This window comes from Miscanthus floridulus, chromosome 13 (assembly GCF_019320115.1).
Source record: "Miscanthus floridulus cultivar M001 chromosome 13, ASM1932011v1, whole genome shotgun sequence".
Classification (NCBI taxonomy): domain Eukaryota; kingdom Viridiplantae; phylum Streptophyta; class Magnoliopsida; order Poales; family Poaceae; genus Miscanthus; species Miscanthus floridulus.
In genome coordinates, this window is record NC_089592.1 from 30,053,517 (window position 1) to 30,125,605 (window position 72,089).

At 46.7% G+C, this 72,089-nt stretch overlaps 3 protein-coding genes and 1 long non-coding RNA gene across 6 annotated transcripts in view; 1 reads left to right on the forward strand and 3 right to left on the reverse strand.

The window, feature by feature from the left end:
* LOC136498945 (BTB/POZ and MATH domain-containing protein 3-like) overlaps positions 1-696 on the reverse strand; it is a 1,015-nt gene extending 319 nt beyond the window's left edge. Inside the window, exons 1-2 of the mRNA XM_066494643.1 lie at positions 280-696; positions 1-219 (exon numbers count right to left, since the gene is read on the reverse strand). The exon at positions 1-219 is cut by the window's left edge and continues 319 nt beyond it. Coding sequence (XP_066350740.1) covers positions 129-219; positions 280-686 — 498 coding nt within the window. The 5' untranslated portion in view covers positions 687-696 and the 3' untranslated portion in view covers positions 1-128. The remainder of the gene's footprint in view (positions 220-279) is intronic.
* A 35,791-nt stretch (positions 697-36,487) lies between these two features.
* LOC136501437 (protein NRT1/ PTR FAMILY 4.3-like) lies at positions 36,488-41,435 on the reverse strand. Its single transcript, XM_066496972.1, has 5 exons — positions 41,237-41,435; positions 40,925-41,142; positions 37,836-38,282; positions 37,601-37,728; positions 36,488-37,512 (listed from the first exon to the last, which is right to left on the reverse strand). The coding sequence occupies exons 1-5, from the start codon at positions 41,343-41,345 to the stop codon at positions 36,615-36,617; spliced, it is 1,800 nt and encodes a 599-aa protein (XP_066353069.1). The 5' UTR covers positions 41,346-41,435; the 3' UTR covers positions 36,488-36,614.
* Positions 41,436-42,668: 1,233 nt separating this feature from the next.
* On the reverse strand, positions 42,669-44,962 carry LOC136501191 (uncharacterized). Of its 3 annotated transcripts, XR_010770197.1 has the most exons (4): positions 44,406-44,962; positions 43,868-44,300; positions 43,578-43,776; positions 42,669-43,323 (listed from the first exon to the last, which is right to left on the reverse strand). It is a non-coding gene; the product is annotated as an uncharacterized lncRNA (long non-coding RNA). The 3 variants fall into 3 exon arrangements; XR_010770198.1 differs by having other exon boundaries at positions 42,669-43,220; positions 43,578-44,300; XR_010770196.1 differs by having other exon boundaries at positions 43,578-44,300.
* A 6,593-nt stretch (positions 44,963-51,555) lies between these two features.
* On the forward strand, positions 51,556-53,194 carry LOC136502199 (BTB/POZ and MATH domain-containing protein 1-like). The gene has a single exon (XM_066497666.1). It carries the CDS (start codon positions 51,556-51,558, stop codon positions 52,732-52,734), a length of 1,179 nt encoding a protein of 392 aa, XP_066353763.1. The 3' UTR covers positions 52,735-53,194.
* Positions 53,195-72,089: the final 18,895 nt, after the last annotated feature.

Below are 72,089 nucleotides of genomic sequence, written 5' to 3' on the forward strand. Positions count from 1 at the left end.
GAGAAGGCAATAAACTCAATGCAAGCATCTTTTAGGATGCATAAGTTGTGCTGCTCAGCAAATGCCAAGGTAGTGGCAACAGAATCCACGCTAAGGCTGTTGCAGAGGCTGTCTTCACACATCAACTTCTATAAGATGGTGAGGCCATCATCTTTGACGACAGTGACCGCGCACTCGATGGTGAGGCCATCATCTTGGGCATACATTAACAGATTCCACCTGAAAGTGCTGACTTTCGCGCGCTTAGTCACAGATCCAGCTTTGTAATTCATAGAGCACACCTGCCACTTGGGGGACGCCTTCCCGGTGGCCTGGTTGAGGAACCTGAAGTGGCACGACGCCTTCGCCACGACGTCCTTGGTCAGCAGCTCAAGGAGCAGCACCAGCGCGCCGCCCTCGCCCCCGTCGGGGAAGAAGCGGACGGCCCAGTCGTAGCCGCCGACGGAGAAGGGCGCGGAGCGGACGGAGCTCCCGGGGCCCAGGCGCTCGTGGAGGCTGTAGCCCGCGATGTGGAACAGGTGCGTGCCTGCGACGCCTCCACGGTGCAGATCGACGTGGTCATTGGCGGCTGCGGCGTTGACGGCGGCCCCATCTTGTCCCTGAAGAAGGGAATCGAGATGTCGGCGAGGCGGCGGCAGCAGCAGCAATATCGGTGAGCCCAGGGAATCAGTGGAGAAAAACTCCATATTACCTCAACTTTCGTAAAAGTACGTTTTTTCTCACAAACTTCGAAACCGAGCAAAACACATCCTCAACTTTTATAACAGTTCATCTTACCTCTCTAGCCATATTATAAATGGTTTTAAAGGTGATTTTATCTATATTTTTTTTATTTATTTTGACTAAATTTTTAAAAAATTATAAAACAAAAATTCAATTTTATTGGACTTCACATTAGCAGATCTCCGTAGTAAACATATAATATGGTACGTTTTAGTACAATGTTTTTGTTATGACTTTAGATCTATATTTTTCTGTAATTAAATGAAATAATTCATAGCTGCAGTTTCTATGGTCTATTTATGGTGAAATTTTTATAGTGGGCTAATTTATTGTATGCCTAAACCATAGTAAAAATTTCATAGTCATTGGATTATATATAACTTAGTTATAGATTTTATTTAGGTTTATGCTTGTTAAATATAAATAAATCTATAACTAAGCTATACATGATCGAATGAGTATGAAATTTTTACTACAGTTCAATCATACAATAATTAGCCCATCATAAAATTTTTATCACAATTAGACCATAGAAACTGCAGCTATGAATTATTCCAATTAATTACATAAAAGTATAGATCTAAAGCCACAACAAAAACTTTATACTAAAATATATCATATTATATGTTCACTGTGTAGATCTACTCATATGAAGTCCAATAAAATTGAGTTTTCTAGTTTATGATTTATTATGATTTTTCAAAGATTCAACCGAAATAAATAAAAAAGAAAGAGACAAAACCGCCTTCAAACCTACTTATAACAGGGTCAGGGAGGTAAGATAAATGGTTTTAAAAGTTGAGGAAGGTGTTTTGCCCAGTTTTGGAGTTTAGAAAGGAAAAACGGACTTTCGTAAAAGTTGAGGAGGTAACGTGGATTTTTCTGATTAGCGGGGCTTATTTAACGAAGATGGGCTTGTATGGGCCGTGACTGGCTCTGCGGTGGGCCCGTGGCCTTCTTCCATTTCGGGCCATGGAAGTGTGCTTCTTCTTTGGCTAAGTCACCCTACTTCCTAATTATTTTGTGATTTAAGGTCCTCTGCTCCCATTGATCCAGCCTCGTGTCATGTGGTTGCAACAGCAGTTAATTGGAATATAAGGATCCTAACGGATGGAGTTTTTATTATGGGATTCAAACAACACCTTTTTTTAAGGGAAACCGGAGCTTCATATATTAAGCATAAGCAGGGTTACAATCATTGTCTATGTTATCCAGTAATCCATGTGGGGTTATAAACCACTCCTCGAGCACACTCATAAGCTACCTTATTACAAATTCTATTTTAACGAAAAGAAATTTAAAACCCTCGAGGCTTCAGCTAAGATCATCCATCAGCTGCAGAAAGAGGTCAATCTCTGATTTTTGACAGGATCGCTTCTCCCACAGGTTAACAAGGACTTGGCAATCTGTCTCAAGCTGCGGTCGCCGCACACCACGTTCCCGCACGAGCTGCGGAGCCCGGATTCAAACAACACCTTTGACTAAATTAGTTTCTAGTCATTTTTACTGAAGAGGCAAGGACCGGGCTGCATGTGTACCGGTTGCTGCCACAAACCAAAGGAAAGATAGTGTTAGGTGATCTTTGTTTATTTGATCTGCTCCATAATTTTTTCCTCCCAGTTCAAGGATTGGTTCTTGTGTTTCGAATGGTTTGGACTATGAGCCATTTCTAATGCGTATTTGTGTTGAATTCTAACTTATTTTATTCTCAAGCTTTCCTATCTCATACGATTGTACATATCTATACAGATTCACTGAATAGTACTATGCAGAATCAGGATCTCATTGTGTTTACCCTGTCTATGAGTGAAGGTGAATTAGATAACATAAAAAACAATAGTCCATAAAACTTGCTCAAAATTTATGCAAGATATCTATCTAGATATGTACTACAGTTTTGCTAAGTATTGCTATCTTTAACGTAAAAGAGTTATGCAACATAGATCCTAGTCCTGTCAACTAACGTAGCAAATTAGACTAGGAAGATAAGCACACAACCTAGAGAAATAAGTAAATGCGGAATGCGGAATTTTAAATGAGTTAGAGAAGCAAACTTTCAATGATGATATTTTTTCCGAGGTACAGAGAAGCTCACGCTTCCCTCCAAATCCTCATTAGAGCTCATTGCAAACATGTCCTCTCAAGGACCAAGATCCAAGTAAAAATAATAATCCTACATATCTCTTCCCTTGTTTCTTTTCTTCGTCAGTCCACATACATTTGTCTATTTCTATGACTTTTTCTTTCGACCGCGTCTCACTTTCATGTAGGAGTTACTAGGTTGACAACTCTATAGTGTTGTGCGAAGTGTTACATCGATACCATCTCCAATGCCTATGCAACGGTTCCATCTTCGAGGTCAGTGGTAGATCTTCTCTCCCTCTTCATACGTCATATATGGGTGGGTCACGACGATATAGCTCCATCTATATATGCATGGAAAGAGATGACTACTGACACCTCCCACAACATCATAGTGCCATCGCCACGAAGACGCCTTGGCAGCCTAGTAGATCAATGCCTCTATGAACCTTTATTTTCTTTTACTTTTGATCAACAAAGATACAAAAGCCTAGTGAGAGCATCTCTAGCAATTCCTCTTTTTCTACCCCCAATATAAAAAACTGCCCATATTAGGGATAGAGGGATTATTTAGCTGCTTCATTAATACCCTAATACCAACCCTTTTATTGGTAGCCACCAAAAATCGACTCATCTCCTCTCAAATAAGAGGGAAGATACAACTCCCCAGTATACTGATGTGCAGCCGAAGTACCACGGACATGATTTTTCCACCCTCTACTCCTGCTTCGCAACTCTCTACACACTGTCGAAGCCGCCGGTGCGCCACTGCGCACATTTCGGCTCCAACCTCGTGCAACCCACGCGAGCGTGATGAAGGATGCTGATGTCAAGCTCAAAGAAGAGCTAGATTCGTAGTCAGAAGAGAGAAGAGGAGATAGGAGTAGGAGAGGGAGTCACCGGGTAGAATCGGCCCTCTGCTCTGGGAAGAAAGCGACGACCACAGAGAGATGGGGGCGTGGGGAGATTATGGGAAGAGAAGAGATCTGAGCTGAGCACCAGCATCAATGGAGTTGGGGCTCTGACATAACGAGGGCCAGGCTTGGCACAGGGAAGTAGGTCACGAGGGAGAGAGAAGGACAAGAAAGGCGTACAACCAAACTAGTACAGAGAGATGGGAGATGGACCCCATAGGTATATGTATATTGGGGTTGATGTATCGTTGATCAGCTTTAATAATTCTTCTAAGAATCTGAAAAAAATAGTATTAGTGGTAACCAATCCTGCCGTATTAGCGATGGATTATTTGTGAGGTTCTTAAGATGAGATGCTATGATGGCGAGCGAGTTGCATGACAACATGAGAGGACCGTTGTGGCCTAGGGGCGTGCGTGATCTGGCTAAGTACTAGTGTGAGGGTCCACTTGTCAGCACCGATTGACAAGGCTGGGAGCAGACAGCAGAGCACACACGACGAGGGACAGAGTATGCATTTTTCAATATATAGGAGGTATAAGTCATCAAACTCTAGCTTTTTTTTGGGTGAACAATCAAACTCTAGCTTTTGATCCAAACAAGCCACTTTTTGTTTAGCTTTTACAATTCCACAAGCTACAAACCCTTTTACCGAGTTTCCACAATCTCGTGTGGATCAAACAGACTCTGAAACGCATAGCCAAAAAAAAAAGAACTCTGCCCAAGTAGTCTTTTGTGTGAATAGTTCAACGATGAGATGTAATCCACAACGATGCGGCATGATTCACACCTTAGGCCTTGTTTGGATGTGCATATATTCATTTCAATCCACATGCGTTGAAGTAAATTAGAGTGTAATTGAACTAAATTTCATTCCATTCCACTCCAACACATGTGAATTGAGATGGATACACATGCATCCAAACAAGGCCTTAAGCCTATCATCGTGGAAACCTTATGTGCATGTGCATGTTATCTACTCTTTTATATACTATAACATCAGGCGCCTACCATGATTTGAAGAACAAAAGCAAGTCTATGTTCGATAGACATGGCTCCATAATTCGGTACGGTAAAGCTAAGATGTCAGTACCTAAGATCAAGCATATATCATATCATACCATTAGAAACATGACAAATTATGAAACAATGATATGGTTTGTATGTCCACTGTAGTTCTCATGGTTCTATTCACACCCTTCATTACATTAATGGTGTTGTTGAACCATACATTACACAACTATTAGGTACAATTTACGATCAAGAATTCACAACAATCGAACACTTAAGCTGGTGTAGCACCTGGTTTTAAGAACAAAACCAGATACACACCATATGTGAGCCCAGGAAGTCAAATCTCACATATAGCTACAAATAAGGGTAATATCAAAAGACAATGCTTAATATAACATATTATTAGAAGAGATATAACCTTAAACAGCAAACAGCGGAAAGACAACTCCGATCTTCAGGTGAGGACTCCAATTCCACAGGGACAACTAACTGGTTGATCACAAGCCTAATTCCTCCAAACTCTACCAATCTGGTACCCATCCGAGATTTTTATCCAAATAATTGAAAAAAATAAAGCAAGCGCAAGTATATGTCGTACTCAACAAATATAACATGGGGTTCATGAGGCTCAACTGGCTAACACTGGTTTAACTGCGATTAGCTTTTAATGAGTCATCTTTTAGCATTTGGGTGCCTATAAGTTTATCACAAGCCCATATAAACACATGATCAGGTAAACATGAATAATGAATAGCATAAACAATAATCATTAGTGAGCATCTTTATCATCAGTATCATCAGTGTTCATCATCTATTTCGTAAGGGTCTAAGGCCGCTCGTGACCATGAGCACGGCTGATATACTAGTTTTACACTGTGTAGGGGTTATACACTTTCACTGTGAGTCGTGATTTACCCTTTCACTCGAGGCGGCCAACCTCTTGACCCACTACCAAGGAAGGTCGGCAGGGTTCACTATGAAGCCTTTCAAAGGTTCATCTAATAAGTTAGGGCCATTAGATTCACTCGGCAAATAGATATAGGGACCCACATGTTGAATGGCACAATGACACGCAGCCTATACACATAAGAGTAAATGTTGTCCTATACCCAATTCGTCAAGTCATTCTTACGCCACAAAGATAACCTCTAACAAGCTAGAAAAGGGCCTCATACTGAGCTAAAGCCAGAGCCATGAGCCATCATAGTTGTACTGTAAGTCCTAGATGTTTGCTTACAGATAAGTTCTTAGGGAGAGGAATCTAGAGCACCATAAAAACAGCCCAATGCTCTAGCTCCCTTATTCCATGTTGCTAAAAAGCATCTTTTAGTGTTTATTGCATATACCATTAGTCCAGTTACAAGATCATGGCTTTAGTTTGAGCACTAGCATCATACTACCCAATGCATAAACCCATAGAAATCAAGGTACAAGGTACAAAGTACTAGGAAATCCCTAGTGGTAATCAAGGTAAACACATGCAGCATGAGTTAAATGATTAAAGGTGTATAGGACAACAAGGAAGATCCCATGCTATACTTGCCTTAAACTCATATCCTTCTTCTATTGAATTGTAATCTTCAAAGGACTTCTTTTGGATCACCAACTTCTTTTATATCACCAACGCAAAGCTCACCGACTGAACATGATCATAAAGCACCACACAAGCATCCATGCAATCATACACGAAGCAAACAATAGATCTAAATTAGAACAGTACACCAAACATAAAATCAAGATGAAAAGTTTGTAAAACAAATCTATATCTCGCTACGAACACACAGACGCGAAAAGCACTCTAATCGGAGCTGTAACGAAAAAGTTATGAATTAAATAAGATTTCCTTTAATAAAATAATAGATTAAATCTAACCTCGAATTTTAGAAGTTGAAAATATGTTTAACATTAGCTTGAACATGTAGATTACTTAATTACGAATCTAACGCAACTTGAACGGATCAAAACAGAGTTAAAACAGAGATATTAAGGCCTAAATAAAACTAATGGCAAAACTACAAATAAATGGATCTTCTATTTTGAATTAAAATAAATAAAAATTGGAATTTTGAATCTGAAGTGGACTGCGGGTTCGAATATGGAAAAGTGTAGGGGCTCTTTTGCAAATAAACCCGACGAAGGGGTACGGGTTAATCTCAACCGTTGGATCGAGATTGGATGGCTGAGATTAGAAGACGTGGAGGGAGAGAGAAGGCGCGGCCAGCCAGAATAGGGAGCCGGCGTGGCGGGACGCCATTGTCGGCGGTGAACACTTCGCCGGAGATTGCGAAAATGGCCCTAGAGGCCATGGGAGAGCAAACCGGAAGCACGGGGAGAAAGAGCAGAAGATGTCGAACTTGACTAGGCAGCTTACCGAAGCGCAGAGCGGACGGAGGCGACGCGGTGCTCGGTGGGGCGACGGCGGACAACGGCGCTAGGGTTTGCGGTGGCTGCGAGCTCGATTGGAGGTAGCGGCTGACGCTATGGCGGGATAGGGATGCGGCACGGTGCGGGGCACCCGGTATTTATGGCTGGGAGCATCTTGGGAAGCATGGCAAAGGGAGGAATCATGGCGGCGGCGGACACCGATGCGGTGGCGGAGAGTCCGGCTCGCTCTGGAGGTAGAAGACGGCGGCGTAGCAGACATGTGGGCCTGGGATGGCGGTGAGGGAGAGAGCGGGGACGGTTCGTCGGCGGAAGAGAGGGGAGAGGAGGCGGGGATGTGCGGGCACGTGTCTTTGCTGTTGGGCTGCTTGCTGAGGGCGGAGTTGGGCCAATGAGAGGGAGCGGGGTGGAGCTGGGCTTGCTGGCTTGCTGGGCCAAGAACATAGAGGGAGGAGGAAAATAATTTCTTTTTTTTATTTTCTTAAACACATTTTCAAATCCAAATTTAATTCAAATTCAAATCCTTTTGAAATTTTGATCAAACCCAATCATCACAAATAAATATGCAGCAGTATGTATGCACAAAAATATTGATAAGCCTTATGATAAATTTTAATTTAATGAAAAAATTTATTTTCCTATGTTTTAATGAGAACAAAAATTCAAAATTAACTCAATTTACATCTATTTAAAAATGAAGCAAATTTTAGGGTGTTACAGCTGGTAGCTTGTAACGACAAGCTACACAGTTCATAGCCATGAGGTTTGCAAAAGACAGATTCGATCATCATAGTGGCAAGTTCCCTTGATGCTGAACATCACACATCGATCAGCAGCTGAGCAAATACACATAGAAAATCTAGGTGCAACCAATAGAGGCAAAAGAGATATGGCCTTCCTATTTAGGTGATTAGGTATAGGTCCTGTTCGTTTCTCTTATAATCCGTCTTTTTCAGCTTATTTTTTCAGCCAGAACAGTGTTTTCCTCTCACATCAAATCAGCCGAAACAGTATTTCGGCTTGTTTTTTCAACGAAGTGAACGGGGCCATCCTGGACAGGTTTGTAAATGAAAAAATATGGCATAAGTGCATAGATTATGATAGGGCAATAAAGTTACGGGCTATTAGAACATCTGGATCATAACTCTAAGCAATAAATCTGTCATGTGATTGCTCTCCCCTCTTTTGGAGTTTTGGTGATTAAGTATCTTCTCAAAATCATTACTTACCAAGTAAATAAATATTCATGATCCTACACCTACATGATCTGCTTACATGTCTCGGTAGCAAATGAAAATAAGTAAATAGTGAACAGTACAACTAAAGAAGAAAAAATATAAAATCAGAAAATGATTAATATACTAAGCTTTGCCTTGCAGATTTGAATTACATCTTAGCATTAGCACACTGGTAAATAGTCATATTGCAATCTGCAGGTATAGTGTTATAGGTGCCATAGAAACACAAACTACATTTGACTACTTATTAGGGGATCAGAACTACATATTAAATTGTTCTTTTTTCAACATAATCTGAACAAAAGAACATATGTTGTCGTGTTATTTTAACTTACTGTTGAAGTAAACATGCCTATGAGAAGTATCTGTGTAGTTATGAAATCTATGCATATGAGAAGTAGTTGTGTAGTTATGAAATCTTGACAACTTTTGCACCAGCATTGCTAGCAGATAAAACCTATGAATGCTAGAAAGCAAATATGCCAAAGAACAAAAATATGGTCGCATAACTCCAAAGTGTTTTACTTGAATTTGATGGAAGTTCACACATCGAGTGATACATACTTAAACTAGTGTTGGCACTCCTGGAATATACAGAACAATTACTTTCTTTAAGAAATGAAGTATATCAAGAAAGAAACATCCCTTCCTGGTGTGCTGCAGAAGCACAATGCACAACAATACAAAACCAACTATTTCACAAGTTACATGACATGGGCGGAACCAGCAAAGGACTTGATAAATTTTTAAACAAAAATCCAAGTTGGTTGCATACACTTGTTTGCAAGTAAATCAGATCTAAATATAAAACGGGTATAATATACATGATAAGTGATTGCAGAATTGCATAGCTGAATTACTGTCATAACTAACATGGGCAAAGTTGTTAATACAACAAACAAGAGAGCAATGACTATATGGCATTATTGTGGATTCCACTCTCAACGAGTAACATTTCAACAGTGTAGCACTCTCATCTACTAAATTTAATTTTAATTTAGGAGTTATCATGAAATCTTCCCACTTCTCTAAACCCACTCTCTCCACTACATTTGCTTGCTCCCACTACTACCTGAATCAACTAAGAAACTGCATTCGCTTGCTCCCACTGCTACCTGAATCAACTAAGAAACGGATAACAAATCAGGGAGTCTATGAATTGATGAATCCCCAAACCAAACCAATTCACAGTACCTGATGAGTGGGATGAACCCGTTGTAGCTCACTATTGCCTACAGAGTCCACCACTCCAGCGTGTGTTAGAGTGCTCAAGGCAGCTGCTAGATGGCTGAGATCTACGAGCCACCCTAGATGGACGCCGCCTCCTCTCCGATCTCTGCTCCCACATGATGAGGAACTCATAGATCCGGTGGAAGCAGGAATGCTCGAACATGATGGCCAGGGAGCTAGCAGATCCGGTGGGAGCGATGAAGTTGTTGGTCTTCATGTGCTTGGACTATCCTAGCCCTTGGGGTGAGATGGCGCCATCGAGGGATCGGGTTCCATGGCACTACACTCCTCCCTTCATAGATCGGGGGCATGAATCAATGCCACTACACCAGATCGTGAGGTGGAGGAGCTCACCTCGTCTTGGTAAAGCGACATTCTGCTCATGCCAGCATGGAGGCGACACGAGGAGGAGAGGGTGAGGTAGGGAGAGGCATGGAGGTGGCATGCCGAGTGTGGTAGAACCGCCTAATATAATGCCTTCTAGGAGTACTTGTCTTCCATTAGACACTGAGTACTCAAGGGAGGAGACTAAATTACGTAGTTCCGTCGAGCACACCCCATGGGAGAACCCAAAAATACACATTTTTCAATAGGATCATAAATAGGAGAATAAAGCTTATAATATTTTAACCATTTCTTACATCACTTTCCATGCAACATCAGAGTATAATATTTATTGTTTATAACAGTGGAATATAACCATGTTATCATAGTTTTAGCGGAAATAAAATCATTTAATGACAAGTTAAATATTAACATAATGATCTATTATATACATCATAACATGTTATTAGTTTTTCCATTGTAAAACATTTTGGGTGGAAGTTTCAAATAAACTTTATGCCCACAATGTTAAGGAAATCCTCACTGAACCCACCGGGAGATTTCCACACAACAAGTGTCAGCTCCATAAGTTCTTGGCACCTACAACAGGGTAGAACAAACCCTGAGTACTCAATTGTACTCCGCAAGACTTACCCATCAGGAGAAAAGAAAAGACTCCAAGGATATATAAGGCTATCTGGCTTGTGGTTATTGCATCTACAGGAAGCATTACTAAATGTGCGTCCTTATATTCAATTTCATTAGCAGCCATCATTAGTTCATTAACTAACCATTCTATGTAAGCACCTATGCTACTTTCAAGCAGGCGGTAAGCAATCAGAATCATTTTTCTATCTTTTATATTCCAGTTCGTACTATGGTGCTAGATCATAGACAAGTCGTACCATATTACACGATGATTCATGAATTAATATAGCCTAGCTAGGTACCCTAAAACACACACCCCACTTGTACCCTAGGCACAAGCAGGACCAACCCACCACTCTCCTGTCAAGGGGTCTAGGTCTCCATCCAAACTTGGACTCTAAGCCCCCACACCTGAGTCCCGGACTCCGTGTAGTGCTTAGACCTCCACCATCCCCGCCTTCAATCAGTCGGTCTGAAAAGAGCCAGAACCCATGACAAGAGAGCAACAAGCCTTCCGTGCTCCCATAAATAAGTATGCTCAGGATAATAAGTCTGTGACCTGACTAAAATCCAATGCAATGGTCGGTCCTTAACCGACATAGGCGGAACAAGTGCAATTCGAGCCTCGCTCGAATGCCAAACCAAGTCTAGATCCAAAGTACCATTACACCCGGTCTCCAATTATTATTCATATATATTCCATATGATAGTAATATAATAACAACAATAATATCTTTCTTATCTCTTGCGAGTGACAGGCAATCACTCGACTTTTACCAGAGTCCTGTAGCATAGCAATCTACACGATCATGTCATACTAGTGTGACTCGTAGGATAAGGATATATATATGCAAGTGGTTTTCATTCAACTCCTTAAAACTTAATGCACAAGCATAAGATAAAGTGTAGAATAATAGGAGTTATGCATCGGGGCTTGCCTGGGTAAGATATAACCAAGTTAGCTTTCATCTTGGTGGCATGATCATCAAGTCACCATCTGCTTCTGCTACTCCGAATGACTCCGCGATCCAACATCGCTCCTATCATGAAATACGTGGATGCAACGCAGGGACGTAAATAATCACGGCATCCGCAACTCTAAAATATGATTACGTCTCACAAGCTAACGAGTTAGCTCTAATGACTAACATACTAAGCCATGTATCCACGTGGTCAAGTGAGGCTCATTTCCGGAAAATGTTTTTGTTCTATAATCCCCCAACTAATTTTTGATATTTGATTGATTAAATATATATATATTTGTACTAGGGATCATTTAGTTAGCTTAACAAACTAATTCCCATGGAGCTACAAAAATTACAGTGAGCACCTAATAATGTTAGGAATCTACTATAAAAATTTTAGGGCCAGTACTACTACCAATTCATCACAATAATTCGTACAAGTTCATGTTTTGACCATACGAAGTATCTCAAATTAATTATACAGCTCCTAAGAATATTATAAAACTATATGAACAAAATATACTAGCAGATAGATCATGATTTTATGAGTCTAACAAAATAAGTTTCATAATTTTTGGATTCCTACAAAATTTTATATTAATTTCGCAAGTTTGCCTTAGAAACTAATTTAGAAAGTGTTTTAGAATTCGAAACGGGCCGGCGGCAACCACTTTGTCCCAGAAACCCTTCGTGGCCAGTGCGAAACGGGGCAGCACGCCAGTAGGCCAGCCCAACTGGCCCACAATTCAAGCGCCCATGCAACTTTCACAAAATAACCCCCAACCTATCGGATTATTACACGGCACCGCTACGTACTATTGTAGTAGAGGCGTGTCTTGCACCGAGCACCCCCGAGAACTCCACCTTCACACTAAGCCGGTCCCCGATGACCCTACACATGCTAGCATGGCATCTGCGAGCACACGACGGTCACGCCGGGCATCGAGAGTCCTTGCTGACTCCACCGAGGAGCCAACCGTCCTCCTAAGTCCATACGACGATGCTGGGGGTGGTTGGGGACTCGAAGAGGTATCTAAACCAAGCCAACCACGTCAGCGGCTGGAGCATGCATTCCACGATGACGGTGAGGCCATACCGGTGACCTAGAGCTCTAATAGCGGTATCACAGGGGCGCACAAGCAGCCAAGGCTCACCGAGATGCACTTGACGATGACGGTTGAAGCCGGGGAGGGCTGAGGCGGTCTGGCCATGTGCGCTCAGGCATGGCAGCAACATCTTGAGGCAGACGCTAGTGTGTCATGGCATCTCCGATGGAGACCCTAGCCAAAAGACATGAGCACCAGATGGAGGAGGTCGAGGCGAGCTCAGGGGTACGAGGAATTGAACTTCTACCAACTCTACGGCCTTACATCCCTGATTTAACGGCGCGGTGGCGCACCTAGCCGGTGGCAACAAAAACGCCAAATTGGCGGCCGGCAGACCACAGCTGAACTCGATGTGAGAGAGACATCTAGCTAACTACCTAAAACACTCGTGAGTGCAAGGAATTGCTGCTAAGCTGAGCGGTTGAAGAGAGGGGGATGAAAAGCGATGGCTCTACTCATGGAGCGACCGATGAATGAGCAGGCGAGCGGATACGATCGAATTAAGACAAGTGGGTTCGATTGGCAACGGTAGTGCAAGCATGTGCACACGAGTGATGAAGCAGTGGGAGGGCTTGGCGCGACGCACTTGAGTTGGAGTAGCCAAGGTCGAGCGGTCTCGTCGGTATCGGCTACCGGGGACAAGCGAGGTAGAGGGGCATCACCCTCGCCATAGCGACTGGGGTCATCGACTCAGATGCGACAAATAGAGTGTGGCAGAACTACCTAATCTAATGCCTTTCAGCAGTACTTGTCTTCCATTAGACACTAAGTACTCAAGGGAGGACACCAAATTACGTAGTCCCGTCGGGCACACCCCAGGGGAGAACCCAAAAATCCACATTTTTCCATTAGGATCACAAATGAGAGAATAAAGCTTACATTATTATTAACCATTTCTTACATCACTTTACATGTAATATCAGAGTATAACATTTATTATTTATAATAGCAAAATATAAACATGTTATCAGATAGGCATTCAGTCTCCCATTCACGACACATCAGTCACCTACGGTCGGACTATCTCAACAACTATGGACGAACAACAACGGCAAGAGTACAATATCAAAGGACAGTAATGAAAAGCACTACTACTATGGGTACAGCATCCCAAGGCAACTAATCTACTCTGGACCACGCATCTTCATTCTCAGGCTCGGTGGATTCTTCTATCGCCCTGGCTATGGATCTGCCTCCTCTCTTGGTAATGGCTGAGTGAGAGGAACCAAGGGTTCTACTTCTAACACTTCTAAGGGTGGGGGTGTTGGCGGCACTGCAACACCGGTTCTCCTTTTTTCTAGCGGGTGGACAGGGATCCCCTCCAAGATCGAGGAATCCTGCCTTTCAGCAGCTAGCGTCCTTTGCTTGACCCTGGTGACAAGGAAGGCCTCTCCCAACTGATGGACATGCCAATCTTCAGCCTCCTTTAAGGCTTCCGATATGGCATGCGCTTCGGCGAGCTGCACCTGGAGCATCCTAGAGAAGATCTCGGCTTCCTTAGCTCACCAGAGGCACGTCCTCAGCTCCAAGGCTTGCCGATCATACTGCTCATCTAGAGCAAGCAGGTACATTGTCAAGGGCACCACAGTAGGACTGTCTTATGCATCCCCCCTTGCAAAGCCTCCATTCAAGCCCTCCATGCCCGTCGATTCTTTTCCAAAGGTGGAAAGAACCTCATGGGGGTACGAGCAATGGGCTCTTCATAGATCTGGCATAGGTACCGCAAGGCTTTGCGAGCCACAACCTGATAGGTTTCGATGAAGTGAAACCTAGTTGCAGTCACATTCGAGGCTTTAGTGAGGTCGGTGAACTCTTCACTCTTCCCAATGTAGACGGTAACCTCACACTGCTCGGTGCCATGCTTCTTATACTCACGGCCCTCATACTCGGGACAATCTTTGACTCTGAGCTTTTGCAGGGTGGCATGTAGGATTCTAGGAAAACCCTCAACATTTAGGCAGTAACTACTAACCCAGGCTCCTGCCATTTCTAGCAATGATTGTGAGGAAGGACTGAGCGAAAAGCTTGCTCAAAGGAAAAGCTAGACAAGCTTAAGTGTGTTGAGTGGTGGTACCAATGGCTAAGCCAAGCTCTACTTATAAAAGGCGAAGTGTTTAGTGGTCCTGGCATGGTCCACCAGGGTTCCAGCACAGGATCACTACGAATGAATTGACCCAAAATTCCGCGCGTTTGAGGCGAGTGATGTCCAAGGCCATTATTGACTAGTACAATTGCAGGGCAAGGGTCCAACCAGGGCATAGAAAAGAGTATGGGGAGACATGGGTCATGACCGGCATGAACCACGGGTGAAGTGGAACATGAAGCCACAGTGCAGAAATAACTCTAGAACAAGGATGGGTCAATCGTGCACAATACAACGCGCGTGACACTTATGGATAGTGTATCTACCAGCAATACGACGCTACAATGCACAAACAGGATATGCATGAATGCACGTCCTATACATCCTTCCACTGTTGCCAACATATAGGGCAACCGTTCTCAGATTTTTGGCACATCGTTCTCTCCCTGTAGCTAGTCGATACTATCGGACTATGCTCGGGGTTAGTGTACCTATAGAAAAATTAATTAAGCCTACCTAAGTCAGCAGAGTACCATCTATCCTGGGTACATAATCATAGTAATAGGGCTACTTATATAACTTCGCATACAAATGTCCTATTCTTTGAAAAGAATTTGTTGTAAAATTTTATTTTAGAAAAGGTTTTCGAAGCTTTATTTCCTCATTTGCGCTCTAATACCACCTGTGGTAGAAACGCCTAATCTAATGCCTTTCAGGAGTACTTGTCTTCCATTAGACACTAAGCACTCAAGAGAAGACACCAAATTACGCAGTCCCATCGGGCACACCCCAAGGGAGAACCCGAAAATTCACATTTTTCCATCAGGATCACAAATGAGAGAATAAAGCTTACAACATTCTTAAACCATTTCTTACATCACTTTACATGTAATATCAGAGTATAACATTTATTATTTATAATAGCAGAATATGAACATGTTATCAGAGTTATGAACAATTTAATTTAACAGCGAAATATAAGCATATGATCTTACAGTGGAAATAAATATCTATTCATGACATGATGAAGCATCGATATATAAACTATGACAATAGATTATAAACTTTTATTTATAAAAATATTTAGTAAGAGTTATAAATAGAGACTATGACCGCAGCGTAAAGGAAATCCTCTCTAAACCCACTAGGAGGAATCCACACACAAAAGTCAGCTCTAGCATCCACCTATCACCTGCAACAAGGGGAAATAAAACCCTGAGTACTCAATTGTACTCATCAAGACTTACCCAACAGGAGAAAAGAAAAGACTCTAAGGATATGCAAGGATGTCTGGCTTGTGGGTTTATTACATCTACAGGAAGCATTACTAAGCGTGCGTCCTTATATTTGATTTTTATTAGCAGTCGCATTAGTTCATTAACTAACCATTCTATGTAAGCACCTGTGCTACTTTCAAGTAGGTGGTAGGCAATTAGATTTTCTTTTACCATCTTTCATCTTCTAGTTCTTACTACGGTGCTAGAGTTTAGACAAGTCGTACCAGAACGCCGGCGATTCATGAATCAATGCCCCTAGCTGGGTACCATGAAAACACATGCCCCGCTTGTACCCTAGGCACAAGTAGGACCAACCCACTACCCTCCAGTCATGGGATCTAGGTCCCCGTCTAAACTGGGACTCCAAACCCCCGCCCCTGAGTCTCGGACTCAGTGCGGTGCAAGGACCTCCAATACCCAAAAACCACCCTGACAGTCGGTCTAGAAAGAGCCAGAACCCATGACAAGAGAGTAACAAGTCTTCCCTACGCCCATACCCAAGTATGTGCTTGGGATAATAAGTCTGTGACTTGCCTATCGTCTAATGCAATGGCCGGTCCTTAACCGACATAGACAAGGAAAACAGTGTTACCAAGCTATACCTCGTTGGCCGTAGGAAACAACCTTTTACACCCACCAATACCCAAACCATATCCCTACCAGGTCACCATTTATCATTTCCACCATTTTATATTTTCCAAGTGATAATAATGCAGTAATAAATTTCGTATCTCTCGTGAGTGACAGGCAATCACTCGACTTCTATCGGAGTCCTATACATAGCACTCTACACGATCCTATCATACTAGTAAGACTCATAGGATAAAGATTTATATATGCAAGTGGGTTTCATTTAACTCCTTAAAACTTAATGCACAAATATAATTTAAAGTGTAGAAAAGTAGGGGTTATGCATTGGGGCTTGCCAGGGTAAGATTTAATCAGAAATTAGCTTTCCATCATGGCGACATGATCTCTAAAAGTACCATTTCTCTAGCAACTCCTGATGACTCTGTGATCCATCGATGTCCCTATTATGATATGCAATGCGATGCAATGCAAAGACGTAATTAATCGAATATAATCGTGACTCGTAAAATATGATTTATGTCACTCAAGCTAACGAGCTAGTTCTAACGACGACCGTACTTAGGCTACATATCCATATTATTGAATAAGGCGTTATTTCTGAACAAATATTTTAGTTCTACAAACCCAGGGTGTTTCTTTATTCTATCCTATCGATTTAATCTTTATTCGAAATAGGGTATCATTACCTATCTAGCAAACTAATTATTTTGGAGCTACAAAATTACAGTGTGCTACTATTAATAGTACGAATTTATTGTAAAATTTTTAGAGTTAATACTATCACCGATTTATCACAGAAATCCCTACAAGTTCACCTTTTAACAATATTAGACATGTTAAAATAATTAGAGCAAACCGTAAAAGCATACCGAACATATGCGAACAAAATACGCTATTAGATAGATCATAATTTTAGAAACTTAACAAACCTGGTTTCACTATTTTTGGACACCTACACAAGTTTATTTCCAAAACTAAATTAACAATCACTTTAGAAAACTAAAAGTCCAGCGGCCACCAAAACGGCCCAGCGGCCCGCGGTAACGGCGTGGCAGCCCGGAGCACAGCGCGCACATGCGGCCCAGCACAGGCGGCACCCATTTGGCCCAGCGCACGGCACGAGCAGCCTAGCCACGGCGGCCATAAGCCGGCGAAGCGCGCGGGCGCGAGCGGCCCGGACACGGCGGCAACAAACCGGCCCAGTGCGCGGCGCGAGCGGCCCAACCAGCTGGCCCACGCGCGGCCTGCCCAAACTAGCCTGGCGATTTTACAAAAACGACCCTACGTTTTTCTCTATTCAACCCTAGATCCATAGCACTATTTAAATGAGTCACATATTTTACACCTGGCCCCTCGGACAATCTTGTATTTACATTTCTACGTCCTCACCTTCTCCTCCAGAGCTGAGTACGCAGTGGGGAAGCCATCCACCAGCCAAGGGGTGACTCGCCGGTGGTGGTGCAGTCATGGGGTGGCACGGGGATGTGCGTGGACACGACAGGAACCGGGCCTGACCACGGCAAGACCTGAGTTGGCCCCCGGCAACATGCCTGCATGAGCCGCGGTGGCGGGCACGCCGACAACGGCAACGCCGGCCAGGCGGGGACGGTAGGAGAAGCGACGGGCGGCCACGGCGCACCCGTGGGTGGCTACGGCACGGCGGCTGGCATGGCAGGCTCTGTAGCACCAGGTGGACCTGGCGCAGGGGCACCCGGCGGCGAAGGTGGAGCGACGAAGGAGCAACCGGTTCGGCGCGGCCACAGTGACACAGTGCGGGACCACACGGGAGGGGCAGCGGTCCAGAGCAGACTGAGGCTCACGCGTGGGGAAGGAAGAGGAGGGGCAGCGCTGTGGAAGCAACCAGTCTAGCATGGGGTGGTGCGCGGCCACGACCGGGCACGAGCGCGCTGTGAGGTTGTGGTCCAGAGTGTGACCGAGGACGAGCGCTCGTGCGGTTGCCGAGTGATGATGGCGCAGTCAGGGTAGGTGCTCGCGTGAGGCATCAGGGAGCGGGGAGCACCGGTGGCGTGCGACAGCAGCGCGGGACCAAGGAAGCTTCGCGAGCGCTCACGAGGGGAAAAGGGGGAGAGACGATGGACGGGCGGTGGTGCTTCGGAGCTAAAGGAGAGCTCGACTAGAAGAGGGAAAAAGGAAGCAAACACACGCAAAGGCAGACAGAGGTAGCAGAGGCATTCATGGAGCCATAGAGATGATGTGACGAAACTGGCAGTGACCACGAGCATGTGGCCCAGTTGGCGAACAGAAAAAGACTTGGCTCGATGCATTGACTCGTAGCAGCATGACCGAGCGGGGTCGCTGGCGTTGGCTAGCGGCAAAGCAGGGCAGGGAGATGTTCCGTCCTCGCTGTGGATCAGTCCGCTCGCTAGTCAATAATTAAACCACGATAGACAGCTGAACACATGGGCGTCGGGTGGCTCTACTGGCTGCGGCAGGATAGGTAAAACGAGCAGCTATGAACGCGCAACAGCATTTATTTTTCCAAAACCCAAGTTACGCTTTCATCTACTCGACTTGTACCTCAATTTTAATTAAAACCCCAAACTCACATTCTATATTACTGTTGCTTTATATAAATCACTTTTCAAATTGTCTATTATTTGTTGACACAAACTATGAACCGGTTTTCCATTTTTGTTCCTTTACAAACTAGTTTTGAAACTAAGAAACATCACAGCAATACTCGAAACAAACATACTAACACACTCACGACATTTTTACCTTGCTGATGGCATAATTTTTCTACCCACATTATATATCATTTTAGCTCTCAAATATTCATTTTCCAAGCCAACTATATATATATTTTCAAACACGGCTAAAGCACTAAAATTTGTTACTAGATATTTTAAATACAACAAAAATCATGCTCCGAATTTTACTTAAGTATTATATACCAACTGTATCGTATTTTTGTTAATAAAATTTGTTTTTTATGCTTAATCAAATAAACAAGCCATTCGCCCTTTTATTTGCTATCAGACATTTTTAAGCACTAGTCCATACGTCATACTAACTCATAGAAATAAAACATCTAGAAAGTAATTAACCCGTTGTTCAATATAATTCACCAAAATTGACACTTTTAAATATAAGTTAAATTTTAAAACCCGAGAAAACTGTTTTGGTAAATCCTCTTAGGTCTAAATCTCGGTGCTAAACAAGCTTGTAACACCAAAGGTGTTACACAGAGGGGCCATGCCGGGTTGCGACGTGGTAGTTGGATCAAGCGGTGAGACGGGCACCACGTCGACCACACGGCGGTCACCGCGACATCGCCCTGGCTTGCCCACGCCATGGCCGGTAGCGCGCCCACGATGGCCACGCGATAGCAGCTCTGTGGCTAGCCCGGCCTCACGAAACGTGACTAAGGCCAGCCCAGCCCAGCGCGCGATAGGCAGCCTTCGAGACCGGCCCATGGTGAAACGACTCCAATTTCCATAAAGGGAAATCCACAGTGTCGAAGTGTAATACGATCGTTGGAGATCATATTACCCAAATTCCAGTCGAATATCACATCCATACAACGATAATATCAGAGTACAAATAGTGCAGAATTACTTAATTTATTGCATCGCCGCATTAGCGGAATCAAAGTAGCATTCATTCAGAACAGCTTGAAGATAAGATCGCCAAACTCGAGCGTAGGCACGAACCCCTCAACCGTCAAACTCCTCGGAGCTATACTCCTCAGCAGAACCTGTATGCCAAAATTTATCAGTACGATTTGTACTGGCCACTCCCGACCCTATGAGCATTGCTTTGTGGAAATTGAATGCAAGTTGGATATAGTCAAGAGGAACCTATAAGGCTGGGGTTTCCTATGCATTTATCATATCAAGTATATAATAGTATAGTCAAGTTTTAACACCATTCCTACTCTAGAGCCAGGTTTCGATCCTGGGATCGATATACCACCATCTCCATACCATCACCATACCATCGCTCAGTCAACAGGCCAACTCCCTCTTGGTACTGTCTCAAGGCCCGTAGCCCCTGGCTACGACCGAACACTCACTTCCAGGGGGAAGAAAAGAAGGACTCATCTCACTATCTAGTTTAAGCAAAACCCAGGAAAGGTCCATAGCCGACAAGTCAGCATATGTATCGATCGATCAACCATACACTCTATAGAGGTTTTACATAACCACAAGATCTGCCTTTCTCACTGACCGTCGTCAACTAGGCTGATTCCGACTGCTTGCTAGCCTAGGATAATGCCACTCTACCATTCAGCCCTGGTTCACCCCAAGTCAAGTCTGGGGTGGCTAAAACTGTGAGTCATGAGCCGGGTCCACAAGGTCTCCATGAAGTCTCGGAAGGGTGTGGGGGAAATCCTCTGTGCCCCGTACCTCCTTACACCGTCCGCTATCAACCTAGCAGTAGTGGCAATATCATACCAAGTAGTCTAGCCGTCCCACACCATATAGGGCGAGTGATACGTAAGGCTTCCTGGTGAATCTGAGTACTAGTAAGTCCTTAGGGATGACCAAGCCAGAATGTCTCTATTAGGGTTTCCATTTACCATACCACCACAGCACCTCCATCCCAGGCTCCACCTGTTACAGGTTCACACCCAGGTCCACCTCATATACCATTTTACCCACCACAAGTATCCATTCCAGGGGTGCCCAGGTAGCACCCCATGGCAAGACTTGCCCTAGGCTCGTCGTATACTCCAACTTGGTCGACACAACCCTCACCCTCCACACACCCAAGTCACACACGCAGCACTTTCCCCATGGCCCAATAACACCAGTATCCACCACGCACGTAGTATAAGCATAGTAGAAGTATAAGTAATGTATAGTAGTAAGCATGTGTCTAGCCTAATAGCAGGGTATGCAGGGGTAAGGTTGCGCCAAGGTAAAGGCTTTCAAGCAAGCATACTACCATGCAAGTCCTAGTTGTAGCAGTAAAGTAAAGCGATAGTAGTTCTATATTAGCCATGCGTAATAGGTGCTACAAGATTGGGTGGGATGTGGCACCTTCAGTGTAGTCGTCTCCATTCTCCTCACGGTACTCACGGTCCTCATCCGTTAGGTTCTCCTCCGAGTCTGCATCGTTCGCATTATAGTCGCGTTAGCGACGTCTATAGAAATAGCACAAAGAAGCAAGGGAAATTCAAAAGAGCCAAATGCACTCAAATATGGGTTCATTGCATAGAGCTTGATTTTAGATGAATTTTGGTCCTAGTTTTGTATTTTTTCGAGGTCGTATGAATTAGTTATGAATTTTCGAAGTTTAAATTATTTCTGAAATTGGATAAAGGCTGAATTAGTCCTGTGCTGACACGTGTCATGCTGTGGTTGGTCCACGTGGCTTGCTGACGTTAGCATGACATCAGCATCACGGTTCTGAGCTGACGGGTGGGTCCCAGCTGATGTCAGCATGACATCATCAACGTCGTCCACACCGACAGGTGGGGCCAAAAGCTTTTGGGTCACTAATAGATGGGTCCGATCAAGGTCAACGTCAGTCAACGACGAGTCAACGGTCAGCGGTCAACTGTCATGGTCACTGACATGTGGGCCTAGTCTGCTGACGTCAGTAACTGATGTCAGCGTGACGTCAATAGCTGATGTCAGCGTGACGTCAGCATGATGTCACCTCGGCTGTGCTGGCTTCTGACAGGTGGGTCCCACGTGACGTCATCATGACGTCAGCATCTGACGTGTGGGTCTAGGGTGTCTGTGTCACTGACAGGTGGGGCCAGGTCAACGGTCAGCGTTGATCAGTCAACGGTCAATACGGGTCGGGTCCGAACTGGGCTGGTTGGGCTTCGGGTTGGGCCGGTCTGGGCCAGGCCGAGCCGAACACGTGGCACGCTATGACGTGGCCACGTCACGGCCGTGGGCCTTTATTGGGCTTTGTCCACAGCGCGGCTCACACCGTGTGGCTCACGGTGGACCAGCGCTCATGGTCCATAGACCTACGGCGGGGCGCATGGTGGACCAAGTCCACTGTCTCTTTTCCTTGCCTCGGCTCACGTGCACCAAGTTCACGCACAGGTGGCTGGTGAGGGAGGAAGCCCTCTGTTTCTCCCACGGTGGGGCCCCCGCCGGTGGTGAGCTCGCTGTGAGCCCTTGTGGTGGCGTTGGTGTCCGTTTGGAGAGGGGAAAAGGTTCCCCGGGCCACGGCGACTACGTTGGTGGGGTCAAAGTGGTGGCTAGAGCTTCCCATGGTGCTGGCCACAGCGAGCGGTGGCTCGAGCTCTACCGGCATGTGGGAATGGCGTGGGGCTGCGGCATAGGCCGGTTCTGTGGTGCACATGGGTGACACAACACACCAGCAGGCATGTTGGGTAGGTCGAGGCGTCCTCTAGGGCCTCCGGTGGCTTTGGCCACGGCGGCGCCCTTCTAAGCATGACAACGGCGTCGGTGAGGTGGCTACGGTCATGGTGAAATGTCTCGGCGGGGCATGTATGCTTCTACAGATGTGAGGGGACACAGCGGGGATGTCTAGGCTCAAGGCGAAGCTATAGGTTCTCCTATGGCCGGTAGGACTTCCCGGCGGCCACGACGAACGGTGACGACGGCGAGGCGCATGGGTCACTACGGGCTCCAGCGAGGTGGTCACGGCGAGGTCACAGACGTGTGCGTGGGTGCGGGTGTTCCCAGCGGTCGGAGACGGCCTTGGCCTACACGCTCCTAGTGTGGAGCGCCATGGCCGAATAGCAGGGTCCAGCGGCGAGCAGAGAGACCGGAAAGCTCACCTTAGGTGGCGTGGAAGAATGGATGGTGATGCCATGTCGATTCGAGGCCGTGTAGCTCCGGTAGCCATGCAGTGCCATGCCGAACCGCATCGGTGATGTAGACGATGGCGTCGCTCTCGGCTCCGGCGGTCTCAGCAAGCGTTTCCCCTTCGCAGCGGCGTCAGCGTTTCCCCCCTTCTTCCCCCACTCTTCTCTCTTGGCTCAGGTGTGCTGTGGTCAGCCACCACGGTGGCGGCAGGGCATTGGGAGAACCCTAGGGCTCTAGGCGTGGCTTTATAGCCAGAGCTCTGAGCTCCATCTTCGGCGGACGGGCAGACGGTCGGTGATGCACCGTGGGCATCGAACGGCATTGCGGCGTCGGGTGGTTGGCGCGGTGGTCGCGTGGGCAATGCACTAAGGGGGGGATAGGACCATGCCCTGGGCATGACCCCTGGCCCGCCCCTGCCACCGCTGTTGGCTCTTGGTCGTGCGGCGGTTGAGCATGGCGTGGAGAAGAACAGGAGGGCTGACGGGTGGGGTCCGTTGGCTACGACTGTGGCGGGGCGGATGGGCGCGCGGGCGTGGGTGGCCTACTGGGCTGGCTTGCTGGGCCGCGTGTGCACGCGCTGAGGCTGGCTGGCCGGGGCGGGCCGAGCAGGCCGAGCCTACGAGGCCTTCTTCTCCCCTTTTTCTTTTCTTTTTTTGTTTTTCATTTCCTTTCCATTGTTTAAATTCAAATTTGGTTTAGATTTTGAATTTAAAACTGAGGTAACTTGTTCATTGGAGTTTAGGGAATTTTGTTTAGTAATAAACTTTATAGAAATGTTAGTCATAACATAAAGCAATGAGAATCTAAATCACAATTTAAGTTAATCATGTATGCAACATCTATTTAATAGAAATTAACAATCATAATCAACATATGACATGCTATGCTTATGTATTGACTTAGGTTGGGTTACTTTACATGACACTCATCATCACATGGAGGTTTTGAGAAAAATTTGTAGTTGGTATTTTTGGTGTGTGGATTTTTGGGTTGTTACAGTCCTACCCCCTTGACAGAATCTCGTCCCCGAGATTAAAGCGTAACGTACTATTCGAAGAGGTAGGGATATCGTAGCCAGAGGTCAGACTCTTTTTCTCATGTTGCTTCTCTCTCAGTATGATTACTCCATTGAACCTTGCACATAGGAATAGTCTTGCTACGGGTCTCTTTGTTATCTCTGCCCAGAATTCTGATAGGATGTTCTTTATACTCAAGTGTATCTGATGAATGTCAAGTGTACCCATTGGGACTGCTTCCTCGGGTACTCTCAAACATTTGCGTAGCTGGGATACATGAAATACGGGATGTACACCCGTCAATTCCTCAGGTAACTCAAGTTTGTAGGCGAGCTTTCCAATTCTCTTGCAAATCTTATATGGGCCAACAAATCTAGGGGCAAGCTTGCCTTTCACATGGAATCTGACCGTTCCACATAGCGGGGATACCTTGAGATAGACAAAGTCCCCCACATTGAACTCCAGTTCTCTTCTTCTTTTGTCAGCATAGCTCTTGTATCGACTTCAAGCAATTCTCAAATTCTCTCTTACCTGAGCAACTCCTTCTTCTGCATCTTGAATCTTAGCGAAATCAAAGAATGATCTTTCTCCCGGTTGGGACCACATCAAGGGTGTCTTACAAGGTCTGCCATACAGAGCTTCAAATGGTGACATCTTGATACTAGCTTGGTGGCTGTTGTTGTAAGAGAACTCTGCATAGGGTAGGCATTTCTCCCAATCAGAGCCGTAATTCAGTGCACTAGCGTGAAGCATGTCTTCTAAGATCTGATTTACTCGTTCTATCTGTCCATCTGTCTGTGGGTGGTAAGCGGTACTGAAATCAAGTTTGGTTCTAATAGACTTGTGCAGAGCTTCCCAGAATCAGGACACAAATTGAGGACCACGATCAGATACAATACTAGAGGGAGCTCCATGCAGTCTAAGAATATGCTCAACATATAGATCCGCTAATTTCTCGACGTTGGTCTTGGTCTTTACTGGTACAAAGTGAGCAATCTTGGTCAAGCGATCAACAATCACCTAGATGGAATCATTGCCTTTCTATGAACGGGGCAATCCAACTATGAAATCCATAGATATGTTCTCCCATTTCCACTCGGGAACGTCAAGAGGCTTTAGCAATCCTACAGGCCTTTGATGTTCAGCCTTGACTCTGTTGCAGGTGTCACAACGTGCCACATGTCCTGCAATGTCTGTCTTCATGCCTTTCCACCAGAAGTGTTTCTTTAGGTCTTGGTACATCTTTGACCCTCCAGGGTGAATACAGTATTTGGAATTGTGAGCTTCCGACAGAATTTCCCCTCGTAGTACTAGGTCAGATGGAACGCAGATTCTGTTCTTGAACTAGATGGTTCCTTGTTCATCTTCTTGGTGGTTGGTCTTGTAGCCTAGTTTCATCAGACCACGGAGATACTCAATCTCTTCACAACTTTTCTAAGCTTGACGGATGTGATCTATGAGATCATACTGTATGCGGAGCTCATTCAGCAAGCCATGCGGTAGTATCTCTAGTTGGAAATCATCAATCTCTCCCTTGAGCTCAGGTGGTACTGATTCAGTGATCAAGGTGTGATAGTAACTCTTGTGACTAAGAGCATCTGCAACTACATTAGCTTTTCCTGGATGATAGTGAATTTCCAGGTCATAGTCCTTGATCAACTCAAGCCATCGGCGTTGCCTCATATTCAAATCTTCTTGAGTGAAAAAGTACTTCAAGCTCTTGTGATCGGTGTAGATGTCACACTTGTTGCCTATCAAGTAGTGTCTCCAGATCTTCAAGGCATGCACAACTACTGCTAACTCCAGATCATGGGTTGGATAACGGTTCTCGTGCTCTTTCAACTATCGAGAAGCATAAGCTATCACTCTTCCATCTTGCATCAGCACACAACCAAGTCCTTGACAGGATGCATCACAATAGACCACAAAATCTTTGCTGATATCAGGCAATGATAGCACAGGAGTTGTGGCAAGCTTTTATTTCAATTCCTAGAAGCTTTGTTTGCACTCAGGCATCCATTCAAACTCCTTAGTCTTCTTCAGTAGATTGGTCATCGGACGGGCTATCTTGGAGAAGTTTTCGATGAATCGGCGATAATATCTAGCCAATCCCAAGAAACTTCGGATTTCTGTCACATTACGGGGTTGATCCCATTCTTTCATGGCTTCAATCTTGGTTGGGTCAACTATGACACCTTCAGCTGATAGTACATGGCCTAAGAAGGCAACTTCCTATAGCCAAAACTCACATTTGCTGAACTTTGTGTATAGCTGATGTTGGGCTAGTTTCTCAAGCACCGTTCTCAGATGATGTTCGTGTTCTTTAGCGGTGGATGAATAGACAAGGATGTCATCAATGAATACCACCACAAATTTATCCAGTTCATCCATGAAAACCTTATTCATCATGTTCATGAAGTATGTGGGAGCATTCATGAGTCCAAAGGACACCACGGTGAACTCAAACTGACCATACCTAGTCACAAACGCTGTCTTCGGGATGTCACTTTCTCGAATCTTCATCTGATGATAGCCTGATCTGAGATCAATCTTGGAGAAATACTTTGCACCTCGAAGCTAATCAAGCAGATCATCAATTCTTGGCAGGGGGTACTTGTTCTTGATGGTGACTGCGTTCAAGTTCTGGTAATCAATGCACATTCTCATCGAGCCATCCTTCTTCTTAACAAATAGAACGGGGGATCCCCAGGGTGAAGCACTGGGCCTGATATATCCCTTCAAGATGAGCTCATCAAGCTGTTTCTTGAGCTCAGTCAGTTCATCAACTGACATGCGATAGGGTCTCTGGGCAATGGGTCCCGTTCTCGATAACAGATCAATGATGAACTCGACATCACGGTCTGGTGGCATTCCTAGTAATTCTTCAGGGAATACATCAGGATAGTCTCTGACTACTGGCACATCATGAACTGTCTTCTCCTCTTTTCATGATTCTGAACTTGCTTTAAGGGCACATAGGATAGAGGTGGACTTTCCAGACTGAGGTTCACATCTAACGACTTGGCCTGATGGGTGGGTCGCTTGGACATATCTAGGTGAACATGATATGATACCCCGGTGAATGGTTAACCAATCCATACCTAAGATGACATCTAGGTTAGTGGAAGGTAGCAGGGTTAGGTTGGCTCTAAAGATAAGACCCTCAATGGTAAGACTCACTCCCTTACAGATGTGGGTGCATTTTAGGTCTCCTAAAGGTGAGCTGGTGATGATAGGATCTTCACGTGGGGTTATAGATAGGTCATGATCTCATGCAAACTTGGATGATATGTTAGAACAAGTTGCTCCAGAGTTAAATAGAACTGATGCAGTATTGCCATTAACTAAAAACATACCATACACAATGTCAGGGGCAGCTTGTGCTTCCTCGGCGTCCAGATGGTTGAGACGTCCATGAGTACCTAATCCCTTGAACTGAGACTTCTATGCAGCTGAGTTCTGAGGGCACTCAGCGGCTTTGTGACCTGGTTGGCCACAAGCAAAGCAGGTGAAAGGCGTACCACCTGTAGGGGTTGACGCGGGTGCCTTCTAGTTTCCAGTGCTTGGTGCGGAGCGATTCTATGCTGGGCGTTCATTCACTGTGCAAGGATGGTTGAAATGGTCCTGACTATTGCGGTCCTGAGCATAACGGTCCTGGGTGTAATGATCCTGAGTAGGGCGGGAGTATTTGGTGGTGTAGCCTCCACTTCCCCTACTCGATCCTGGGTTGTCATCCCTGTTATGGCGAGAGCGTTTCCTGGATGGTGCATCTCTGTGGAACCTCTTGCGATCACGACCACGGAGAGACTCCTTAGGCTTACGTTTCCTATCCCTATACTCTTCTCCAGCTTCAGCATGGTCCTTCTCAATCTGGATGCAGCGATCCACCAGAGCACGCAATGTGTTGCTCTCAATACCACCAAACTTTAGCTTGATGTGCGGGTTAAGTCCCTTGCGGTAATAGTACAACTTCTCCTTCTCAGAGTTCACAACATAAGAAGGTGCATAACGCAGAAGGTTGGTGAAATGAGTAGTGTACTCAGTCACCCTGTCTTTTCCCATCTTGATGTTGCAGAACTCCTCGGCTTTAGCCTCCATGATACCCTTGGGAATGTGATACTCAGTGAATGCTTCAGCGAACTCATCCCATGAGATGTGGGCAGGGTCCTCATGGGAGTCACTGAAACTATCCCACCAGGCATGTGCTGCACCCGTGAGTTGGTGTGTGGTAGCTCCAACACACTCATCATCGGTGAAAGTAGTGAGGTCAAGCTTCTTCTCCATTTCCTTGAGCCAGTCATCGGCTACAAGCGGGTCAGGGTTGGTGCCATCATAGGTAGGTGGCCTTAGCTTCAGAAATCCCTCTAGCTTCCTTTGAAAGTCATTCTGCTGACCCCCCTGGCGATGGTTCGCTCCTTCAACAAAAGCTGCAAGAAGCTGGGTCTATTGTGCCATCACTTCTGCTAGGTTTGGTGGTGGTGGTGGAGGAATGTTCTCCTGATGCGGTGGAGTTTTCTCTAGGTGGAAAGGTATCCCTCCATGTCCATGGCCACGGCCATGACCATGGTTGTTGCCACCATGTCCCCCATTGGGTTCCACTGGTTTAGGGGTGGGCGCACGTCCTCGATTCATTAGGCGATTAGAACGGCGGTTCGACATCTGCAACACGGATCATAGAGAGTTTAGTGCTTGTGCCATAAGTGCTTATAATTCAATATGATTACATGATTTTGATTATTTAAGAAAAACATTTATGCTATCCAACACTCATTACAAAAGAAGCAATAAGATTCATAAAGATGCAATAAGATCCGAAACATTCATTACATGGTTTTTATTACATAGCATCATCTCCAGTAGCTACACTTAAAGACGTGCGAGAATAGTTCTACTCATAGTGTCTCATAATACATCTCATAAGGGGTACATCATGGGGTACAACTTACGGAAGCTACTGACATGACTCATGACCACGCAGGGTCATCTACTCTAACTCGTACACCGCAGCTAGGATACAACTGTTCTCGATCTCGATCTCCTCGTCAGACTTGTGAAGTCGGGACACATACTTCAAGGCCTCAGCGAGCTCCTCAGTAGGCTTGGCTCCAGGTAGGGTAGGACAGGCATCTAGGTTGAGGCAGGTCAGGGCTAACTCAAACTCCTCTATCCTAGGCTTCGTCTTGCTGATCCCACATACCCTTCATCTCCCTGAGGCGCTTCCTATCAGACTTTTGCCAAGCCTGCCATGTCCTCTCACACTTGTCCTGTAGGTACTCGATCTGCCTGAGTGCCTCGATCAGGTGACCCTGGTTGTGAACAGCCTTCTTCCTAGACTCCTCTAGCTCCTGAGTCAGGGTCTTGTTCTAAGATTGGATCTTCAGCATATCAATCCCCTTAGATCTCTCTCTGTCTCCTCTGCGGTTGAACTCGGCCTTCTTGTCATCCAACTCACTCTGCAACTCCAAGACCTTGCTGTCGAGGTAGCAGTTCCTGTTGCTTAGGTCGGCTGCTTTGTCCTGTAAGTCAGCAACCTTGGCCCTGTGGTCCTCCTCACAATGGTTGAGCTCGTCCTACAGCTTGGCAACTGTCTCTAGTAGACTAGCTCACTCCTGTGCTCCCTGCGAGTCTCGCTCCTGGTACTCCCACTGAAGGGCCTGGTCCTGACGTCTCCTCTGCTCTAGCTAGGTCATGTACCTATCCTGCTCCAGTAGGTGAATAGCTGAGACACGAAGGCATCTATCTTCCTCAGTAAGGATAACTCTGCCTGCTGCGAAACTCTGCTCACTGGGGGTAAGGCTGAGGTCACAGGCCTAGGGAAGTAGATGAAACTCTGTCGTCTTTAGGTGCTCGTAGTGGTCCCTCATCACTCTGCGAAGTGCCTTGTGTGAGATAGCTCGCAGTCCCTCCTCGACTGTGTCCTCTATAGTCAACTCGGTGAAAGCTAGGATAGTAGGTAAGGTAGTGCTAGCTGAGAACTCCACTGAGGTGACAATCGGTCATTTGATTCCTCCTTCCTTAGCTGGCTTCCCGGTGCAGGTGACCTTAACAAGCTCGTTGGGGACACCTAACATGATGAGAACTCAGCAGAGGGTCTGTGCAAAACCCCTGAGCTCACGTAGGTCGAAGGTAAGCTTGGCGTGGTCCAGAGGTAGCGGTCCTAGTGGCGGCCAGTCGACGTTCGTTGCCATCTGCATGTTTCAAGGGGACAGGTGTTAGCAGGTCAATGATAGATAAGCCTTGCATAAAAGTAAATGTAGGGTCGGTATATAACCGAAGGAAGGGCTATTTACATCCTATTCTATCGTCCATTTCTAAGGGTTTCGTCCTAAGGTCGAGTATGGCTCTGATACCAACTAAAACAACCCCAATTTCCACAAAGGAAAATCCAGAGTGTCGAAGTGTAATACGATCGTTGGAGATCATATTACCCAAATTCCAGTCGAATATCACATCCATACAACGATAATATCAGAGTACAAATAGTGCGGAATTACTTAATTTATTGCATCACCGCATTGGCGGAATCAAAGTAGCATTCATTCAGAACAGCTTGAAGATAAGATCGCCAAACTCGAGCATAGGCATGAACCCCTCAACCGTCAAACTCCTCGGAGCTATACTCCTCAGCAGAACCTGTATGCCAAAATTTATCAGTACAATTTGTACTGGCCACTCCCGACCCTATGAGCATTGCTTTGTGGAAATTAAATGCAAGTTGGATATAGTCAAGAGGAACCTATAAGGCTGGGGTTTCCTATGCATTTATCATATCAAGTATATAATAGTATAGTCAAGTTTTAACACCATTCCCACTCCAGAGCCAGGTTTCGATCCTGGGATCGATATACCACCATCTCCACACCATCACCATACCATCGCTCAGTCGACAGGCCAACTCCCTCTCGACACTGTCTCAAGGCCCGTAGCCCCTGGCTACAACCGAACACTCACTTCCAGGGGGAAGAAAAGAAGGACTCATCTCACTATCTAGTTTAAGCGAAACCCAGGAAAGGTCCATAGCCGACAAGTCGGCACATGTATCGATCGATCAACCATACACTCTGCAGAGGTTTTACATAACCACAAGATCCGCCTTCCTCGCTGACCGTCGTCAACTAGGCTGATTCTGGCTACTTGCTAGCCTAGGATAATGCCACTCTACCATTCAGCCCTAGTTCACCCCAAGTCAAGTCTGGGGTGGCTGAAACTGTGAGTCATGAGCCGGGTCCACAAGGTCTCCATGAAGTCTTGGAAGGGTGTGGGGGAAATCCTCTGCGCCCCGTACCTCCTTACACTGTCCGCTATCAACCTAGCAGTAGTGGCAATATCCTACCAAGTAGTCCAGCCGTCCCACACCATATAGGGTGAGTGGTACGTAAGGCTTCCCGGTGAATCTGAGTACTAGTAAGTCCTTAGGGATGACCAAGCTAGAATGTCTCCATCAGGGTTTCCATTTACCATACCACCACAGCACCTCCATCCCGAGCTCCACCCGTTACAGGTTCACACCCAGGTCCACCTCATATACCATTTTACCCACCATAGGTATCTATTCCAGGGGTGCCCAGGTAGCACCCCATGGCAAGACTTTCCCTAGGCTCGTCGTATACTTCAACTTGGTCGACACAATCCTCACCCTCCACACACCCAAGTCACACACGCAGCACTTTCCCCATGGCCCAATAACACCAGTATCCACCACGCACGTAGTATAAGCGTAGTAGAAGTATAAGTAATGTATAGTAGTAAACGTGTGTCTAGCCTAATAGCAGGGTATGCAGGGGTAAGGTTGCGCCAAGGTAAAGGCTGTCAAGCAAGCATACTACCATGCAAGTCCTAGTTGTAGCAGTAAAGTAAAGTGATAGCAGTTCTATATTAGCCTACGTAATAGGTGCTACGAGATTGCATGGGATGTGGCACCTTCAGTGTAGTCGTCTCCGTTCTCCTCACGGTACTCACGGTCCTCGTCCGTCAGGTTCTCCTCTGAGTCTGCATCGTTCGCATTATAGTCACGTTAGCGACGTCTATAGAAATAGCACAAAGAAGCAAGGGAAATTCAAAAGAGCCAAATGCACTCAAACATAGGTTCATTGCATAGAGCTTGATTTTAGATAAATTTTGGTCCTGGTTTCGTATTTTTCCGAGGTCGTATGAATTAGTTATGAATTTCCAAAGTTTAAATCATTTCTAAAATTGGATAAAGGCTGAATTAGTCCTGGGCTGACACGTGTCATGCTGTGGTTGGTCCACGTGGCTTGCTGATGTCAGCATGACATCAGCATCACGGTTCTGAGCTGACGAGTGGGTCCCAGCTGACGTCAGCATGATGTCATCAACGTCGCCCACACCGACAGGTGGGGCCAAAAGCTTTTGGGTCACTGACAGGTGGGTCCGATCAAGGTCAACGTCAGTCAACAATGAGTCAATGGTCAATGGTCAGTGGTCAACTATCATGGTCACTGACATGTGGGCCTAGTCTGCTGACGTCAGCAGCTGATGTCAGCGTGACCTCAGTATGATGTCACCTCGGCTGTGCTGGCTTCTGACAGGTGGGCCCCATGTGATGTCATCATGACGTCAGCATCTGACGTGTGGGTCCAGGGTGTCTGTGTCACTGACAGGTGGGGCCAGGTCAACGGTCAGCGTTGACTAGTCAACGGTCAATACGGGCCGGGTCTGAACTAGGCCGGTTGGGCTTCGGGTTAGGCCGGTCCGGGCCGGGCCGGGGCAAACACGTGGCATGCTATGACGCGGCCACGTCACGGCCGTGGGCCTTTATTGGGCTTTGTCCATAGCGCGGCTCACACCGTGTGGCTCACGGTGGACCAGCGCTCATGGTCCATAGACCTACGACGGGGCACATGGTGGACCAAGTCCACCGTCTCTTTTCCTTGCCTCGGCTCACATGCACCGAGTTCACGCACAGGTGGCCGGTGAGGGAGGAAGCCCTCTGTTTCTCCCGCGGTGGTGCCCCCGCCGGCGACGAGCTCGCTGTGAGCCCCTATGGTGGCATTGGTGTCCGTTTGGAGAGGGGAAAAGGTTCCCCGGGCCACGGCGACTGCATTGGTGGGGTCAAAGTGGCGGCCAGAGCTTCCCACGGTGCTGGCCACGGCGAGCGGCGGCTCGAGCACTATCGGTGTGCAGGAATGGTGCGGGGCTACAGCATAGGCCGGTTCTGTGGTGCGCGTGGGCGACACAACGCACCAGCAGGCATGTTGGGTAGGTCGAGGGGTCCTCCAGGGCCTCCGGTGGCTTTAGCCATGGTGGCGCCCTTCTAAGCACGATAACGGCGTCGGTGAGGTGGCTACGGTCATGGTGAAACGTCTTGGCAGGGCGTGTATGCTTCTATGGATGTGAGGGGACGTAGCGGGGACGTCCAGGCTCAAGGCGAAGCTACGGGTTCTCCTATGGCCGGTAGGGCTTCCTAGTGGCCACGGCGAATGATGACGACGACGAGGCACGCGGGTCACTACGGGCTCCAGCGAGGTGGTCACGGTGAGGTCACAGATGTGTGCGTGGGTGTGGGTGTTCCCAGCGGCCAGAGACGGCCTTGGCCTACATGCTCCCGGTGTGGAGCGCCATGGCCGAACAGCAGGGTCCGGCGGTGAGCAGAGAGACCGGAAGGCTCACCTTAGGTGGCGTGGAAGAATGGATGGTGATGCCGTGTCGATTCGAGGCCATGTAGCTCCGGTAGCCGTATAGTGCCGTGCCAAACCGCGTCGGTGATGTAGACGACGGTGTCGCTCTTGGCTCCGGCGTCGCTCTCGGCTCCGGCGGTCTCAGCAAGCTTTTCCCCTTCGCAGCGGCGTCAGCGTTTCCCCCCTTCTTCCCGCACTCTTCTCTCTTGGCTTAGGTGTGCTGTGGTCGGCCACCACGGTGGCGGCGGGGCATTGGGAGAACCCTAGGGCTCTGGGTGTGGCTTTATAGCTAGAGCTCTGAGCTCCATCTTCGGCGGACGGGCGGACGGTCGGTGATGCACCATGGGCATCGAACGGCATTGCGGCGTCGGGTGGTTGGCGCGGAGGTCGCGTGGGCAATGCGCCAAGGGGGGGATAGGACCATGCCCTGGGCATGACCCCTGGCCCGCCCCTGCCACCGCTGTCGGCTCTTGGTCGCGCGGCGTGGAGAAGAACAGGAGGGCTGACGGGTGGGGTCCGTTGGCAGCGACTGTGGCGGGGCTGACGGGCGCGCGGGCGTGGGCGGCCTACTGGGCCGGCTTGCTGGGCCGCGTGCGCACGCGCTGAGGCTGGCTAGCTGGCGTGGGCCGAGCAGGTCGAGCCTGTGAGGCCTTCTTCTCCCCTTTTTCTTTTCTTTTTTTGTTTTTCATTTCCTTTCCATTGTTTAAATTCAAATTTGGTTTAGATTTCGAATTTAAAACTGAGGTAACTTGTTCATTGGAGTTTAGGGAATTTTGTTTAGTAATAAACTTTATAGAAATGTTAGTCATAACATAAAGCAATGAGAATCCAAATCACAATTTAAGTTAATCATGTATGCAACATCTATTTAATAGAAATTAACAATCATAATCAACATATGACATGCTATGCTTATGTATTGACTTAGGTTGGGTTACTTTACATGACACTCATCATCACATGGAGGTTTTGAGAAAAATTTTGTAGTTGGTATTTTTGGTGTGTGGATTTTTGGGTTGTTACACATGACGCGGCCAAAGCCATGAACGGCCAGGCAATGGTAGCGCATGGTGACCGCGCCCACGGAGCCAAACAACCGAACAATGCGTTTGTACGAATTTTGAAGCGATGCAAAGGCTGCCAATCAGTGCGACTAAGGTTCAACCACTTCACTGAACTAAGGTCCACGTCACCAGCTATCTAGCGAAGCAATCGTAGTGACCCAAGAGTGACTAGAGATGGAGATAGGGAGGTGCCAACATGGGTTCGTCATGCTGAAAGCCGGTTCACGAACCGAGCACCGAATCAGGGTTCGCAGCGCGTTCTAGTTAAGTTAGGGCAATTTTAGAGCGAACAACAGGACATCCAACACAATGTCGACCTATGCCATGCCCAAACACTCACTTTGATGCAATCAACAAATACCAAAAAGTGCAACTAGTGTTTAAACATTTTTGTTAGAAATTAAATGTCAAAATAGCATTGTCTACCACCCTTCATACTTAGAAACGATAAGGTTATCAGTTAGGACTAAGTAACCATTAACTCTTTTGTCGCAATTTTTAATAGATCTAAACCTTGCTAATCTCAACCAACAAATACTTCATCCCATAGTCCATACCTTATACTAACCCGTGGGAGCAAAATATTTTAGCACCATTTAACTAATTCGCTCAATATAATTCGCTAAAAATTGTATTTTAACAATCATTCAAGTGCTTGTCGACTTAATGACAAGAGCTTATCTTAACGTCAAGTTTGATTTTTGAGCTCCCAAAACACTAGTTAACAACATCTATTTTTCAAGAGTTAAAGTTGCATTGTTATCTACAAAGTTTGTACTTCTAACTTTATTTAAGTGTCACATATATGTTCTATAGTATTTTTGCTTAATAAAAATTGGTTTTAAACCCTAAGTGATATAACATGACTATTGAATCAACTTTCGTTTAGCACATCGTTTTGAGTTACGGAAATTGATCTACACACTTTATCACATGCATTGACATATAAACATGATGCTCGTGACATAGTTTAGCAAGTTGTTTAAGCGGTAACACCGAGGGTGTTACACTTAGGAGAGGGCATGGAGGCGCCGGTGGCGACGATAAGGAGGGAGAGAGGAAAGGGAGACCGAGAAACAGACGGGAGAGATGCCACCGACCCTTAGATCCGTGTCGTCACCATGAGCAGAGGGGTGAGGAGGTCCTCGCAAATCCGTGCGCTGCCCCGTCAACGCGAGAGGAGGGGAGGTCCCCGCATATCCATGAGCTCCTCCATCACCACGAGTGGAGGCGAGAAGAGGGAAGAGATGAGGGAAGCTAGGGTTTCAGATGCCACCTAGCCCGTGTGGGAGCGAGGCCGATGAACATCAGGAGATCTGGACTGCGGGTTGGTTTCTGAAAAGCTAGAGGGTTTTTTTGCAAAAGATGTAGCGCGACGTGTCGACACGCGGATGCGCCACCAATGCTCTGAATTCTGTGGTGCTCGTGGGTTTTAATCAACCCCGATAGGAGACCTTGTATATATGCTTTTGTAAGAAAAGAGGCGTGTGCGTTGAATGATTGCACATCTGTGTTACCATATACATCAGTTTTCAGTATCATGCTCGTTTCGGTGTTGTCAGATGAGCCCCTTGCCGTCGTCTTCCTCCTCAGAGGCGACCTCGCCGGGGGCAGCTTCATCAGACTCAGAGCCGCCGGCACCAGAATTGTACCACCTCGCACACAATAGGTAGCAAAAGAAGTTGAGCACGCTGAGCGCGGCGAGCACCCAGTAGAACAGGTCGAGCCTGTCCTTGTTAAGGTCATTGTCGCCGAGCCAGCCACGGCGGCCGCCCCTCGCCGTGACCCTGTTCACCAGCGAGACGAGCACGGAGCTGAGGAAGAACCCGAACGAGAAGGAGCAGTAAAAGAAGGCCATGAAGAAGGCCTGCATCTGCATCGCCCCGGCGGCCGCCGCCTGCTTGTAGAAGAACTCCATGAGCCCCACGTTGGTGAACAGCTCCGACACGCCGAATACGAAGAACTGCGGCACGAGCCAGAGCACGGACAGCTGGTGTCCTCCTCCGGACGACACGGCGGCGTCCCGGCGCCTGTGCTCGACGGCCGCGGCGGAGGCCATGGACAGCGCGACGAGGCAGAGGCCGACGCCGATGCGCTGGAGCGGGGTGATCCCGGACCGCGTGCCCGTGAGCCTCCGCGTGAGCGGCACGAGGAGGAGCTCGTAGGCCGGGACGAGCGCCAGCAGCATGGCGTAGGGGATGGCCTGCAGCGACGCCGGCGGGATGCGGAAGGAGGAGGAGGAGCCCGGCGCCAGCCTGGTGTCCATGACGCTGCCCTGCTGCACCGAGAACGTCTGCAGCTGCGCGAGCACGGTGTTGGTGACGACGGTGCACGCCACGATGGGCAGAACGGCCAGGAGTGTCTTGGTCTGCTGCACCTCGGCCGCCGTGCAGAGCCGCCACTCGCTCTCCGGCACCGTGTCCGCCGCGTCCCTGATGCACGCCTTGTCCAAGAACCTGCCAAAGTTTTCAATTTTTTTTCTCACTTTGGTCAGGTCAGGTGTCTGAATACTGAACGTGGATGGTGCACAAGCTAGATGTTGACCTGAACTTGTTGGCGTGGCGGAAGTCGCCGCCGTCGACGACCGCCGGATCTCCGGCTGCAGTGTGGGCAGGATTGGAGGAGCCGGAAGGGCAGATTTGCTTCCTCTTGCTGAACGCAGCGACGAAAACCTGACGAATTTTATAATTGCAGTCAGGCAACCGTATTTGGCAATGAGTGGAACATGTGTATGAACTTGCATTGGAGGGTTTTGTGAATCAAGTTCTTTTCTTCTCACCCTTGCAATGGGTGTAAAGATGACGCTGCCCCGGGGAGGCTTGTTCCGGTACAACACCGCGCCGGAGACGAGGGTGACGAGCCCGGCGCCCAAGGCGGCAGCGGCGAGGCCGAAGCCGATGGCCATCCCGAAGCGCGTCTGCGCCCAGACCACGGCCGTGAGCGCGACGACCTCGGCGACGCAGTAGCCGAAGTAGGAGAGGTTGAAGTAGGTGGAGAGCCTCTTGCTGGCGTCCTTCTCCACCGCGCCGGCGAACTGGTCGCCGCCGTACGTCGTCATGTTGGGCATCACGCAGCCGGTGCCGAGCGCCACCAGGTACAGCGCCACGAAGAAGATGGCGGCCTTGAACCCGCTGGCCCGCTCGCAGCTGCCGGCCATGGTCAGCATGTTGCACGGCGGCGACTTGAGCTGTGGCAGATGTGCTTGTACCGCCAGTAATACCAGGCCCTGGTAAAACACACGACAAAAAATGGGCTTTATCACTTCGCATTGCCAAAATTTTGCAACCATTATTAGAGTACTGCAAAACAGATGAGGTCCTTTTCTGCTCTGAATATATATCCTGATCGAGAGGACAGGAAATACTCATATGAATCTGCAACAGTTCTTCCAAAGATCCTAAATTCCTATGACCGTGATAGATTCTTCGTAGCCGGGGAAAAGTTCAAAGGCAAAAGTTCAAAATATTAGGTAGATCGCCATAAATAAAATACGAGATATGAGATCCAATGGAAAACCCTACCACCGTACCGGTCATCCAGTACGGCCCACCCACCTCACAAGTCACAGCTCAAACAATAGCACGGTATCACCGGTCCTACCCTACCCACCACAGGCCACAGTGAATGAACTGTACCCAGTAGCTAAAAAATCTTGGGAATGTGTTGCGTGTTTGGATGGAGGCACGTACTCCTTCGTCCTCCCGTTAAAATAAAATTGAACGGTTTTAAGTTTAATGAAGTCTATATAAAACGTTGTTAACATTTCTTATACTGAATTAGCATTCTTAAATTAATTGTAAAATACATTTTAGTATATTTGTTTAAATTTATAACTGTTAGTAATATTTTTCTAAAAACTTCGATAAGCTTGTCTCGGTCCAAATTCAGAATTGCATCTCTGTGGGCAGAGATAGTAGAATTGCTCAACTTCATTTCAGTAGTATGGATCTGTAATTTAATACTCCCTCCGTTTCTTAATATAAGCCATATAGTTTTTAGCACCAATATTAACGCACGGCTTGGGGAAGGATGTGAGACCGAGAAAAAAAAGAAAAATCAGACCATCTTCTCTCTCTCAATCAGATTGCTTCTTAAATTTAAGAGATTGGTTAGGGCATGTGCTATATACAGTGGGAAGGTTTTCAAACTAATCGGCGTAGGAGCTGATATGTACCTATATTTTAGAATTTTCTTTAGAAATCTATACGGCTTATATTAAGGAACGGAGGGAGTATTATTATGGTCTGAAACTATGGAAATAATTATAAAAAAATTTATTTCACGTGTTCTTCAACTTGTTCGGTTGCCGGCTTAAGCTGATTTATTATGAGAGAAAAACACCGTTCTATGACTAATAAGGCAGGTTGATAAGTTTAAGTGAACAATTAAAACGATGTCGTCTAATTTGTCTCCTCTCAAAATCTGAATTTGAAATTCAGCTTGTGGTTGGAGAACAGAAACAAAAAAAAAAACTATCTCATTTGACATACAGGCTGGTGTTGGTTTATTGTGATAGAAAAATACTGTACCATGGCTGATAAGCTATGACTAAAATCAACAAACGAACAGGCTGATAGATGAACTGGAACGATCAAAATAGTTTGAGTAGATAAAGTGGATTATTGCGCGCTTACTGTAGCAGAGAGATCTTTTTTTTTTTGAAAATTAGAAGTGCATCTCAATGATGCAACGATTTGGCTCCAGCGATGAAAACTATTATTACTACCACCGAACAGCTCAATGATACCATCATATCCTTTTAGCCCCCAGGGCCCCCAGCATGGAAAACTCAATGCCATCCGCCAAACCAGTCAGTACCCACACGCAAAAGCTAGCCAACAGGCACACAATGACACAACACACTGGTTGCAAAAACTTTTGCAGGACAGCAGGAGAGGGAAGGGCCGAAGGGGGTTGCCAGATCCAGAATTCCAGATGAACCACACACCTCGTGAATCCCAATGTTCCTGTCGGAATCCCGTTCAGCCGATTTGAACTGCAGACGAATCTTTTGCCCAAAGGAAAAAAAAAAGCATTCGCTAATTATGAATTAATTAGGTTTAATAGATTCGTCTCACTGGCTAGTCTACTCTTTTTATGTAATTAGTTTTATAATTAGTTCATATTTAGTTCTCATAGCTACTAAACTTTAACCCTGGTCCAGACACAGCCCCTCTCTCTCTAAGGAAAAGAACTGGAGATCTCTTTGCACTGAAGACTGAACTGAGCACTCATTTGAAGGAGAAGGATTGGTGCTTCTTTTTTTCTTGATGTGATTAAAGAAGAGGAGAAGGATTGGTGCTGATGGATCCAAACTCCCAAAAATGCTCAACTCGCCCTCCCGGTCCCCGCACTTGCTTTCGTGCAAACTACTGTAGTGAAAACTATAGTCTGGTCATCTGGTGGTATCCTGGTATCCTGTTCAGCAGTGTGCAAGCAAGCATGTGAGCGGCTGCGAGCTCGTTGCTGCAACCAGCGACTTTTGGTTTTTTTTTTTGTGTCTGTGTGTGTTTAAAAAAAAATGGAAGCTTTGTCGGTCATGGTGATGGGCGTCTTTTCCGGCCCATGCATCCATCATCCATGCCCATGACCCTACCATGTTCTCATGTTTCAGTTCATATCCCTTGCCACGAACATGAAAAGGCGGGTCAAAAACAAAGGAGCAAAAAAGAGCAGCTGGCTGGCTGGTCCATGTCGTCCAGTCCGCGTGAGAGTGATGCAACAATAGGAATAGGATAGGAGTACGACTACTACTGTCCAATCCATCAACGACGAAGGAGGAGGAAGACGAGAGGAACGACGAGAAGGAAGGAAGGAGAAGGACCACTAGTGTTGAGAGGAGGTAAAGAGGATGTAGTAGTACTGCACCGCGAGCTCGACGGCGGCGAACGGTAGCAGCGTCCGGAAGCAGCCGGCGTAGGAGTCGGAGAGGAAGCCGCCGAGCGGGGAGAGGATGAAGACGGTGCCGACGAAGTTGGTCACCACGTTGGCGGCCTGCGACAGCGGGAAGTGCAGCTCCCCGAAGACGAAGGTGATCAGGTTGCTCCCCACCGCCGCCAGCGCCATCGTCTGCGACGCCTGGAACACTGCATATGCATGGAGAGATGCAAGAGTATATCGCATTGGTACGGTCGGTCGGTCGTCGGCGAGAGGAGCAAGCAAGAGCCAGCAGAAACGGACCTAGGATGAAGACGGCGGCGCGCATGCCGCCGTGGCGCTGCCGGCACGGGCGGCCGCGCCAGTCGACGGAGCTCTCGGGCGCCTGCAGGGATCTCTCTGCGTCGTCCATGGTTGCTCTGCTCTGCTACACACACCCTCCCTCTGTGGGTCTCTCTCTCCCCTCCCTTCCTGGAGCCGGAGGAGCGAGTTGACTAGACTGCAAATCTGCAATTGGAGTTGGATTGGGAAGCCAAGCTGGCGCGGGCTAAATATATGCAACGCAACCGCGGAACAGCCAAGGCGGCGTGGCGTGCGGTGTGGATGTGGACTCGTACAGTACACACCGGCGGCCACGGCCCACGACCAAGCAAGCACTAGCAGAGCACGGCACGCGTCGGCCGTCAGAGAGAGTCAGGTAGCAGTTGAGCACAGTGCGCGCGTGTTCCGGCGTTTCGTCGTCTGGCCCCGCGCTCCACAAGTCTCCACCCTGACCACCAGCACCACCCAGCACAAAGCCCGACCTGTTCGCTTGAGCGAACGGTTTTTTTTCTCTCCCACCGAATCCGCGAACGGTACTTTCAAGCATTCTTTTCACATTGCGACTGTTTACTTTGACAGCATTGGGCTTTGGGACTGACAGACTGGTTAAAATAGTGTCCTCTGCCTTGCATTTTGTCATCGATGAGAAAAAGTAATCCCTCCTCCCTCTGTCCATGGAAGTACAATTAGTGTGTAATTAATCTACCGCACGTTCCTGCATTCCCCCATCAAAGAAATAATATATACAGTAGTACTGTGGTGCCATGCGGCCACATCGGCTAATTTCCCGTCCTCTTTTGTTTCTATATACTTATCGAGTACTTCTAGTAACTTTTTCCATGCAGATGCACATAGAAGAGGGTCACTAGTACTAGTAATCTTTCATCTCACGACTCCACCGATGGTGATCTGTTTTAAGAAGCACCGATAGGTGAAACCCTTTGGACCAGGCAATCGTGCCCGTCTCTCTTTTCCCCACGTGACGTCCCTCTCTGTCAGCGCCAACCTACATCCTCTTGGGTTGCGGAGGACGGGAGGAGCGGTGACATTAATTTATATATTAGGTTTGTACACGTGCGTTGCCTACGGCATAGTTAATATTTTATATTAAAAATACATAAATCATATAATAAAATAATAATACTATAAAATTAAATACCAACATTAAAGTAACATTTATTTCACCGTGCTAACGCTACGGTTATATTAAATTAAAAATTAATTCTATCAAATTTGAAGTAATCTCTTAAAGATTCAATCAAAACATATTTCTGTGGCTTCAAAAAATTGAAGTGATGCATGTTCAAAAAACATAGATGTACTTTTGTCATAAAAGTTAGAACTCAATCTCGTTTTATAAAAAATTCATATAAAATGACAAAAATCACTGAATTTATTATTCTCGTATTTTTTAAAAAAAAAATTGAGGTAATCCCAACTCTTGAAACAAAAGACATCTTTGGGATATGGATGGATGCATCTCTTTTTTTTTTGAGCAATCGAAATACAGCTTTTTTGGGTTCTCATGGTTTGCACCACATATTCCCTCCCCCACCTGCTTGTACAAAAGACATTGTCCATGTACATAAGATTGCAAAAGATCAATATGAATGTAAAGCAACCCAATGTACCAACAACAACAATTTTAACCATGACACCGGATCACATGTATATGAAAGGTTCCGCTGGTAGACTCTTTAGTCGTCCTTGAACACAGAATCTAGATGTCACCTCTCAATCGCAGTTGTAAAACCAATGAACCAGACATGATCTCACAATGCCAACTACATCAGAGTACAATTATCATCATCATATTTTATTGGCCCATGTTTCCAAGAATTCGCTCCACTGCAGCATGAACATTTCTAGCGGTAGCGGCCAAGGCTCGGATGTTCTCTCGTGTGTCAAGAAACCCATTTCATGGAGCTTCGCTAATTGTGTTGCATACAGTTCTTCTGTGGCAGCACTGCAAAATTTGACATTACTTTGTTGATGAGAAGACTTCAAAAAATCACCCAGAGAAAAGCTTCAAGAGATCATACAACAATTTGTCTGTCCAATATCCTCTCCTAAATCAATAAAATTGCATGGACATAGTTAATAAAAGCCCAAGATATTTTTAATGTCATTGGTAACAAAGGCAAATAGATCAACAAATATGCACCGCAGTGAAAAAAGGAAACATTGAAATACAGAAGTGTATTGTAGAGGAAGAAAGCAGCCCCCACCTTGGTGAGGAAAGCATGGTATGTTAATGCACAATAGAAAAATAATATCTCCGCTAACTTTGTATGGCTCTTTATGCAGGATTGGAAAAGGTTACCTCATCAGTAAGCTTCGGTTGAATAAGGTTCTTCGCATAATGAATATATTTCTTTAGAAATTTGACAATTAGCCTGTCTTGCTTGGCTTTCTTGCCTCTTCTATCCTGACCATGGAGCAATACTCAACAAGAAATGGCTGCATTAGCATAACCGTCATCTTCTTCAGCATATCCCTCTTTATAAAGATACCTCTTGATCCTACAGTTTATGAGGTTGTCTTTTATTAAGCAGATGAAAAGAATGGAAGAATTAAAAACAAATATATTCGACTGTAAAACAGCAAAGCTACCTCCATCATCAGTGCAATATCTATGAATTCGTGCAGCGTGTTCTGAAATTTGCCGACCAATCTCAGGATCCATTTGATCAAGAATACTAATGGAACTATGCAAACTTATAGAATATGGCAGAGTAATAAACATTCATCTTAAGAAAATAGGATACACATTTCACAACATATTATCTGGAGCTGGATCGTTAGCAACATATGCAAGCAGGTTTGGACAAGGTTCTAGCTTCTAACTTGTTTACTACACATGAAAACCAGCTATGCAAATGACAGGATTCCGGGTCAGTAAAGAAAGAAAGAAAAGAAATTGATGATATGCCTCGTTTCCTTTTGCAGAGATAGTGATCCTTTTCAGGTGAGATTCAAGGAATTCCTCCTAAAAGTAATCAGCTAGTAGCGAAATTGCTTGAGAATGGAGATCCCCTACCACCCTCTGCACCAAGTTTCATATGCCCATATCAACCGCAGGAGAAACACTGAAGATGACGACAAGAAGCAAATAATTTAATCCAACAAGCAGGGCCGGGGAGAATCGAACCTTTGAGCAACAGCTCAAGGTCGTCGGACTGTTGGCAGGCGGACAACAGCCTCTGTGCTCCGCCGCTAACCTGCGCGTTGACGTCACAGTGGTTGTTGACGTGTGCTCGCTCCTGCGTTGCGCCCGCTGCCTCCGAGTCCTCATCGACAAACCAAGTGCCGGATCCACTCCTCCCTTCGCAGCATCCGATCGTACTTCGCTAGATCCGGATGCTCCTTCGCCTCCGCCGGAGAGGGAGATCCCATCCTTGATGACTGATGTGGGGCCGCCCATGGTGTGGAGGACAGGAGGTGGAGGTGGAGTAGGCCTCGAGTGGAGGTATCGCCGCGCGCCCGCGCCCGCGTGGCCACGGCGGAGGAAGACGAAGAGGTGGATCGCGTCGCTCATTTCATGAGGTGAGGGACGCCGAAGAAAGATCGGTGTTGGATTTTTTTTCTAGAAAAATAGAGGAGGGCGAGGGCGAGGGCGAGGGCGAGGGTGAGGAGGAGGCGCCTCGGTTGCTGGGTCGCTGCTCCGCCTTCGCTGTCTGCTTTTGTTTCACGCACGCGGGGCAAGCTGCGGAGCTGGGGCGGCGTACGCGGGCGGACGACGGTTCCGCGGGACAGAGAGATAGCACGCGGGGTGGGGCGAATCATGCGAGGTCGTCCGTCGCGCCTGGTCCAGGCCGCATGGGCGCGTGGCAGAGGAAGCCGAGGGAAGCGGCGGAGGCGTCGGGATTTGTTTCGCACGAAGGGAGCGAGGCGAGCGAGATGATTTGTTTCGCAGCCCTGTCAACGATTCTCTTACGAATATTTTTGTTGTAGTTGTAGAGATAGATAAACTAGTTTTTTTCCTACGTGTGGTGTCGCCTACCTAATACAATTATTTTGTAAAATGTTTAGCAAAAACAAGATTTAATGACAATTTTGTAATAATTTGAGTGAAATTTATGAGGAGTGAGTAGAAGCCGCATTTTTTGAGCTCCAACTGCTCTGGGTTCCTTGCAATGAGCCTTTTTTTAAAGGTAATTCATGGTACAGGGCATCTATCCGTGATACTCGTCTGGACGCGGGTGCGCGGCTCCGCAGGAGTGGGCCTCATCTCACTCAGAAATAGGAAAAACAAATCCCCACTGGTTCATCCTTATTCGCCCGGCACCCGACGCAGTAGCGTGACCACTCATTCATCCACGCCTCTTCCCCCACCGCGCGCTCGTCGGCTGCCGCGTCGTATACTCCCCCCCCCACCCCACGCCCCACGCCCGTCCTAGTCACTTGTGCCGCTCGCTCCCTCTTCGTTCATCCGTCCGTCTCCCATCGCCGTCGCGCGCACTGTTGACCCGCCATGGCCGCTGTGGCGCATGTGTCGTGACGCCTCATGTCTTCTCTAGCCGAGCCAAGAGCACCCATAAGCGTGGGCGGCGCTGGTGGTGTTCGCGTGCTGCGGCTCGCCGCCGGCTCCCACCCCGACGGCCGGAATCGACCAACCCGTCCTTCCCCCCTACGTTGTATATGTATGTTTCAAGTATTTCAGGGGTTTCAGATGTATATTGCAATTGTTTCATCTTGATGTTGCAAAAGTAAATTAGACGATGTTGCGCATGTTGCATATGTTGCAAGTGTTTCAGAGACATGTTGCAAGTGTTTGCTCAAAATGTTTCATCTCTTTTCCATATGTATGTTACAATCATTTTTTATCTGGATGTTGTATATGTTGCAACAATATGTTTCAAATGTTTCAGCTATTTTAGTTTGATGTTACAGCAGGTGGTTTCATGTTGCAAGTTGCAAGTGTTTTTATTTTGAATTTTTCGTGTGTTTCATACACATGTTGCAAGAGCATATTCCAAATGTTTCATCTGTTTTCTTTCTTTGAACTATTTCATTTGTTTACATTCTTATGTTGCATTCATGTTGCAAGTGTTTTATGTTGCTCGTTTGGGGACGAACCGAGGGCCGGCGGACAGGGCACGCGGCACGCCAAGGGGCCGACGGACAGGCGGGGGTGCTGGGTGCCGGCAGACGGGGGTGCTACAGGTCGGGACGCGCTGGGGGTGTGATTGTCCTCAGCCGCTCATCCCAGCTCCTATGTGTCACCCGCGTGGAGAGTCGGAGAGAGGGGAGGGAGTCCGAGAAGGACTGGGATCGGTGGACCGTAGAGACAGGGGCGGAGCGCACTTATGGGGTGTGCGCGAAGGCGGACGGGGGGGGGGGGGGGGGGGGGGTTGTGGGGGTTGGGTTGCATGGGCGTCCGGACGCGCGCCTCCGTGTAGACATCTGGACGCTAGCCACGCCCTTTTTTTATGGCAGTTTGGTAAGACTCCACGGCAACCATTGCAAGAAGTCAGAGATGAAAAGTCATACCAAAGAAACTCTAAATCTACTTCAACCTTACATGACCTGCCTTTGTCAGCCCTGTGGATCTATGACTCGCGGGCTTTCTTCAGGCGAAAAATAGAAAGGTTCATCCATAAAATCATCTATGTCAGCATCGTCTGTCCTCCATTATCCTTGCCTGCACCACCGATTGGTACTCGCCATGGATTTCACGAGGAGCATGGACACCACTGCCACGCTCGCTCATGCCCAACGGTGCTACCGACCTTACCATGGCCTTCGTCGACATTGACGCTGTCATGATGTAGCTACCTAGCTATATATCGAATGTCTAGTGGAGAGCCTTAATTGGCCTGCAAATACCAAAATTTAAAGAGTGGAAGCTAAGGAAATGCAAATTTCAAATTAAAGAGCGAGGGTCAAAAGGAGGTCAGTAATTCTCATGGCACATAGAGAATCAATATAAGCTTTAGGGCAATTTCCAATGGTTTTGCCATCTATTCTCTGTATATATCTGCATTTGAGGGCTATATCTGAATTAGATTAGGGGACAAAAGAAAAGTATGGCACTCGATCGTTTGCCTCATCTGTGCACTCCTATCTTTCCTTTTTATCTTCTGTTCTATAGTAACACTATCTATTTTGGCACCACAACATTTTGAGTATAAATCTTTGGTTGCATAACATTCAACAGCAATTCATAATTAGATATGTAGATGTCATAGTTCGAATTTAAATTGAAATTTTCACATGTCATATTTTTTAAACATTAAATAGAGGCAATATTGGTCTTCGATTATTGCATTAATTGCAAAAAATACAACAATATGCCCTATTTAAATATTTTGATTCTATATTTAACAGTGAAATACATTTTTTCTTACAAAAAGTATGCTGCTACAGAAAATTGCATTGATGGAAGACGCTTTAGGCCCCTTTGGAACGCAGAAAATATTCATGTTTCCTATATTTTTCTGTGAAAATGAAATAAATCCTGTGAAATTTCTGTATGATTCTTGTGAAGTTCTTGCGTTCCAATGGGGGCCTTAAACTTACACCAAATTTGAGAGAAAGACGGGGGAGATGGGTGATCAGGCGACGGAGTTGCACGCTCGAGCGTGTTGGATAGATTGTTGTTCAGGTGCCTGAATTTTAAGATGATTGTAGGCAACACTCTTGTACAACCAACTAATACAAGTAAATTGTTACTTTTGTGATTTGTTATTTATCTTTATATTATAATGTATCAAATTTCTGTCCTTGTCTAACTATAGAAGTAATTGTTAATCCTCTTTGTGCCAACACAAATAAGATTTTGTCAGGTTTAGGGTTTTGTCTAACGAGCCTTTTATTCTTGGACCCCAAAATTGTAGATTATGGCTACATAAATTACAACTAACTAAAACTACAATTTTAGGGAAAAAAATATGCAATATCATTTGCCTGAAAGGAAGCTAAAATTTAGGCACCTGGATTTTAGCAAGTCTCATTATTGTTTGTATAAATATGGGAAAAAATGAGGTGTTTGAAGGCTCCCCTTGAGTATAGGCCTTGCTAGCGCTCGGATGTCCGGACGGACGGGGCGTCTGAACGCCCGCGCTTGCAGTCATTTTTTCATGCCGTTTCGCGTGCCTATGTGGGGCCCGCGTCGCCGCAAATATCACCAGCTTCGAGAAGAGCGGGAGAAGGTGGCAACAGAAGGCGAGAAGGGAGATGCAACACCCGATCTACTTTTAAAATATTCAGAAGCGACATTTGCAACATACGTCTGACGGCACATGAAACACTTGAAGCATACATCTGAAACACTTAAAAAACACCTGAAAACACTTGAAACCATTGCAAAAACATACGCAACATCGAGATAAAACACTTGCAAATATATGTGTTAAACATATGCAACATCCAGATAAACACACTTGCAACGTACATCTGAAAAAACAGATGAAACATTGGGCTTTGCAACATACGTGTACAACTATTGCAACATTTGCAACATCTGGATCTACTTTTGCAACATCCATATGAAACACTTGCAACATAACTCTGAAATACTTAAAACAGACGTTTGCAACATGCGCTTTTAAGCGCAATATCTACTTGCTGCTTGGACGAAAATGGAGGCTCGTCGATGCGGAGCTCGATGCCAGCGTGGGGCTCGATGCTATAGAGTGGCGCGGAGGTCACCGGTGTGGAGCTCATCGACGTCACTGACCTGGTAGGGTTCAAGGTAGGCGGATGGAGCACGACTGCAATGGGAGGTGCGAGTACGGGCTAGGGTGGCACGGAGAGTGTGCGATCTGTCCCACGAGCAGGGGCACGCGGTGCGAGCTAGGGCGGCGCAAGGGAGGGCGGGATCCGGGATCCGTCCCGCGAGCAGGGCCACGCGGTGCGAGATGGGCAACATGGGGGAGGACGGGATCCTTCCCGCGAGCTGGAGCCCGCAGCACGCAGACACCGCAGAGCGAGCCGATGATGAGGATGAGAGCGGCGCGGGCGAGGTCCCTTACGCTAGCAGGCGATGCGGGCGTGATCCGTCTGTGCAGATAGACAACCAAATAGGAGCTTTTCTTTGGAGTATATATAAGGGATATTTTGATTGAAGCCATTACAATTTTCATGTTTTGGAGATTTGCCATTACAATTTATCTAATAGGAAATTTGTCATTATAATTGTTGAACTCGTTGATAATTGCCATTATAGACGTACCTAGCGCCCTTGGGCCCACCTGCAGGCCCCGTATTCCTGCTGTATTTTGGTATAGACCAAATTGCCCCTGTGGACAAAAGGATAAGGCCATCTTGGCCATAAAACGATGCAACGCGATGAACCCTACCAACCTCGATTCGGGGGATATTTAACTTTTACCATTATAACGGATTGCACCTCTTCAGGTCTCACTCTTAAAATTGTCAATACATATTTGCCATCGGAGAGGAAACATTTGATACATTCTTACCATTATCTCTGACGTGGCACGCGAACTCGACCTGACAGCATGGATCGGCCACGGGAATGACATTTTTGCCCCATCTATTTCTTCTTCCTCTGTCCCTTCCTCCCTCTCAAGCTCCGGCCATGGCCGACAATGGGGTCCATGGCGGCGGCGAACAGGACGTAGGGGAAAGTGGGGGCGAGGCAGCCGAGGCCACAGTCTGTAGGTCGATGGTCGCGCCTGGTGCCGGCGACGAACATGGCGGCACCTGGAGCACGCACAGGAGCACGACCTCCTCGGTGCCGACGACGAGATGGCGACCCCGTGCCTCCTCTGCTTCCTCGCCCGTGGAGGTCGTGCATCCCCGGCCACAGACGAGCTACACCGCATCTATCCGTGCGCGGTCACCGGCGAGGCAGCTTCCGCCGCCACCAGCTTCCTCTGCCTGGAGCAGCAGATGAGCGCCCCCTCTCCAGGCTGGTGCGGGCGCAGGTCGGTGGCGGCGCCTCTCCAGGTCGGCACGGGCGCAGGTGGGTGGCGGGGCCTCTCCATGCCAGCTTGGTCTTAGGCGGGCGGCAGCGGCTCTCGAGTCCGGCACGGCCGAGGTGGGCGACGGCGGCGGTCTGGCAGGCTGTCGCGGGCACAGGAGGGCGGGGAGCTGCGGTGGGCAAGTTCCAGTGTTCTTCCTATTCACAAAAATCTCTAAAAACTATCTCTGCTTTGCTTCCTCTGGTCACCGACGCCCGTAGAGCCTAGCTACGCCACCAGCACCGCAGCACCTGCCTATGTCTGCAACAATGACTGGGACACCAGCACCCGCATCCGCCGGCTGCGCCCGCGCGTGACTGCCTCTGCAGCGACCGCCTGCCGCGCCACCGCAGTGACGGCCCACCCGTGACAGCTGCGCCCACCATGACTGCCTCCGCAGCGACCGCCCGCCATCTCTATGCCACCTACGCCCACAACTGCCGCGCCACCGCAGTGACAGACCGCCCGTGACCGCTCGCCTGCCGCGCTCGGTAGCCTACGCCCGCGCCGGTCTCCAAAGCCGCCGACAGCGAGACCTGAATCGAGGTTGCTGGTATCGCTGAAACGCTGAATTATAATGGCAAATGTGTCTATATGAGAATACAACAGAGATACATCACCTGCAGGTGGGCCCAAGAGCGCCAGATACGTCCATAATGGTAAGAATGAGCGAGTTCAACCATTGTAATGGCAATTTTTCTATTAGATAAATTATAATGACAAATCTCGGAAAGTAAAAATTATAATGGCTTCGATCAAAATTACAGGATGCTCCTATAGTCAATTACCAAATCTTGGCCCGGCCCCACCACACAGATAGCAAGTGTGGCTTGGATTCCATCGCTCTGCACGACGGCACGCAGCCTGTTCGGTTGGCTAGTTCGTATCGTTGCTGGTTCGTGAAGAAGTACTGCCGGCTGGTTTGTGTGAGAGGAAAATACTATTCTGACAGAAAAAGACTGTTCATGTAAACAGTGTCCGCGTGAGGGGGCTGGCCAGCCCAGCCAGCCCCAGCCGAACAGGCTGGCGAGTTCTCCCAAATGTAGCGCCGCAAAATTCCGCATTTGCCGCGGCATCGCGAACCCCTCTCTCCGTGACGCTGCTACTACGCAAATAGAGCTTCGTTTAGGGCATGTTTAGTTGAGGGGAAAGTTGGAATTTGGCTACTACAGTACTTTCGTTTTTATTTGGCAATTAGTGTTTAATCATGGACTAATTAGGCTCAAAACGTTCGTCTGATTTCCAACCAAACTGTATAATTAGTTTTTTTTCATCTATATTTAATGCTCCATACATATATCGTAAAATTCGATGCGATAGCTTTTTTGCAAAGTTTTTTTCGAACTAAACACGGGCCAGGATCTTGGTTTGATGCAGCCGAAGCCCACCTCGCCGCCGCCACCCGGGCGCGCGCCGCTGGTGACCACGACGTCGTCGACGAGCGCGATCGAGACCGTGGAGGGTACGCACGTCTTCCACGTCTGCGGCTACAGCCTGCCGAGGGGCGTCGGCCCCGGCAGCTACGTGCGGTCGGGCACCTTCGCCGTCGGTGGCTACCACTGGTCCCTCCGGTTCTTCCCCGACGGCGACGCCCGTGGCGGCGGGCCTGCAGGCGGCGGCAAGAGCAAGAGCAGCGGCGACGACGAGTGCTGTTTCCACGCGGATCTCATGACCCAGGGAGCCGACGCGAAGGCGTGCTTCACCATCGGGTTCGTGAACCAGGCCGACGGATCCACGCGCTGGGAGCCGACCACGCCGCAGATCTCCCTCAGCACCGCCGGCGCCGGCACCGGCAACGGATCGCCGCCGCCGCCGTCGTGGGCCAGATTAGTCGTCCCGAGGACCAAGGTGGAGGACTTCGCTGTTCTCCGCGGCGACCGCGTCTCGGTCATGTGCCGCGTCGCCGTTACGCAAAACCAGCGGGTCTTCGCGGCCCCCGAGCCGGCCGTGTCGAGGGTCGAGGTGCCGCCACCAGACCTGCCGGAGTGTCTCGGGAGGTTGCTGGAGGAAGGAGTGGGGACGGACGTCACGATTCATGTGGGAGAGGAGACGTTCGCCGCGCACAGGATCGTGCTGGCCATGCGGTCGCCGGTGTTCAGGGCGCAGCTCTATGGGCCGATGAGGGACAAGGGGGAGCAGCAGCACCTGGCCATCGAGGACGTGCAGCCGTCTTTGTTCAGGGCACTGCTGGGATTCATCTACACGGACGCGTTGCCCGCCATTGACGATGACGGCCTAGATGAGCATGACCGAAAAGAGAGGATTTGTCATTTGCTTGTGGTGGCAGATCGGTTCGCCATGGAGAGGCTGAAGATGATATGCCAAGGCATCCTCTCCAAGAACCTTGCAGTGCACACCGTGGTGGCTATGCTGGCACTTGCTGATCAGCACCATTGTGATATGCTTAAGGAGAGTTGCTTTGAGTTTATCTTGTCTCCTAATAGGCTACAAGATGTTGTGGCAAGTCAACGGTATGCAGAGCTCAAAACAACTTGCCCGTCAGTCTTAGTGGAGATTTTGGAGAAGTCAAGTAAGTTCTGCCAAATCTAGCTTACTACCTGCAGCAGCTGCAGCAGCAGTAGGCTAAAATATATAGGCCCCGTTTGGGCGGGTGTCAGTGAGAGAGGAAACTGAGGAGAGAGAAAAACGGCTTCGGTGAACATAGTATGTGTTGATTTCTTCTGCTCAAGGCATGACAATTTAAGAAATACTACCTCTGTTCCAATTTATTAGATGTTTTGCTAGCTTATTTTAGCCTACCAAAACGTCTAGTAATTTGAAACAGACAGGTAGTCATTACAGTTCAGAATGTAACCCCCAATACCACAGAGGGTGATGATGACGAAGACAATGAAGCTGAGAGCTTTGAGACACCTTGCCTGTAATCCGTGCAGGCAGGCCAAGAACTTATATATGCCTATTTGCTTTTCCCCCAGTTGAGCTGAACTCTGGTTGCAAGGTATTGGACATTCGGCCTCCTGTTGTCTCAGGGCTAATTCTACTTTACTGTTTACCTGGCATAGATCGATCAGGATTTAGCTCATTACCTTTTCTGCGAACCTAGTTCTTCTCCTGTACTTACTGTAAATATTGCCGTTGTTAAATGAAAATTGTATGTGACCTGATTCATTTTTTTTTCACAATGTGGGCATGAGCATCTAAGCAACTTTTTGTAACTGAAAGTTTCAAGTTCAAGTACATTTGCATGCCAGCTTCTCTGAATTCGGTGACTTCGTGAGAAAGACCATCATCTCTGAAAAACAAGCGAACGGGGCGAAAAACAAGGAAGAGTAAAGGCTAATATGAACCACATTTTTTTTTCAAGCATCATGATGTATGTGTGTGAGATGGAGTTCCAATGGACTCTGTTCGGTTCCTGCATGATTCTCATCATTCTAACTTACCACTTTGTCATGTATGTGTGTGATATAGTGATATATCTGCTATTGGTCAGCATTGTTTGATTCATTTTTTAATAGAGCGTGTACTCCAAGTCAAACTTGTCTTATTTTGACCAAGTTTGTAGAAAAATATATTACCATCTACAATATCAAACAAAAATACTATCAAAATATATGTCATGGTGTATCTAATGAATCTAGTTTGATTTATTAAATGTTTGTGCATTTTTTTGTAAACTCGGTCAAAACTAGAGAAGTTTGGGTTAGGAAAAATCTAGAACAATTTACTATTTTGAATGGAGCAAGATGAAAGATGTTTTGGCGATTTCTCAGGCGTAATCATTTCATGAATACAAAAAAAAAATCAGAGATCACTTCTTTCATTTATATATAGGCAATTTAAAATGCCTGTATCTTAAAATTATCTAGTGAATTTGAGAGGCGATCGGTCTATATATGGAGACAAACAATTGATTTATAGAGACCAAACTTTTAAGAGGGATCCTCTGCAAATAGGGAGATTCCACATCGGTTTCAATTGGTTGTCGATTTTGAAATTTTGATAACTTGTGACTGCCTCCCATCTTGTCATTTTTTTTAAAGTCGTGTCCTGTCATTTAGTTAAAAAACATTTTCTACTTTTCCTGCTTTCTAAACAGGATTTGAGACTCTTGTTTCAATTTAAATAAACCAGACGACTAAAAGGCGATCTTACGTCCTCCAATCAGCAAATAAGCGGGCCAAATTGGGCAGCACCTATATAGGCCAGTGTTCCTGCATCTTAACCTTGAGTTAGGCCGCGTTTAGTTCATCCCAGATTCGGCGCCGGCTGAATTCGCCGGTACTACAGCGTTTTGTTTTTATTTGATAATAATTGTCTAATCATTGACTAATTAGGCTTAAAACGTTTGTCTCGCAAAGTACAACCAAATTGTGCAATTAGTTTTTGATTTCGTCAACATTTAGTACTCCATGCATGTACCGCAAGTTTGATGTGATGGGGAATCTTCTTTTTATATAGTACCAAAGTTGGGAGTTTTGGTGAACTAAACGAAGGCTTAATTGTTAGCCCACAAACGAAGTTTGGCAGGTGAGATTCTTGTCTCGAATAAAGTTGTTATTGCTGGGCTATGAGCCTATGACCTTTGAGTGATGGATACATTGGTATTCATTCTTTATTGCTTATTTTCCCTCTGTTTCTATTTCCTTTTTACATCCAGAAAACTAAAGTGTACCTCTACTATAAATATACTTTTAAAACTATCCAACAAATATAGTTTTTTTTGTGAGTTTTATTTGGATCCTATGGTCTAAAGTTTAGCCACAAAATTTTAGACCACTTTAGCTCTTGAGCCTCCAAATAGGAGGCTTAAAGTGTTGTCTAAAGTTTAGCTATTCCCATAAAAACTTTAGACCATACAAGTGAACTAAAGTGGTCTAAAATTTTAGTCCTTACCTTTAACCGACTAAACTTGATACTGTAGGATCTCTGGTACGCCTAGAGGGGGTTGAATAGGCTTGTAACAATTCAACTCAAACCGAAGTCAAATTCACTAGTGGCACTGCTGCTCTTTGAGCGCGGCACTGCCGCAACTGCAGGAGAGATTAGTTCACAATTCAAAATCTACCCAACGAAATTTAGATCGGGTAAATTTCTTAACTTCCTGCAGGGTGGTAGATCACAGATCGATAGCTGAAAGTGGTGGAAACACCACACACAAGTAGATCGGCCTCAATCCTAGAAATCACCTCAACAACAACAAGAACACAAGTGTAGCAACACAAGCACAGGATGACACAAGAATTTATCCCGTGGTTTAGCCCGCCACCAAGGCATGTCTAAGTCCACGTTGTTGAGGTATACCACTAAGGCTTAGGGATTTGCAACCCTATCTCATTCTCAAGTCAAGAGAGTGAACTCTTGAGATGAGAGGTGATTTTACTTGCTGCAAGAGATGGTTACAAACCTCTCGGGGCTACCACACAAGTTGGCAAGCCCACCGGGCGACAGTCTAACCGGCTAGGAGCCAAGCTCCAAGAGTAACAAACACAACCGCCGACCAAAACATGAACCAAGTGCTCTTTAGAGTTTAGAATCAATGGAGATGCTCTCTTATCAAGTTTTGGACCCTTACCCCTCAAGGATTGATGGGGAAATCAGTGGATTTGCTTAGAGGCTTGAGGTCAACAATGAAGTGAGAGAGAGAGAGAGAGCTCCTGCTCTGTTTTGAGTGTGCTGAAGTGAGGAAGAAGGGAGCAGGTTGGTTCGTTACCGTTGGGAAAGAAAGGGAAAGGTATATATACCCTAGGCCCCAACGGTCACTTAAATCGCAGATAGCCATTGGGGAGAAAAAGAAAAGGTATATATACCCCCAGCCCCCAACGGACATTGCACATAAGAGGTCGAGCGAGACGAGGTCCGCGGCCTTGAGGTCGGGCAAGACGAGACCGCCACCAAAGGGTCAGGCGAGCCGGAGCCCGCGACCAAAGAGTCAGGCAAGATGGAGCCGCTATCAAAGGGTCAGGCGAGATAGAGCCTGCGACCTTGGGGTCGGGCGACACAAAGCCCGCGACCAAAGGGTCGGGCAAGATAGAGCCCGTGACCAAGGGTCGGGCGAGACGGAGCCCGCGACCTTGGGGTCGGGCGAGATGGAGCCCGCGACCAAAGGGTCGGGTGAACCGGAGCCTGCACCCAAGGGGTCGGGCAAGACGGAGCCCGCGACCTTGGGGTCGGGCGAGACAGAGCCCGCGACCAAAGGGTCAGGCGAACCGAAGCCCTCACCCAAGGGGTCAGGCGAACTAGAGCCCGCACCCAAGGGGTCGGGCGAGTCAGAGCTCGCACGCCGCAAGACAGTAAGGATAATAATAAAGTATAGACTGTCTTGGCTGTGAATCTGAGGATGCATGTGGTTGTTTGTGCACTTGGTAGCATAGATTAGCTTAAGCATTGTGTCCCCTTTATAGTATGGCTTTTCCTATACTCAAATTCAATATATAAAAGAATTTAAACCTCCTTTGAGTTTGAAGCCATCTATATTTGTAGTTGGGGGCTCCTCCATTTTGTGTAGCATCCTCAAATATAAATTTCCTGCTTGTCATCTCGATAAATCTCATTAGTTCTCTAATTGCGAGGTTATTATCATAAAAACCCACAATTAAGGCTTGATTGCACTTTCAATCTCCCCCTTTTTATGATTGATGACAACCCAATTAGAGCTTACAAAAGATATGAAATAAATACTGAGACTTTTTGAGCCATGGGTGTAGAGTGTGCCCCTAAATATGTGAATAGAGAATTGAATTCTCAAATTGGCATAAGAAGCCAAGATTCACATTTTAGTGAAAGTGATGGGGCTCCCCCTACATCCAAGCTCCTGTGGGGTGCTGCATACTGTGTCAGGTATGTAAAACGTGATGCAAATGACAGTTTATGCACACATGTGCTTGCCGCTGTGCGGTAGAGCCGCACCTGACCGTACGAGCAAGACAGAGTCAAGCACCACACAGCTAGCTCAGACAAAAGGATATGCAACCTAGCACAATAAGATGACTTCTAATCCACACAATGATACATGCCCATATCCGATAAACAAAGAGTCAAATAGTAGCATTATTTCACAATTTAAAGTTTTGAGCAACTCTCAAACTTTCCACCTAGCGAAGACTAACACTCATCGAATAGGACATGAAGCGTAGCTATTGCGAAAAGTTGTTGACCCCTCTAATTTTCTCCCCCTTTGGCATAAAGCACCAAAAAGAGAGAAAAAGAATAAAGATCAACACCTACTGGTCATCTCCCTAGATGTTAGTCCAACCAATATCATCACCTCTTGCAGTAGTCCCAGCACCACCATCACAATCATCGTCGTCGGAGTCAATACGTGCACGGCCCTGATGGTGAGTGGTGGCAGTGTAGCAAGTGGAACGAGTGGAACGCCTCGGCTCCTGTCTCTGATGGTATCCCTCTAGGGTCTCATCCTAATCTGCTGCTCATCCCTGTTGCTCCTTCTCATCATCTGAATCTATGTCGGAGAGACTCAGAAGGTTATACTATGGAGGAGGTGGAATAGGAGAAAGTGGTGGAAGGTCCTGTCCATGCTGCTGATGTTGCTCAAGCTGTGTCTCATATGCTCTGTCAGCTGCATAGGTGCACTTTCCGAAGATTACCTTCAACCACTTGCCAAACTTTTTCACCTTGCCTCGACTGTGAGACCTAGAGCAGGGAGATTTAAGGATATCTACATGAGCATGAGAGCTCCCCACTCCCTGAGTAGGTGTAGTAGGCTGGGTCTTCTCAATTTTATAGACGGTGTGCATCTCATCCATCAGAAAATAAAATCCAGTGACCCTTCCAATCATGAACATGAGGTAGGGGGCATAGGACAGACCCCTCCTCCCATCCTCCATGGCAAATCTCAATTCAGTCCATATGAATCTAGGGACATTGAACCTGTCCCCACCTAGAGCGAATCTAGCCAACACATTTCTCACATAGCCATTAATATCTGAGGCTGCTCCATCCTTTGGGTTGATGGTGTTCCTAATGAGGTTGTTGAGGATGTAATAGAAGCTATGTAGACCACTTCTCTTGCCATCTGCAATCCTTCTATCTCTCCACATGTAACTGATGTCATGGATCTCAGCTCAAGGCTCATCATTAATGTAAGTGTAACCTCTGTGCTCCTCCCCAAAGCCAAGGATCCGGCTGAAAGTGATAAAGTCGACTCAGTAGTGCCGACCATCAGTCATCTAGTGAATCTCATCAGAGGTCTGGTCATAGAAGTATGTGGCATGAAACTGTGCAAGGACTTCCTCATTCCAGTTATACTAGAAACCCATGATGTCTGAAAGCTGGAACCTATCACAAATTTTGATCACCTTGTCAAACTTAGGCTCCTCCTCCTACATCTTGATGATCTTGGTTTTCTTGGATGCAAGAATGGCAGTGGCATAAAATTTGGAATGAAACTCACTCTAGAATCTGTAATCAATGCCCAAATCTTTACGCACTGCATAGGGATTGATCTCCCTTGCCTCTTCCACCAGCTTCCAAGTCTTGGAATAGTTGACAACTACATGCTGGTGGGAGTCATCTGGAGGTCTCATGATGATCTCACCCTCAAAATCTCTCATGTATCTACCATCAAACTCAGAAAGATGCTGTGGGGTGTCGGGAATGGCATCAGTGGTACAACCTATCATCTCCAGCCTTTCCTCATCTTCAATGTATTGCTCATGCCTCCCCTTGTCACCAAGTCCCCTTAGAGCTGCACTACTGCCTGCTGCTGTTGACCTCTCTCGACCACGGCGAGGTGAATTCTTATCTCTTTGCTCATTCATCTTCCTTTTCCCCCTTCGATCATTATCTCTATGCTCCATCTTCTCAACCGAGGATAGGAGAGGAGAGGGAAGAAACTGCTCAAGCCAGGGGTAGTAGCAGCCATTATCATTGTTGAGGGAGAGCTGGCAGCTGCCGTGACTTTGCCAGAGATTGGCAACGTGCGGCCAAGCGACAACGACAACATGGGCGTGAGAGGAGAGAGAGGCATGGGCATCAGTGTTAGGGGGAAGAGAGAGAGGGAAGGAAGTTACTATGGTCCTGAGGATAAGAGGAAGAATAAATGGGCCCTGCAGTAAAACCATTTGGGCCGAATCTCAATAGAGATTCAAAGTGCGGCACTACCGCACTCCACAAAACAGTGGGAGTTAGCTATAATCTATATGACTCTCTTTGTATTAGATATAGACACATGTCACCTATATACCATGACCAGAAACTAATAATCAGTATGCACCATGATCATGATACATAAGTTGTCTTTTATAAATCATTTTCATGCACAATATAAAAATTTTCAACTCTTTTGCCTAGATACTAGTTTATCAAACAGTGGCATGCTAAAATTCAAACCACGTTACGAGAATCAAGTATATTTAGCTCACTACGTAAAGCACAAAACCTTGACTCATTGAGGGGCCTTGTGAAGATATCGGCTAGTTGCTTTTTGGTGCTCACATGATGAATTTTGATATCTCCTTTGGTTTCATGATCTCTCAAGAAATGATGACAGATGTCTATGTGCTTGGTTCTAGAGTGACTTATGGGATTGTTTGCAAGCTTAATGGCACTCTCATTGTCACATAATAATGGGATTTTGGTAAAATGACATATGAAATCTTGAAGGGTTTGCCTCATCCAAAGTAGTTGAGCACAACATGCATCGGCTACAACATACTCAGCCTCAGCGGTGGAAAGGGCTACACAATTTTGCTTTTTAGAACTCTAAGACACTAGGGATCATCCAAAGAATTGACATGTCCCCGAAGTGCTTTTTCGATCTACTTTGCAATCGGCGTAATCGGAATCCGAATACCCAAGTAGATTAAACTTAGAGCCCTTAGGATACCACAAGCCAAGGTTAGAATTGTGTACTAGATATCTCAAGATTCTCTTAACAGCCACTAAGTGACACTCTTTAGGGTTAGCTTGAAATCTGGCACACATGCGTACACTAAGCATAATATCAGGCCTAGATGCGCACAAATAAAGTAGAGAGCCGATCATGGAACGATATACCTTGGCATCCATGGCTTTCCCTTCAATGTTGAGATCAAGATGTCCATTGGTTGGCATGGGAGTTTTGATAGGCTTGGCATTCACCATGTCAAACTTCTTGAGCATATCATGGGTGTATTTCGTTTGGCTAATGAAAGTTCTATCCTTCACTTGCTTGATTTGAAATCCAAGGAAGAACTTCAATTCACCCATCATGGATGAAAGGATCAAGATGCAAGAGGGGGGGTGAATTGGGCTAATTCTAAAATTCTTTGCAATAATTAAACCCTACGGTTAGCCCACTTCACCCCTTGTGCCTAGAAAGTGTTTCTATTATTCTACTGCACAAAAAGTTTAGCAACCTATGTTCCAATCCTACTCTAGCATGGTAATTCTATGAATGTAAAGACAAGAATTGAATTGCTCAAAGTAAATGCTTAAAGTAAATAGAGAAGAAGGAATGCGACGATGTTTTACCAAGGTATCGGAGAGTTGCCACTCCCCACTAGTCCTCGTTGGAGCACCCGTGCAAGGGTGTAGCTTGTAACACCCTTGGTGTTACGCCTTAATCAAAATATTAAACCATGTCATGAGCATCATGTTTATGTATTATTGCATGTGGTAAATGAGAAATTAAATTTTATTGCACTAATTCTCAAATTGAGCTCTAATTTATTCCTTGTCCAAGTTGTCCTTCCAGCACGTCATCTCTCTCCATGTGAGAGCTCCTTAGCCACAAAGTCAAGTGATAAATTATTGTCATTCACTAATTATTAGCATACCACTTGACAAAATTTATATCTCCATCAATCTCGCGACGCGCCACTGTCATCTCTCGTTGTTCTAATTATCCCGCCTTTACTTCGCTTGCTAATCGCCTTGCAAAATTATCGGTGCACGCACCCTTTCCTCACGTTAGCTATAGCAGCGAAGATTTTCCTCACGTCAGAGCTGGAGCAGCGAAGATTTTCCATACGTCGGCCTGTAGCAGTGCAGGAAACACTATTCGCAGTAGAAAACACGGTTCCTGATGCTTGATTCTTTCCTCACGACAGCACTGTAGCATTGAAGATTTTCCGCACGGTAGGACTGAAGCCGCCCAGAAACCACTGTTCATCCGACAAAACACTGTTCACGCGTGGAAATCACTGTTCATGCGCAGAAGTTACTGTTTATCCGTGGAAAAATCACCGTAGCCAGTGGAAAATATTGTTTGTTCATGCAGCACGTCGTTCCCGCGGCATTTTTTTTACCTTTAAGCAAGCTAGTTTAGCCACTAATCTTATGACGCGTCGTTGTCGTGCCTTTGCTTCTCCATTTCCTGCGTCTCCTACCTTTAAAAGGATACGCCGAGCTATTTCGCTCTGCTGCTCACTTACTTCTCTCGAATCAAGTTTCTCTATTCTTACCCGTGAAAGCTGCGTCTATCGATTTCTCCTGAGCTGCAATAATCAGCTAAGGTAGCTAGTCTATAATTGATCTTTTCATTCTCTAATGTTTCCTTGACCTGTGATCTCCTCCTCAGTTAATTCCTTGACCTGCATAAATGAACCAGCACCCCACCGCCAAGTACGTTCAGCCCCAAAGCCCACTCCAGTCCTGACATGCTCGTAAGTCCAAGACCACTCAAAGTTCAATCCTTGAATTAATTCTCTCATGACCAAGACCTCACCACCGCACACGGCACGGAGCCAGAGGACAACCCTGCCAACTCATTTCATGCTTCCTGACTACTCATGACCACCCACGATCAGTGCTATATATGGCTCTGCTCCACTCCACGCAGGGCAGGCATTTGCTAAGCTCCCTGGTGTCTCTCCTCTTGCATTGCCTCCGCACATCGATCACCGTAGGTGGCACTTCATTCAATTCTGAGGTAGCTAGCCTGCAAGAATTCCTTCATTCTTCTTCTTATTTTCTTGACTCGCGGTCTCATCTAGTAATTCTAGACCCATAGTCATGTGCAAGTCAGCAAGTTCAATTGCGTGATTAGCCTCCTCCCATAATATCGTTTTCTTCATCTCTAGAGCTCATTTGAATTTATTTATTGATTGTAAAATAAATTTTGTTAGATTCTTAAATTCATGATCTATCTGTTAGTGTAATTAGTTCGTATAGTTCAGTGATACCTTTAGGGTTACTTTATTATTTTGAAATGCTCGTTATGGTTATTTAGAGAATAAATTTTTATGATGCATGGTAGCTAGTGCACCTTGTTTTATTATATATATAGTAAATTGATATTAACAATAAGGATGTCTTTAGTTGCTAAGATAATACATGAAATGTTTCATACTTGTTTAGTGGGAATAATAGGTAACTTTGCGTATTAGTCATTAGAGTTAGCTTAGTAGCTTGGTAGATGTATTCTTATTTTAAGAGTTGCGGTTGCCTATATATTAATTATTGCATCATCATCACTGCATGCATATAGAGGACGAGCCACTGGAGATCGTGACATTCGGCGAGCAGGAGTACGACGAAGTCATCGAAGAGTACGAGGAGATCCTCGTGCAGGAGGACGTTCCGGAGCCACCCGTCACTGACTTTGCTGACACCGCGCCTGCCCAAGGCAAGCCCCGGTGCATAACCCCTATTTTTAAATGATCTGAATATATTTATATGATATGCATTTACGTTACAGGCATTTTATGGAAGCTACATGCATAAATATATCCACCATGAGTCCTACTAGTACAGGTCGAGTAGCTGCTATGCTTAGGATGTCGATAGCGTGAGTAACCTGTCGTTACTCGCAAATAGGTGATTAAACTATGATATCATGATGAAATAATGGAAAGGAAAATGGTGACCGGACAGGGATGTGGATTTGGTACTGGTGGGTGTGAGGGGTTGTGTCCTGCGGCCAACAGGGCATAGCCCGATTACACTTTTTCCCTGTCTGTGTCGATTAAGGACCGGTCGTTGCATATGACTCTAGGCAAGTCACAGATTATTGTCCCGAGCACATACTTGGGTATGGGCGCAGGGAAGGCTTGCTGCTCTCTTGTCGCGGATCCGGCTCTTTCCGGACCGACTGATGGGAAGAGGAGGTGGTGGAGGTCCTTGCACCGCACTGAGTCCGGGACTCAGGATGTGGGGGCTTGGAGTCCAAGTTTGGACGGGGACCTGGACACCCGGGACAGGAGAGTGGTGGGTTAGTCCTGCTTGTGCCTGGGGTACAAGCGGGGCGTGTGTCTTCGGGGCACCCAGCTGGGCACATTGATTCGCGAATCGCCGGGTTATCCGGTACGGCTTGTCTGCGGTTTAGCACCGTAGTAAGAACTGAAAGTTGAAAGGAGAAGAAATGGAACGGATTGCTCAACTCTTGCTTGAAAGTAGAACAGGCTTATATAGATTGACTAGATGAAAACTTAATACGGCTGATGATAATAATGTATCAATAAGGACTCACTATTAGTATTGCTTTTTGCTAAAAGAGAACCAGCAAACCATAAAGCCTAGCATATTCCTTGGAGTCGGGAAAGTATTCCCACTATCGGATAAGTCTTGCGAGTACATTGTGTACTCAGGGTTTATTTACCCCTGTTGCAGGTGACGCTTGAGGAGTTCCTTGTGTGGAGGATCCATCTGGTGGGCTCAGACAGAATCCTCGTTATCTTATCGCTAGATGTTATCTTTTAATATTCCGCTGTTTATTATTTCGCACTCTGTATTTGGTATTGTAATAATGTACTTTTCAAGAAACTCTAATGTATGAGATAGACTTGTGTTGTAACTCGTTTTCATTATTGGATCCTTGGGAAAAATGTGGATCTTTCAGGTTCTCCCTTAGGGTGTGCCCGACGGACACCGCTCGCTGTAGTTACTTTCAGGGTGCTTAGTGTCTGATGGAAGACGAGCGCCTTCGTAAGTACGCTATTTCGGGTGGTTCTGCCACAGTTGGTACCAGAGCCAATAATGGTCACGAGTTCCTCACTCTTTTACAAAACTAAAAGTGGACCAACAAAAGTTTTGCGAAAAGTAGGATGTGATTAAGTTAAGTATAAGCCCTAGCCATATGGTATATCTAGGATAGCGGCACTGGTTTTATCTAATCAGTTTCTGTAGGTACACTGACTTACGTTGCGTATGAAATCGCTTAGTATACGGAAAGTGAGTGTGCGATGTGCCGAAAATTTTACGAACGCCGCTATATTCTGGCTTGAGTGAACGTATAGGTCGAAGCATGCATCATATAATAGCATCTTACTTGAACTAGGAATCCCCCTTCACATATAATGAAAGTAGTAAATTGGTAGGACTAACTTAATGAATGCCTTAAAAAAATGTGTGCTGCCATTTCTTTAACCCCTGGATCCTGATCGAGAAGGTGTCCTAATGGATGGTTCGTCTCTCTTATAGATGAATCTGAGGTCCAGACGTGGGAGCACCAGTTCGGGAGCGGCCAACGAGGGCCATGGTGATAGTGCTCAGGCCTTTGAGCATGGCAACGAGGGAGCTCGGGAGGTTCCACCCTTGGTTCCTCAGCCTTTTCCGCCACCGCCTCCGCCGCTGTCCGCCGCGGAGGTTATGGTGGAGTTGTTGGCTGCTCGCCAGGAGTCAGCCGCTGCTCGTCAGGAGACAGCTCGTGCCATGGAGATTATGGCACAGGCCCTCGCGGGTCTTGCCCGTGGAGGCCCCGAAGGCAACGGTGGGAATGGGGGTGGTGCTCGTCGTCCTGAGGGACAGTCCTCTTACCAGGACTTCCTCAAAACCCACCCGCCCACATTCACACCGTCGGATGATCCGTTGGAGGCGGAGCACTGGCTTCGCACGTTGGAGCAGAAGTTTCGGCTGCTCGGAGTGGCCAACGAGCAGAAGATGCACTTTGCATCCCAGCTGCTTTTGGGGTCCGCAGGTGCCTGGTGGGAGACTTTCCAGGCCGCAGAGCTGCCGGATCACCCGGCGACGTGGCAGGAGTTCTCCACCGCCTTCCGCGAGTTCTTCATACCTGCTGGTGTTATCCACCAGAAGGTGACCGAGTTCATGGAGCTACGTCAGGGGAGCAGGACAGTAATGGAGTATGTGACCCAGTTTAACCACTTGGCTCAGTATGCTGGTAGTCAGGTGGACACGGATGACAAGAAGAGGGATCGCTTCTTTCGCGGTCTCACTCCTGCTCTTCAGGAGAAACTGTACCTGGGGAACTATCAGACCTTTGGGGCTCTGATGAACGCCGCCATTGCTCTTGAGGGTTTCCAGCGGGCATCTCAGGCGGATTGGAAGCGGAAGCGGGTGGCAGCTGGATCCTCCAGTCATCCCCATACTCAGAAGGTGCAGATTGTTAGGCGGGGGCCCTATCAACCATCCGGCGGGCCTCCGTACCGGTCACCCCAGCAGATATCACAGACTTCTGCTACTCAGTACAAGGCACCTCAGCAGCAGGTGCAGCCCCAGCAGACTCAGGGACAGCTGGTCCCACCTCGTCAGGGATTCGGGAACAAGCCTGGTGCTTGTTTCAAGTGTGGCAAGGATGGCCACTATGCCAGGGAGTGTCCTCAGCAGCAGACAGCTCAGCCGTCTCAGCCGTCTACAAATTCCAGGCTGATTAAGAGGACTTTCATCAAGAGGAAGGTGCCCAGCAGATCTGGTCAGGTGCACTTCACGGATGCTCAGCAAGCTATGCAGCAAGAGACAGTTATGGCTGGTATGTTTACCATCGAATCCCATCCAGCTTTGGTGTTGTTTGATTCTGGTGCATCGCATTCCTTCATGAGCATGGGGTTTGTAGAGAGGCACAACTTATCACTATTGGCTATACCGTATGCCTATAAGATCCGTACTGCCGGTTCTCAGATGTTCATCAATACCCGCACAGATACAGTAAGTTTGGTATTAGCCACCCACACTTACCGTCTACAGTTCATGATAATGCCTGGGCAAGGCATTGATGCTATTCTTGGAATGAACTGGTTGCAGTTGTATGGGGTAGTATTGGATATGAAGAGAAGAAGTGTAGAGTTACGGCTTCCATTTTCTGAGGATAGGATGTCTCTCATCATACCCTCAGAACCGGTCTTACCTGTTGCTGCCCATGCGGAAGCCATTCCTGATCTTACCTCCATTCCAGTAGTATGTGAGTTTCCAGATGTTTTCCCTGAAGATCTTCCTGGATTGCCACCGGACCGTGAGGTATAATTCTCCATTGAGCTTGAGCCTGGTACTGCTCCTATCTCCAGGCGTCCGTACCGCATGGCTCCGAGAGAACTGGCTGAAATGAAGAAGCAACTGGAGGAGTTGATGGACAAGGGTTTCATCCGCCCAAGTTCTTCACCATGGGGTTGTCCAGCGATTTTTGTGAAGAAGAAGGATGGTACCCTGCGGATGTGTGTGGATTACCGCCCCCTCAATGCGGTAACAGTTAAGAACAAGTATCCCTTGCCCCGCATAGATACTTTGTTTGATCAGTTAGCTGGTGCCAAGGTGTTCTCGAAGATAGATCTCCGATCGGGCTACCATCAGATCAAGATCAGGCCACAGGATATACCAAGGACAGCTTTCTCTACTAGGTATGGGTTGTATGAGTACCTAGTGATGTCTTTCGGTCTCACCAATGCCCCGGCTTACTTCATGTACCTGATGAACTCAGTCTTCATGCCAGAGTTGGATAAGTTTGTGGTAGTGTTCATTGATAACATTTTGATCTACTCCAAGAATGATGAAGAGCATACCTGTCACCTCCGGATAGTCTTGACTTGACTCAGAGAGCACCAGCTGTATGCTAAATTCAGCAAGTGCGAGTTTTGGTTAGATCGAGTACAGTTTTTAGGACATGTGTTGACACCTGAGGGCGTTTCTGTAGATCCCAGCAAGGTGCAAGATGTGTTAGATTGGAAGTCTCCTAGGTCTGTGCACCAGATCCGTTAGTTCCTTGGGCTAGCTGGATACTATCAACGTTTCATCCCCGATTTCTCCAAGATAGCCCAGCCCATGACTAAGCTGCTCCAGAAAGAAGCTAAGTTTGTTTGGGGTCCAGCTTGTGAAGAAGCTTTTCAGTCCCTAAAGACTTTTCTGACCACTGCTCCTGTATTGGCTCAACCTGATATTGAGAGGCCCTTTGATGTTTACTGTGATGCCTCAAAGACGGGATTGGGGTGTGTGCTTATGCAAGAGGGGCGTGTGATAGCTTATGCTTCGCGCCAACTGAAGAAGCACGAGGTGAACTACCCTACCCATGATTTAGAGCTAGCTGCTGTAGTTCACTCTCTGAAGATTTGGAGGCATTATTTGTTAGGCAACAAAGTGCATATCTTCACTGACCACAAGAGCCTTAAGTATATTTTCACTCAGTCTGAGTTGAACATGAGGCAAAGGAGATGGTTAGAGTTGATCAAGGATTATAATTTGGAAGTCCACTATCATCCAGGAAAAGCCAATGTGGTAGCTGATGCCTTAAGTCGTAAGTCGCATCAGGTTGAGGATATACCCTTGTCACTTCACCACACAGAGGTGCTAGCTCAGATTGCTTTGACCTCAGAGCTGCTGGAGCAAATTATTCGGGAACAAAAGGAAGACCTCGAAGAGATTCCTCACATCAAGAAGTTGCTAGCTGAAGGACGTGGACCTCATTTTAGTATTGATGAGCTGGGAGTCGTGAGATACAAGGATAGGCTGGTGGTTCCATCCAATGAAGAGCTGAAAAGAAAGATTTTAAAAGAAGCCCATCATTCCAAGCTGTCTATCCACCCTGGTAGCAACAAGATGTACCATGATCTACGCCAACTGTACTGGTGGTCTTACATGAAGCAAGATATCACCCAGTTCGTTGCGGAGTGTGACACTTGTGGTAGAGTCAAGGCAGATCATATGCGTACTCCTGGATATCTGCAGCCCTTGCCCATTCCTGTTTGGAAATGGGAGGATATTTCCCTAGATTTCATTGTGGGTTTACCCCGCACCTCCTCGGGCTTTGATTCTATTTGGGTCATTGTGGACCGTCTCACCAAGTCTGCCCACTTCCTTCCGGTGGACACTAGATACAATGCCAAGAAGTATGCAGAGTTATACTTTGATCGGATTGTGACCCTACATGGAGTTCCTCTCACCATCATCTCTGATAGAGGGTCAGTTTTTATCTCTCGTTTCTGGGAGAAACTCCAGGAGTGTTTGGGTACTCGTCTTCTCAGAAGCTCGGCATACCATCCCCAGACTGATGGTCAAACTGAAAGGGTGAACCAGGTGCTCGAGGATATGCTGCGGGCTTGTACCATCTCTTTTCCTGAGAAGTGGGATCAGTGTTTGAAGCTGGCCGAATTTTCTTATAATAACAGCTATCAGGAGAGTATCCGTATGGCACCATTTGAAGCTTTATATGGACAGAAGTGTAGGACGCCACTAAACTGGGTTGAGGTAGGAGACCGTGGGTACTTCAGGCCCGATTTCATAAAGGAGGCTCGAGAGAAAGTAAATATAATTCGTGAACACTTGAAGTCAGCTCAGAGTCAACAGAAGGCTTACGCAGACAAACGAAGAAGACCTTTGGAATTTGCAGCTGGAGATTATGTGTATCTCAAGGTATCTCCTTTGAGAGGGGTACATCGGTTTGGTGTCCATGGCAAGTTAGCCCCTCGGTATGTGGGTCCATATAAGGTGTTACAACAGTGTGGTCCCATTGCTTATCGTCTCCAACTCCCCGAAATTCTCTCGGCAGTTCACAATGTATTTCACGTCTCGCAACTGAAGAAATGCCTACGAGTTCCTGAAGAATCTGTAGAAATAGAAGGACTTCCGCTCCAACCTGATCTGTCTTATGTGGAGCATCCTATAAAAATTTTGGATGAGAAGGAGAGAGTGACCAGAAACAGGGTGATAAAGTTTTACAAGGTACAATGGCAAAACCATTCAGAGGACGAAGCCACCTGGGAACAAGAGAGCTACTTATCAAAGCATTACCCCCATCTTCTCAATGGTTCTGATAGTTAGTTGCTTTGTCGAAATGTATTTCCTACCTTGTTCTCACACTAGGCACATAAATCTCGGGTCGAGATTTTGTTTTAGGGGGGTAGATTTGTAACACCCTTGGTGTTACGCCTTAATCAAAATATTAAACCATGTCATGAGCATCATGTTTATGTATTATTGCATGTGGTAAATGAGAAATTAAATTTTATTGCACTAATTCTCAAATTGAGCTCTAATTTATTCCTTGTCCAAGTTGTCCTTCCAGCACGTCATCTCTCTCCACGTGAGAGCTCCTTAGCCACAAAGTCAAGTGATAAATTATTGTCATTCACTAATTATTAGCATACCACTTGACAAAATTTATATCTCCATCAATCTCGCGACGCGCCACTGTCATCTCTCGTTGTTCTAATTATCCCGCCTTTACTTCGCTTGCTAATCGCCTTGCAAAATTATCGGTGCACGCACCCTTTCCTCACGTTAGCTATAGCAGCGAAGATTTTCCTCACGTCAGAGCTGGAGCAGCGAAGATTTTCCATACGTCGGCCTGTAGCAGTGCAGGAAACACTATTCGCAGTAGAAAACACGGTTCCTGATGCTTGATTCTTTCCTCACGACAGCACTGTAGCATTGAAGATTTTTCGCACGGTAGGACTGAAGCCGCCCAGAAACCACTGTTCATCCGACAAAACACTGTTCACGCGTGGAAATCACTGTTTATGCGCAGAAGTTACTGTTCATTCGTGGAAAAATCACCGTAGCCAGTGGAAAATATTGTTTGTCCATGCAGCACGTCGTTCCCGCGGCATTTTTTTTACCTTTAAGCAAGCTAGTTTAGCCACTAATCTTATGACGCGTCGTTGTCGCGCCTTTGCTTCTCCATTTCCTGCGTCTCCTGCCTTTAAAAGGATACGCCGAGCTATTTCGCTCTGCTGCTCACTTACTTCTCTCGAATCAAGTTTCTCTATTCTTACCCGTGAAAGCTGCGTCTATCGATTTCTCCTGAGCTGCAATAATCAGCTAAGGTAGCTAGTCTATAATTGATCTTTTCATTCTCTAATGTTTCCTTGACCTGTGATCTCCTCCTCAGTTAATTCCTTAACCTGCATAAATGAACCAGCACCCCACCGCCAAGTACGTTCAGCCCCAAAGCCCACTCCAGTCCTGACATGCTCGTAAGTCCAAGACCACTCAAAGTTCAATCCTTGAATTAATTCTCTCATGACCAAGACCTCACCACCGCACACGGCACGGAGCCAGAGGACAACCCTGCCAACTCATTTCATGCTTCCTGACTACTCATGACCACCCACGATCAGTGCTATATATGGCTCTGCTCCACTCCACGCAGGGCAGGCATTTGCTAAGCTCCCTGGTGTCTCTCCTCTTGCATTGCCTCCGCACATCGATCACCGTAGGTGGCACTTCATTCAATTCTGAGGTAGCTAGCCTGCAAGAATTCCTTCATTCTTCTTCTTATTTTCTTGACTCGCGGTCTCATCTAGTAATTCTAGACCCATAGTCATGTGCAAGTCAGCAAGTTCAATTGCGTGATTAGCCTCCTCCCATAATATCGTTTTCTTCATCTCTAGAGCTCATTTGAATTTATTTATTGATTGTAAAATAAATTTTGTTAGATTCTTAAATTCATGATCTATCTGTTAGTGTAATTAGTTCGTATAGTTCAGTGATACCTTTAGGGTTACTTTATTATTTTGAAATGCTCGTTATGGTTATTTAGAGAATAAATTTTTATGATGCATGGTAGCTAGTGCACCTTGTTTTATTATATATATAGTAAATTGATATTAACAATAAGGATGTCTTTAGTTGCTAAGATAATACATGAAATGTTTCATACTTGTTTAGTGGGAATAATAGGTAACTTTGCGTATTAGTCATTAGAGTTAGCTTAGTAGCTTGGTAGATGTATTCTTATTTTAAGAGTTGCGGTTGCCTATATATTAATTATTGCATCATCATCACTGCATGCATATAGAGGACGAGCCACTGGAGATCGTGACATTCGGCGAGCAGGAGTACGACGAAGTCATCGAAGAGTACGAGGAGATCCTCGTGCAGGAGGACGTTCCGGAGCCACCCGTCACTGACTTTGCTGACACCGCGCCTGCCCAAGGCAAGCCCCGGTGCATAACCCCTATTTTTAAATGATCTGAATATATTTATATGATATGCATTTACGTTACAGGCATTTTATGGAAGCTACATGCATAAATATATCCACCATGAGTCCTACTAGTACAGGTCGAGTAGCTGCTATGCTTAGGATGTCGATAGCGTGAGTAACCTGTCGTTACTCGCAAATAGGTGATTAAACTATGATATCATGATGAAATAATGGAAAGGAAAATGGTGACCGGACAGGGATGTGGATTTGGTACTGGTGGGTGTGAGGGGTTGTGTCCTGCGGCCAACAGGGCATAGCCCGATTACACTTTTTCCCTGTCTGTGTCGATTAAGGACCGGTCGTTGCATATGACTCTAGGCAAGTCACAGATTATTGTCCCGAGCACATACTTGGGTATGGGCGCAGGGAAGGCTTGCTGCTCTCTTGTCGCGGATCCGGCTCTTTCCGGACCGACTGATGGGAAGAGGAGGTGGTGGAGGTCCTTGCACCGCACTGAGTCCGGGACTCAGGATGTGGGGGCTTGGAGTCCAAGTTTGGACGGGGACCTGGACACCCGGGACAGGAGAGTGGTGGGTTAGTCCTGCTTGTGCCTGGGGTACAAGCGGGGCGTGTGTCTTCGGGGCACCCAGCTGGGCACATTGATTCGCGAATCGCCGGGTTATCCGGTACGGCTTGTCTGCGGTTTAGCACCGTAGTAAGAACTGAAAGTTGAAAGGAGAAGAAATGGAACGGATTGCTCAACTCTTGCTTGAAAGTAGAACAGGCTTATATAGATTGACTAGATGAAAACTTAATACGGCTGATGATAATAATGTATCAATAAGGACTCACTATTAGTATTGCTTTTTGCTAAAAGAGAACCAGCAAACCATAAAGCCTAGCATATTCCTTGGAG

Bases quoted from the DNA above. Each gene is read 5' to 3' on its own strand.
- LOC136502199 (XM_066497666.1), top strand. From the start codon at position 51,556: ATGCAGCCGAAGCCCACCTCGCCGCCGCCACCCGGGCGCGCGCCGCTG.
- LOC136501437 (XM_066496972.1), bottom strand. From the start codon at position 41,345: ATGGACGACGCAGAGAGATCCCTGCAGGCGCCCGAGAGCTCCGTCGAC. The intron at 41,143-41,236 runs GTCCGTTTCTGC...ATGCATATGCAG, and splicing joins CGCCGCCGTCTTCATCCTAG to TGTTCCAGGCGTCGCAGACG. The intron at 37,513-37,600 runs GTCAACATCTAG...AAACTTTGGCAG, and splicing joins CGCCACGCCAACAAGTTCAG to GTTCTTGGACAAGGCGTGCA.